Raw genomic sequence first — 70752 nt, 5'->3', positions numbered from 1 at the left:
GATTTATTGTATATATTAATTTCTTAATAAAAAAAAAAACTAAGGGTTTGGTTAAGATTAAATGGGTAGGAATGATGTTGATTCCTAAAACCCACCCGAATCCAATCAAACTCTACCATTGAGATAGATTATGTTAAAATGGTTTTAATTTTTTAATTACAAAAAATCATATTATTTGTATTTTATTTTATATTTTTTATTTCTCAAAGTATTTATCAAAACAAATCCAATAATTATCTGTATTTTGTAAGTGGATTAAGGATAATAGTCACATTTTACCTTATCTTTTATAATGAATGCAATAAACCAAATAGGATTTGCACTCAACGCCACTTGCATTTTCTCATCACTAAATTATCAATAAATTGTCAACGACATCTTAATTGTGTTGGCACAAAATTCAATCATCTTCATCTTGTGTTTACAAACGAGGTTGAAAATTTCAATAAAAAAGAGTTAATATTTTTATTATTGTTAAAAACTAATTTAAACACACAAAAAAATCTAACTTTAATTAAATGTGAGGAAAAATAAAAAAATATAATAAAATTTCATAAATTTGAAAAGCTTAAAATTGGGCTTTTATAAAAATAATATAAAATAAATTAATTATGAAAATAGGTTGGGGACAAGTTATTTACGAAAATAAACTATTTGTTACCTTATCTATTGGTGTTGTTTAACACATCGACAACATCACTCCCCTTTTTCAATCAATCATCACTCAATAAATAATATTTTTTTGGTGCTACCATTATGTCAGACAACACCCATAGGTAAAAAGATACCTGTAAAAGTACAAGTATACACGGCTGGAAAAAAAACAAAAAAATTATTTTTTTTATAGGTGCCACTAGACTGTCAAGCGGTACCACTTTAGAGCTCTCTTATTTTTGCTTTTAGGCTTTGAGGAATTGTTTTACATTATGAATTTTACTTATGGTCATTTCTCTTGCAGGTGAGGACTTTAACTAGAGAGTTACGGACTACTTTATTAAACTAATTAAGAAAAAACATGAAAAGGACATTAACAAGGATAACATGGCTCTTGGGATGTTTAGGAGGGAAGTTAAGCGTGTCAAGAGAGCTCTCAATAGTTAGCAAGCTGCCAATTAATTTTTTAAAAAAAATTAAAGTAGTGTAATTTTTTTTTGTTTTTTCTTTTAGTGTGTATACTTGTATTTTTATAGATATTCTAAAAATATATAGGGTGTTGTCTGATATAGTAACGATACTAAAAAATTATTCTTTTAAAAGCTTAATAATTACATGATAATTAGTCAATGTATCAGGCGGCATTAATATTTATTATAACAAACAACCCATTTTGATAATTAAATTTTCTTTCATCTCATTTTTATAATTAATTAAATTTTTATATTATTTTTATTGAAGGGACCTAAAATTGTGATTACCAATCAGATTGAATTTAGTGCAACAAAATCAGCTTAGCACTTGATTAGCATAATCGTGAGTGGCGTTAGTTAAAAAACGGTCCAGTTCCAGCTGTACAGTAAATGCATTCACGTTTTCTTATTGCCACAAATAAAATATTGTAAAAGAAACACAAAATTTTGACCGTTGATATGATTGGAAATACGCGTCGATGCGCCGAATTTTAAGCCGTTTCACTATAGCCACGTGGCACGCCGAATTATGGAAATACGCTAGGGCCCCACGCGATTCTCGTAGGAGGCAGCGGCCACCTTTCACGCTTTTGGCTTTCTTCTTTTTTATTTTTTCGGTTTCCATAATTACCCTCCATTGGTCTTCAGAATTTGTGAATACGCCATTCGAAGGTCCTCGTTTAGGGCAAATCAGTATATACGCAGAGTATTGAAGGGTAATTTAGGAATCACGTGACACGCGGCGCTTCACTGCAGTGGGCTGTGGGCGGTTTCAAAAGCAAAGAAAGGAAGCGTTCCGTGTTGAAAATCAGTTCCATTAATATTGATTGATTAAATCAATAATTGAAAATATTCCTTGGTTTCTAAGTAAAATAATTTATATTGAGTATTAAGTTCGAGTTTTATTATGTGCAATTATATTATGTGAGTTTTCGGTTTTATTATATGTGTTTGTCATGTATAGATTTTTTTTTGCTTTTTTTTTGTTTATAATTTTTTTAAATCAAATCGATCAAGTCACTGATTCAATTAAAAAATATTAAAAATTTTAAAAAATTAAAAATTTGAGTTAACAAATATTTTGCTTGATTTAACTGGTTTGTATCGATTCTTGAGTTAATCGATTCAAAATCCCTCCCCGGACTAGGGGTGTTTAATTTTCAGTTAAAACCAAATTAACCAACAGAATCAATTTAATTCGATTACTTGGTCAGTTAATTGATCTAATTCGATCGGAGGTCAGTTAATGATTTTTGGAAGTTTGGTTATCAGTTAATTCAATTCAAAATTGGGTAATTAACTGAACTAACCAAACTTAATAATTAATAATACAAATTATATGTAGTTTTAATTCGGTTAAACGAACAATATCAAAATTTTTTATGTTTTATACTTGTTTTAACAAAAAAAATATAAAATCGAATTAACTGAAATATTTCGGTTCAATTAATTTTTTTAAAATTTTGGTTCGGTTAACGGTTAAAGAATTAAAAAATTTGATTAATTCGGTTCATACTAATTCTGTTTGGTTAACCGTTTGAACACTCCTACCCTAGATTGGTATCTCAATCGATTTTTTGATGAATTATAATAACATGGAAAAGCCTCAACCGATTTTTAGGCCAACATTTTTTATTCAATCGGTAAAAATAGATGAATTCTGAAAAAAGGAATATTTTTTATGGTATACTTTTAGTTTAATATTAAATCCAAATTTGGTCCATTTTATCTTGATGATATTTAAATATTAAAAGGAAAAATCTCTTTTTGGCCCCCCAAAAGTCATTGCAATCATTATTTTTACCCCTAATGATTTACATTTTATCACACTTTCTTTGACATTGCTCACTATTGTCTTCGTCCAGTTGATTAATTTTATTCTTTACTTATTAATATAGCAAGCTTTTGACACTTTATCCCTCTTTCAAAAACTCAAACTTTATCACAAAAAAAAGAAAATTCAAAGTTTAATTTTCAAGCTTTGGAAGCCTTGAAAGAGGGATAAAGTGACTAAGTAATTTTATATACATAGATGAAAAAAATATGTAAAAAGTTTATATAATTTAAATTAATATTTTTAAAAAAATGATAATATTTAACCACGGGTTAGGTGAAATGTTAAGGGTTTCTCCTACTTTAATTAGTGGTTAAGAGTTTGATCTTCGTCTTGAATATGGAGAATAACTTTAAAACTCATGGTCGGCATTTACCCCCTAATAAACCTAGTAAAATATGAAAAATTAATTATTAAACTCACTTCGATAAGTACCTTAAAATGAAATAATAATAATAATACATATAAGGGAAACAAAGTAGTTTATTTTAATAGTTTTTAAGAGGTGGGGTCATCTTTTCAAAGTAATTAAGATTTGCTTTAAAGATAAAAATCTCCTGTATTAACTCATAATTTATAGAAAAATGGTTTTAAGTCAATTCCTTATATAAGTATCAAGATTTTTAGTAAAGGATAAAATTAAGAATATGAAAATAAATATAAAAAGTATTTTAGAAATACTATGCAGACACTCGATTGGCATGGGCATTGGCAAAACCAGGGGCTAGCATGTCTAGGTCTCCCTAAAATGGAAATTTTCCATTTAGGTCATTTGAAAATTTTAAAATTTTAAATTAATAAAGATAAAATTACATTTTGACCTCTTAAAATGATAAAATTTTGATTTAACCCGTTAAAATTTGTAAAGATCGAGGCTATTAAAATGGTAAAAATACATTTTTACTATCCTAAAAATTACAACTTAATTTCAGCTCCCTATAAAAAATTTCCAGCTTTGCCCCTAAACATGGGCATTGTTGTCAATGCAAGAGGACGTGGGTTTAAGTGCGCTGAAGCATATTATCCTCCTGTTTATAGATTAGGGAGGAACTATAGATAATTTTAAACATTATGTAAAAAAAAAAATGATATCATCCAAACCAATAATTAATGCATTTTTAATATGTGCTACTAAGTAGTGATCAATGATCATTATCCCACTACTATTTATTTCCTTCATTTATATGATCAAATGGGGAATCTTAACAAATGTTTGGGCATTGAAATTCGAAAATTATTGCTTGAAGATTCTAAGCTTTCCAATTTTTAATAACATTGCTCCAATATAAATTAGAAGTTAAATGCATAACATATTATATTGGGTATTTGGATTAAATTTTAAATTTTAGAGTTGATAATATTAATAAAGTTTTATTTGAATATCACTTTTAATCGAATAGAATTAAGTTTGAATAATAATAAAAATACAATTACAATTACATGACACAATAATATCTTATAATATAATAATATAACGGTGAAATTTCAATTCTAATCTTTCTATTTTGAGATTATATAAGAATTGTTAAATTTTAGTTTCGATCTCTTTAATTCGCTCAAATTTGAGATTTAATCTCTATATTTTAATTTCGACATAATTTGGCACCTCAACTTTTATAATATCATCAGTTAAGTTAAATGCTTATTGCAAAATTAAAATGCTTATGCGAACTTTTAAATTTCAAATTTCGAAAAATAAAGGAATTATATTCCTAAAACTAAAAGTACGAATATTAAATTCCAATATATGAATAGCGTTAGAGTTTGTGTGACCCGAATCTTATTATTTGTTGAAGAAATAAGAGGATTTATAGGGGCGAATTAAGCACAAAATTGGATTGGGGTTGCGACGTTCGCCTCCGCAGTACGAACCATACCACACAAGTAGACTCCATATAGAACTTCATTTTACTATTTGACTTTGATTAAAACAGGATTTTTTTACCATTAAATAGATATAATCGAAACCTTATAACTAAAGTCCTCTTTGGATACGCAATATATACATGTATGTATTCAATGTATTGTGATATTTAAGATAGTAATTTTAAAGATAAAGTTGAGCCAATCTCCTTGGCAATATATGGGTGGGATAAAGATGAACACCCATTTGAATTTTACATGAAAATATTTTCATGATTTTGAAATTCATTAGTTTCTGATTTTTCCAATATGGTATTTGCATATTTGTGAATTTAAATGCATCACAAGAACCTTGTATTTCTTTAAGCTCTTCGTTTTCAATTTTTCAAGTTTCAAAAATTCAAACAAGTGGTACATTAAATTAAAGAATTAGATTTATTTTTTTGAACAATTTTATTGTAGGTTACGATCGTATCTACTCTTTTTGACATAATATTTAGAACAATCCATAAAGAGGAGGATAATGTGTCTTAGTGCATTCAAACACATATTCTCTTGTATTATTAATAACGCCCATGCCTATCGAGTTAAGATTCAGTCAGCTAAAATAAATTTTTTAAATTTAAATAGTAACTGAATAAAAAAATGAAAATAATAAAAATCAATACTCTATTAATTTAAGAAAATATATGTATACGAAATTTGTTATTTTATGGGATAAACAGGCTTTGGGATGAGATTTGAATGGAAAAATTAGAAGAAAAAAAAGGAGAGGGTTTTTTTAAATAAAATCTTATGAAAATAATAATTATTTATTAAAATAATATATTCTTCAATTATTTATCAAAGTATTATACTAATATGGGTTATTTATTTATTTAATTTTTAGTGGACGATTTGCGAAGCTAGAAAAATTATTTTATGGGTTAAAATGAATAATAATTTGGAAGCATATTATAGTTTTATTATTATATTAACTTATAATTTTATAAAATTTGAAAGATTTTGTATCAAATTTATCAGTTTTTAGAGACCAAGACCATTACTTGCCCGTAATCTTGACAAATTAAATATCCGTCTCACAAAATAAAAATCTTTGTCACTTCGATTTGAGACCAAAAATCATTTTGAAAAGTTCAAATCGTCGTTATTAATGACGATTTGGTGCCAAAGTTCTACGCTATATATTGCATATTATTATGATAAATAATTCTAATATCATATTATTTAAGTAGTTAATTAATATTTTAATGGGATTTGTGTAAAAACCTCTATAATCAAAATTTTTGAAAAAAATTCCAATTATTTTAATTTGAAAATACTGATATAAAATTGTATGTTCACCCTTAAAATGCTAGTGGGAACAAGTCTTTAGTTTTAGGACATGGACATGATAGTAAAAAGAGTTCATGCCTACTGACTCTGTTCTGAATTCTCAGTTCTGACTCTTGACTGGTTTCTCAAAGCTCCTTTCACTAAAAATTATTAGGAAAAAAACCCATGAAGCTTTAATATGATTTTTGAAATAAAAAATAAAATTTCTAAAATATGATGGAAAATGATGTTGAAAATGAAAAAAGTAAGAAAAAGAAAATGGGAGAATAATTTGAAAAAAAAAAAAAAACCTGTCTACATATGAACAGCTAACACCTGCTCAGTCTCCCAATAAAATGACCTGCCTATATTGTCTTTCTTTTCAATTTTTATTAACTTTTTTTTGGTTCTCATAGCTGTAGAGAGGTTATTCATATTATTATTCCTTTCTTCTTCTTTCATTCTCAACAATCTCTTCCCCCTCTTCTTCCGTAATACTCTTTCTTTCTCTTCATATATAATCTTTACTTTCAAACACCCTAAATTTACAACCACATATTCCAGAGAGGATTTAAAAAAAAATGGTGATGAAGTTACCTTATCTGGGTTCATGTTTGTTTTTGGTTTTTTTTAGTTTGGTTTCTATTGTTGCTTCTGGGTCTGGAAAAGGGCTCCCAATTCTTTCATTCGATGAAGGATATAATCAGTTGTTTGGAGATGATAATCTAGTTATCCATAGAGATGGTAAAGCTGTTCACTTGTCTTTGAACGACAGAACAGGTTTGTTTCTTTTTTGCTGATTTGGGTTCTTCTTTTTTTCTTTGTTGTTTCATTAAAAAGGAAACATTTTTTGCTTTTGATGGTGGTGAAAAACAGGGTCGGGGTTTGTGTCACAAGACCTTTACTTGCATGGTTACTTCAGTGCTTCAATAAAGTTACCTGCTGATTACACTGCTGGAGTTGTGGTTGCTTTCTATGTGAGTTTATCTATGTTCTACATTAATATCTTTCCTTTTTTTTTGTTTTTATATTAAAATCTATTTATCTAACAGTTAATGATTTTAGAAGCTCTCTCAACAGTCCTTTTAAGCTCTTGGTCGCTATTTAGTGTTAATTAATCTGATTTTTTTTAATTCTGATACTAATGAGACTCAGATGAGTTTGCACTGTTTTCTTCACTTTCCTCTCATGGTTCAACTTGGAGTTTGAATAGGGTCTTGAATGAAAACTTTGATTTTTCTTTTCAAGTCACAAAAATTTCAAATCTTTATTCAAGAATCTGATCAAAATACACATGGATATGACTATGAACATGTTAAACTTATCTCAGATTGATTAGAATTTCCAGATGGTTTTTTCATGTTGAAGGAGATGGCTTCTTTCATAAATGAAATTCATTTTCCTGAATATGTATTTTAATTTATGTGATAAACAGATGTCAAATGGTGATATGTTCGAGAAGAACCATGATGAAATAGATTTTGAGTTCTTGGGTAACATTAGAGGAAAAAATTGGAGGATTCAGACAAATATTTATGGCAATGGAAGCACCAGTGCTGGCAGAGAAGAGAGATACAATCTCTGGTTTGATCCTGCTGATGATTTCCATCACTACACTATTCTCTGGACTGCTTCTCACATCATGTAAGTATTCACAATCAATATCCCCAAATACTCGTGTTGGACATCCGACCCAATCACAAACATGGATACCGGAATATTACCCTTTAAGCATTGCCCCCACCATCTCTCCTATAATTTGTTGTTGTGTTGCTTTCCTTTTTCCTCAAATGGTTAAATCCTTTAGTCTCTGCTCCAACCACAACTTTTTTAACCTATTAACATTGTATGATTAAGTGTTGAACATGCTGTTTTGAAGAGTTATGGTTTTGATGTGATGGTTGTATTGTAATGTAGGGTAAGGTTTCTTATTTTGGGATGTTTATATATTACACGATATGAAGTCTGGTTTTGCTTGTAATGGCATCCCTTCTTACATCCATCCAAGTTTTCTTCTAATACCACCATAACTAAATTGTTGGTTTTGTTTCTGATGGTAATTATTTTTGCTTGCAGATTTTATGTAGACAATATCCCCATTAGAGAGTTCAAAAGAACAGCTGAAATGGGTGGAGATTTCCCCTCTAAGCCAATGTCTTTGTATGCTACAATATGGGATGGATCTGATTGGGCTACTAATGGTGGCAAATATAGAGTCAATTACAAATATGCTCCTTATGTAGCGGAATTCTCCGATTTAGTCTTGCATGGCTGCGCAGTTGATCCAATCGAGTTTTCATCCAAGAGGTGTGACGGCACGCAAAGTTTCCAACTCACAACCAGTATCACCCCATCACAAAGAAGCAAGATGGATAGCTTTAGGAGGAAGCACATGACATACTCTTACTGCTATGACCAAACCAGATACAAGATTGCTCCTCTGGAGTGTGTGATCAATCCCCGAGAAGCTGAAAGACTGAAGAAGTTCGATCCTGTCACATTTGGAGGAGGCAGGCGCCACCATGGGAAACGACACCACCACATGCAAGCAAGCCGGTCTGAGGCTGATTCCATCTGATGGAAGACCTTTGACCATTGTTTTCCTCTCCTTTCCATTCAGTTTGGGGATCAGTTTTGTGTATAGAGAGAGGGGGAAGACTGCAGAGCACAGCACATATACATATATATATTGAGGGTGATATGAGTCATTATATATGTTCAATGATGTGGGGGGTATGTGTATAGTTCCATACCTTTTTAGGTTTCCATGTCCATTTTTGTTATTGATGCAATAAAATAAAATACTTTAGCAGATTTAAAACACCTTTATTTTTTAAAAAGTTAATTTAAGTATCATTTTCTGCTTTCCCTCTTGGTGGTTCAAAGAGACATCTGCAGCACCCAAAATTGTTGCATTTAATGTCCAAAGTTTGGGGTTATCTATATGTCTGTTAGCATGTTGCTGATCAATATGTATATGCCATTGGGTAGTTGGAATCTAAGGAGGGTTAGATGTGACCAGTTGGGAAGATCTACTTTTAAAAAATATTACTAAATTCTATTTTTAAGCCCTCCAAAAACTAAAAATTTTATTTAAATCCTTTAACAAAAAAATTTAACTTTGACATCTAAAATCTTATAATTAAAAAAAAATGTTGATTTCGCCCACTAAAGAACATAAATTCATCCATTCCAAGGACATTAAATATAAAGCATTTGCACAAAATCATAAGGTCACAAAATTTTGGAACAATTTGTGCTTAGATTCCAATATCATTTGACAGCCAATTCTGAACTGGAATTTCAACCTCATTGAGTAAAATTGAAATGAAAAAAAATGAAGAAATCCCAGTATTTTAGACCACATACTAATAATTCATAGTTATCCATAGCACTGACATAAATCATGTGCAAAGCTCAAAAAGAAAAGGCTACATCTCACTATCTTTTAAAGCAGATATCTTTGATTGCTACAGATTGTAACCTGCATTTCCCTAACAGTGACAGAAATCAAAGAAAATGGATCTGATTAACACAAGCTAACAAGTGCAATATCAATATACATACCTGCTATAAACCCTAAAACTTGACTTTGTCCAATAGTATCACATGTATGTATAACCCTTCCTCTTACTAATCCATGTAAAGTAGATGGATGTAAAAAATAGCATGTAAATCATTAAAACGATGCCATGGTGTGTTATGTCCAAGAATTTTTTTTTTTCTATAACAAACAACTGTTAAGAAATATAAATGATAGTCCAAAAGGATAATGTCCAGAAGATGCTTTCCAGCAACAAGAGGAGATGCATTCAGAAAAGTTCTCAACACAAATACGACTCCAACTAATTTCGAATTCTACTACCAAACTCACATTTACCACCAAAGTATATCAGTAAAGAACAAGATCTCTAATTCTGGGATTCAGCTGGCTTCTTTCTCTCTATCAGTTTGATGAAATTCTGAACAATTATTTTGCCTTCAGAGGTTATGATGCTCTCCTGACTGAAGTGAACACCCTACGGTTTTCAATCAACTTAATGAGCATAAAGAGAAGTAAATGGAAAAGATTGATATAGTAATACTTCAGTAAGTGGCAAATAAGCATAACAATGAGGGACAGCCTCTGCATAAGGCTTTTTTTGGGACCCTACTTTTCCTCGACTCTTAGTTTGTGATAAAATGAGGAAAAAGATGACAAAAAGAACTTGTTAAAAGTACTTGTTTTATGATGGTAGCTTTAGATTCTTTTATCTATAACCAGACTATGGAATCAAATCATATAGAGGTATACACAAATTGCTAAAATTGAATGACGGAATGTATGTGGAAGATGTGAAGATAATATTGTGAACAGTATCATTGGCCGTCTCATAACGACGATGTTAGAATTGCAGAAATGTTCTTAGCAATGATAGGGGTTAATATAGGGGTATAATTAAGATGAAAAAATAGCTATTTTAATTCCTAAAATGCTGCAAAAACCAAGGGTGTCATGTCTAAGGCACTGAAGTCAAGAAAGGGTACTCCTATGAATCTATGATGCCATTAGAGATGCTATTACATTGATATCTTTAGGCAGTAATGTCAGAACAGAGGTAACTAAGAGACGAGAGACTTTTTGATAAATATGAGAACAAGTGACATTTTGGTTTTCAACAAGGCGTGAGGAGCGGGTGCCAACAAAGAGGATATGAATGGAAATGACAAACGAAAGAATTTATTAGATTTAATAACATAAAATAGGTTGTTAGCTAACATTTCATACTACAATTTAAAAGGTATCAATGTCTGCAAGTGCATGTATACAAGAAGACACTATTTTGGCCCAAAAAAGAAGACACCACTAGAAAAATCAATATAAACAACATGATAGAATAGTTTCTTCAAATATCATTTGGTAAACTTAATAAAATTTGGAGAATAGAGCACATTGCAGAAAGAACCTTATTAGATGGTTCTTAAAACAAGTAATTGGTCAAACATGTATCATGGTTGAGCTATGATTCTCCAGAGATTGAAATTATGGTACCAGGGAATTTAACCTTATATTGATACTCCAATTATTCCAGATATAATTATAGTGAGTCTATCAATTAGGAGTGCATCTAATTTAAGTAAAGAAATCAGTTACATCACAGCAAATATAGTCTTACCAGCCAATCAGTTAGTTGCAATTTGACTGTAGGTGTTTGTTCTCATTCAGAAAATCATTGTGCTAATACGTTATAAGTAAAATAGATAGCGGTCTTACATGTAGATACTTGTATATTTTGTGCCGAGCAGCCATTATCAGTCCATCTTCTGTAAAAGCAGTAACCTTGAGTGCTTTCAAAGGAAAACCATCCATATCAAGAAAGGCGCCGGGACATCTGCCAGCTTGGAATGGAAGAATTGCTGATAATCTGAGGTGTAATTAATGAAATAAATTGGAAATTGTTTTTAAGAGTAATTTAATAGAGCTTCCAAATGTCTAGTAAAAATAAAGAAGGATAGTAGCAGAAAAGGGAAATGTGGTTTTGACCAAGTATGCCACCCAGTAATGGTATATTACATTCTCACATGGGGGCTAGGGGTGGTTGTGAGGGAAGCAAGGTGCAGTTTTCTGTGAGAGAGATTGGTTTTAGTTTCCCAAGTAAGCATTGCAACATGCTCAATAGTGACCATATACCCTAAGACACTATATGAACTTCATATGACTGGGCTTCTTTTTTGGTATATTTATAGACTCCTCACTCTCAACACCCTTTCATTGCCAATCTCATAGCTAAACCTAGGTCTGAAAGCGGCAGGGTGATTTGCAAAACTGAAACATAGACTTCACTAATTAAAATGGCTCTTCTTCTGTACCTTTCTCAAATTCAGTTTGCCAATGTGAGATTTTAACGAAGATAAGATTTTTTTCATACCACTAATTTTTCAATGGCCAACAAATTTAGGACATGATTAGCTACATAAGTAGTCAATCATGCACATTATGTGCAACATGCAGTATTGCATGAAAATAGATCACATTCTACATAGAGCTCTACTGATTTTCTGACCTACTGGAACCCTCTAGCATTGGTAAACAAAAGCTGACAGGGTGTAGAATCCTTCTCAAGGGGCATTGGAAAAAAAAGTGGAAATTGAAACATGTTTTACAGCTACTTATCCACTATTTTGCCTATAAAGTAAACAAAATTTCCTAACAGTTGAAACTTGTTAGGGGAAAGTTGCCATTAAGGAGTCCCTGTACTTGAAAGGTAAAAGAGAGCTCAAGAAACAAATTTGACTGTACTGATAGTTTGAGCACATAATTTAAGCACACTTTAAGAATTTAAAAAGGAAAAACCGTGGGACAAGAAGTATATAATTCGGAAATCCTGTAAACAACCCAGCTTCCTCATCATACTAATATACACAACAACTGTCGCCCAGTTTAAGACCATATGGAGAACGTACTGTTTTTCCTGCATTTTACAATGAAGTCAAACAAATAATGTTAAGATCCCACCAGCAAGCAGCCCAGCTTCATGATAAACATACACGACTATGGAAGTCGCTTCCTTAGAATAATTATTGAGATAATGTAGAAAGATCCTGAAATTAAATGAATAACAGTTATATAAGCTATCCTTGAACACTCACCTCTGAAAGCCTCACAAATGCACCACATTCCCGTAGAAACACCTAACAAAGGTACAATCGTCTAAGCTCCAAAACTGTTTGCAATAATGTTCTGGAGTCTTTAAGCATGCCTGTACAATGGATACAAAGTATATAAAATGCTGAAATACGACAGATCCTTATGCTGTGGTTAATACGGCAAACTAGTACCTGGACCAGGGGAGATGACCACTCCCCTAGGGTTTTTCCTACAATATAACAGGAGAACTAGTCATTATATGAATAAAATCTCTAGATATAAGATAATTAATAACCATTCACCACCCGAGTGACCATCATGTTATACAAGTAAATAGTATTGTACTAGTCAAAAGGCTAAAATTCTTACCTTTTCAACTCTTCCACGGTTAACTCATCATTCCGACAAACCTTGAGACTACATCCAAGCTCTCCCAAATACTGCAAAATAACATGTAAATTCTGAGGGTTTTCTGTAATTAGTCAATAGCACAACTCAGAAAAGACTAAAAGCGATCAAACAAAAAATTCATAAGGCAACATTTCAAGATCAGAAAATTATTATCAACTCCTTTTACCCCTTTCATAAGGCGGCAATCAAATGAACCATGTCTACTGCTTAAAAGGACAAAGACAAGATTGAAGTACGGATGATTCCCAACATTGGAAGCAAGATTTCACTCTATTCCCTAATAGTTGGTTTCTCAGTGCTTGTGCTTGTCCTTGTCGGGGGGAAATCTTTGACCAATTTCTAGCACCATAAACATAAAAAACTGTCTCATGCTATTGATATTCATTGGTCAAAACCATTAAACCAAGTGACCAACAGTATCGAAGATGCTGAATTGAGTTCACTGCACCATATGAATATTCATTCAGCAGGAATCACTTTTGACATATCATGTTTTTCACTGATAATAAAGTTGCAACAATTTCGTTGAGGTAAATAGTTTTGAAAAATAATCCTTTACTTTCGAAGAAAGAACTAAAATTAGACCAAAAAAGAAAAATTCAACAATTCAGGATTTTCTTTCTAGATCATATACAAGCATGAATATATTCTTTCACACACAAGTACAATAAATTTACTATAAACCTGCTAATCAATAATTCTGTTACCTGTTGTTTTCCTAACGATTTGTAAGAAATCAAACAGCATATCTAGAATCAAGTCTTAAAGCAGGGCAATTAAGAAAGGCAAACGCTATGAAAATGACACGAAATTTTGAACATGTACCCAAATCTGGCAAAGATTGTAAGTGAAAAAACTATCATAGTTGTCAATGAGGATAATGGGATTCTGGCTGTCTTGCTTAGTCTCCAACACTGAAAAGGCCGAATCCGGTACAGCTGACGACGCTGATAATTTTCCAACAACCCCACTTCTCTTTGTTAGCAAGAAACCAACTCCTGCAAAACACAACAAAGAAAAAAACAAAAAAGAACCTTTCTTTGATTACACAGTACACCCAAAAAAATTCCATAGAAAAGAAAATAGAGGAAGAGAGAGACTTGATGGAGAAGCGAGCCTGGATAGTTGAGGCAGAGATGGGTTTTGAAGGGTTTTAAGAGAAAGTGAAGGTTTTGGTTGAATCAGAGATGATTGCATAACAAAATTAACAGCCATTTTTCTTCTAAACAAAGAAACAAAGCAAAGTAGTTTTTTTTTTTAAAGGCGCTAGGACTCTGAGAGGAAGGTTTATCAGTTTCAGTCTTATGTCTTGCAGGGATTCTGCTTTATAGAAAAATAAGTTGGACAATGTTTTTCACATGGCCGTCAGTTATTTAGAAAAGCTTTGTAATTGGACACTTTTTGTTCTCTTTAGGTGAATTGCCAAATCCTCCTTAGATGCTTTCCATGCCTCAAATCTGAATGTGATTCAATTAAAAATATATATACTCTTGACTCAATGAAAATTTAAAATGACTTATTTCTTCTAAGTACATAAATTAATGGGTTTTCTTTTGACAGGTGAGATAGAGATGAGTTTTGAAGGGATTTAACAAAAAGGGAAGGTTTTGGTTGAACCAGAGATGAGTTGGTAGTAAAATATAAGAAACTTGGAGTCTCACTGAAAAGAGAATAGAATGGCAATGTATGTTCAGTTTCGATCATATGGGGACATAATTATCATTTCCATCTTCATAAAGAAAAAGATAAATGGAAATAGAAATTTAAGGGAATTAAGGGAAGGCAAAAGATTGTCCAATGAAAAAGACTGTTATGGAATGCAATTGTAACTGTCATTTCATATTTCTGTTAATTACTCTTAATTCCTTTTTATTGTAATGTTTTGGTATTCTTTTAGTAGAACACTGCGTTTTGTATTGTGTATTTGAGGGGGTCGGGAAAAACATTGTTTAAGGAAACGGTGTAATTTTGGCAATAATTATTCCCAACTGTTACGATTCGTTATTCTGCTTCTCTTAATAGCCAATTAGAGAGAGCAGAGGTAGCTGTCGAAACCACCCTTTTTATTTAAAAAATTTTAAAATTTTAAAAGTTTAAAAAAACGGAAGAATCGACTTTTTGGAAATGGAACATAGAGTAGCCATCGATCTTTTTGTTTTGGTGTGATCGGGTCACCTAAGAATTTGGTTATTTTAATAAAACATTTTTGGTCTACTAAAACAACGATTTTGATCTACGAATTTTTGAGAAAACGGGTTCGGGAGTCGGTTACGTATGAGGAAGGATTAGCACCCTCACTACGCCCAAAATTGGTACCAAACCGATTAGATATTGTCCTTATGTCTAAAATAAAAAAAGTTTTTGAAATGTGGTTCTTTTCTAGTAACATTTGAGTAACCCAAATTGGTTATCAAAAATCTTCTTTTTCTGACGTCCGAAAGTTTATAATTTAAAAATCACAAAAGGATGCTCAACCATTTAGTCCAACGAAAAATCGAAACCCAGCACAGTAGGGCACGATTCCTCGAATTTCCGAACATTGACCATTGCCTCGCCTTAGAAAAATACGAATGAAATTCCGAAGAGACACTCGATTATTTTGAACAAACGGGAAATTGCAACCCAGCATGATAGGGCACTGTTCTCCGAATCGCCAAACATCGAATATTTCTTTCGTTTTAAAGGGTTTTTAGAAAACGTGAGTGAAATTCCGAAGGATATTCGATTGTTTTGAAGAAACGAGAAATTACAACCCAGCACGATAGGGCATGATTCCCGAATTGTCAAACACCGAGTATTGCCTTCGTTTTGAAGGATTTTTGGAAGACATGGGTGAAATCTCGAAAGGGATATTTGATTATTTTGAGTAAACGAGAAATTGCAACCCAACACGTTAGGGCACGACTCCGCAAATTGCCAAATATCAAACTTTGCCTTCGTTTTAAAGAATTTTTAAAAGGCATGAGTGAAAGTTTGAAGGGATATTCGATTATTTCGAGCAAACGCGAAATTGCAACCCAACACGTTAGGGCACGATTCCGCGAATTGCCAAATATCGAATCTCGTCTTCATTTTAAAGAGTTTTTTTTTTTAAAAAAAATTATGAAACTAGCTTAAAATGCATTGATTTGATTTGAAATAAGACGAAATGGATCACAAAATTTGGGTTTTATGAAACCAATGGCGACTCCACTAGGGATAGATATATAATGTTTGAAATGGATGTTATAGAATGAAAGTTCGAATCAAATTACACGTAAAATATTTTGAACACGAATTTATTTAGAGGTTAATAAAATACATAATAATTTAAATAATGTATATAATATGAAAGAATAATAAAGAAATATGACAAGATATAATGCACTAAATAGATTTACAAAACATATATACATAAACAACTTTTAAAAAAATAATTATTTGTAAAAACATAGGAATACCTTCAAGCTTAAATTAACCCTATAACATAAAATGGACATAAACATTTTGAAGATGGCGTATCTATTCAAAGTTGACAAATGTATATACACATAAAATGGTATTTAAATACGAGACTTTAAATCAAAACAATATATAATAAAATATGTTCTAAAAGAAAGACTTATATACATAAAATAATATATATATAAAAATAAATTTAAAAGAATTTGTAAAATAAATTGGCATGGGACTAAATATGCATAAGATTAAATTAATTTTATTACAAATTATAGACTTAAAAGACACACTCCTATGTACAAAGTATGTTTTTTTAGGAGTATCTAGTTAAAATGACCATATACATATAAAAAAAAAGTTTAAACGACATATACACCATATATATAAAAGGATCGAATATGAGGATAAAATATAAATATGTATATAAAAATATGAAAACTTTTTAAATGAATGATAAAACGATTTTAAGGATACATCAAGTTTTAAAATGGGAAAATATGTAACAACACAAAACGATTAATATGTATCTAAAATAAATAATATATGTGTTAGAATTAAGTGACCCAAATTCTTATTTAAATAAAATACGATGGAAAATAAAATAAAAGTAAAAACCTTAACCTTATTCTAAAATAAAATAAAAGAAGTCTAGTTTGAACAAGTTATTCAAAATTGGTATCAGAGCCATTAAATGCGTCTAGTTTGGGTGTCCTGCGTATGCTCATGTTGATAATGGAAAATTGGAACCGAGATCCATTAAATGCGTTTTCTTGGTTATAAAGTGGTGTAAAAGGCTATAAGTTATGGTGTCCTGAAAATAGAAAAGTTGTGATTAGCAGAGATGTTGTTTTTGATGAAACGCTATGCTACCTAACTTATCTCTTAAAGACTCTTCCAATAAAGAAAACCAAAAGCGGTGGAGCATCGATTAATCGAATCAACTCCTCAAGCCAAGACAAAATTGAGAATAGAGTTGCTTCTTCACCGCAATACTCTATCGCCAAAAACAGGACAAGAAGAGAAATTAAACCTCCAAAGAAGTATGCCGAGGTTGATCTAGTTGCTTATGCTTTAAATGTGGTGAAGATATAGATGCGAATCAAGAGCCATTTAATTATTCGAGGCGATTAGTCATGAAGACTCGAGAAAAGTGGATGTTTGCTATGCAAGAGGAGATGGAATCACTCCACAAAAACAGAACATGGGATCTTGTAAAACTTCCTAAAGGTAAAAAGGTCATTCGTTGTAAATGGGTGTTTAAAAGAAAGAAGGACTCCAGGAGTTGAAGAACCCGGATATAAAGCAAGGCTTGTTGCAAAGGGTTACTGATCAAATTCGAGTGGACTTCACAGATGTGTTCTCTCCGGTTGTTAAGCATAGTTCGATTCGAGCTTTGCTTGGTATTGTGGCTATGCATGATTTGGAGCTTGAGCGATTAGATGTAAAAACGCATTTTGCATGGAGAACTTGAGGAAGATATTTACATGCAACAACCGGAGGGTTTTATAGTCTCGAAAAAGAGGACTATGTTTGCTTGTGAAAAAGTCCCTTTACGGTTTGAAACAGATCACCAAGACAAGGGTACAAGAGGTTTGATTCCTTTATGACTTCTCATGATTTCAAAAGAAGTAGTTTTGACAGTTGTGTCTACTTTAAGAAAAAGTGATGGTTCATTTGTGTATCTACTTCTTTATGTTGATGACATGTTAATAGCGAAGAAAAGATAAAAGAGAGATAAGAAAGGTTAAAGCCCAACTAAGTGAAGAATTTGAGATGAAAGATTTAGGACCAGAAAGAAGATACTTGGTATAGAGATTCTCGAGAGATAGAAAAGCAAGTAAATTGTACCTAAGTCGGAAGGGTACATTGAGAAAGTTCTTTGCGAGTTCAATATGCAGAGTGCTAAGCTGTTAGTACTCCTTTAGCGACCCATTTCAGACTTTCATCGGCCTTATCTCCTCAATCGATAATGAGATTGAGTACATGTCACATGTTCCATACTCTAGTGCAGAGGATCTCTCATGTATGCTATGGTTTGTTCACGTCCGTTTATCATATGCGATCGGTCGATTAGCGATACATGGCGAATCTCGGTAAAGAACACCGGAAAGCGATTCGATGGATTTTAAGATACTTACGAGGCACTACTAATGTTTGCTTACAGTTTGGAAGAACTAAAGATGGAGTTATAGGGTATGTTGATGCTGATTTTGCTTGGAGACCTTGATAGAAGAAGATCTCTCACGAGTTACGTCTTTACAATCGGAGGTTGTGCAATTAGTTGGAAAGCCACTTTGCAAACTACGATCGCTTTGTCTACCAACTGAAGTGAGTACATGGCGATTCTTGAGGCTTGTAAAGAAGCTATTTGGTTGAAGGGACTATTTAGTGAACTCAATGAAGACCTTCAAATCAGCACGATATTTTGTGACGGTCAGTGCCATCTTTCTTACAAAAGATCAAATGTTTCATGAGAGAACAAAACACATTGATATTCGGTATCATTTTGTTCGTGATATTATTGCTCGTGGTGATATTGTTGTGAGCAAAATTAGCACTCATGAAAATCCTGCAGATATGATGACTAAGTCACTTCCTATAACCAAGTTTGAGCATTGCTTAGACTTGGTTGGTGTTCATTGTTGAAGTTAAACCCTTAAGGGTTTTTGGAAGAGGTGAAGAACTTGTTTATTGAAAGTTCGCGATGAAGAACTTGTTCATTGAGAATTTGTGTCAAGGTGGAGATTGTTAGAATTAAGTGACCCAAATTCTTATTTAAATAAAATACGATGGAAAATAAAATAAAAGTAAAATCCATATAGAACTAGACTTCTTTTATTTTATTTTAGAATAAGGTTTTTAAACCTTATTAAACTCCATCTATTTTATATTGATTAGGATAAGGTGTTTCAATCCTACTAGAATATGGCTTTGCAAGCCTATAAATAGACATAGTCTATTCCTCTTGTATTTGAGTAAAAATTTTTGACATAGTGAATTTTCTTCTCCTCTGCTGTGGTTTTTTTCCGAAAGGGTTTCCACGTAAAATTTATGTGTTTTTTATTTTTATTTATTTTATTCTATTTTATTTTTCACAATATGAAAACCTTAGATTAATAATAAAATAATTTAAAAGCAAAGGATACGACAAATTTTAAATTAATATGGAAAAATGGCTAGAACTTAAATATATACATATAGTGAAAGACAATTTAAATATTATGTATGTAAAAGTAACGTAGAATTAATAATATATAGAATAAAAAAACTAGTCTTGCCATGAACTACATATGCACAATATTATTTGAATAAAATGAAGTAATATACAAAATTTTTAAAACAATATGATAAAAAGAAAACTTTAAAATAAATACTTTATATAAAAGGGGGTAATATTATCATGCTAATCCAAAAAAGGTATGTATATACATATATAGAAAATATTAAGTTGATTTAAAGAAAAACGATAAACTATACAAACCAAATGGACTCAATTAAAATACAATTAAAATGAATAGGCTAGTTTATAAATAAAATAATCAAAAGAGGGCCAATGTGTGATGCGCGTCAACATATAAGGACTAGAACTGGAAATAAACCAAGTTCTAAAACGCAGAGCAGAGACACGGACCAAAGCGCAAACACGCGCAAATTACAGGGTGAATTTTAAAAAGAAATAAATAAGCAAACAAGGTGCAATTGAGCATCTGCGCAAAGGGGAGGGACCTGGGGCGCAATTTGTAACACCCCCATGTCCCGAAACCGTCACTGGAGTCAAGCTTGAGGTGTTACTAAACTTATCTTACCTTTTAAACAACTCTACACCACTTATTTTAATTTTCGAAATAAAATGGTTGCTTAAAAATTCATTTCTCGAGTTTCAAAACTCGAAATTAAGATCCGTAAATTTTTCCTGAAACTAGACTCATATATCTATCTACTAATTTTTTTATAGAATTTTTGACTTGGCCAATTAGTACAGTTTATTAGTTAAAGTTTCCCCTGTTTCAAAACTCGACTGCACTGACCTCTTCTTACTACGAACCATGTTTCTTCCTATAAAAAATTCATATAACTAATACGTTTATTTATATTAAAACTAGACTCAACAAGGATTCTAATCATATAAAGTACACCTTATAATTAGTTTTGTACAATTTATGGTGAATTTCCAAAGTTGAAATAGGGGATCCAGAAATCGCTCTGACCCTATTTTACTAAAACTCAGATATCTCATAAAATATAATACCTTTACCTGTTTTGCTTATTCGATAAGAAAATAGACATAATAATCTTTAATTTCATATATTATTCATCTTCAAACTATGTTTCTACAATTTTTAGTGATTTTTCAAAATTACATCATTTCTATTACTTGAATCTGTTTTTAGGTTACTTTCACATTTTTCATAATTTTCATGTGATAATCACCATTCAATCATACATATTAATAAACATGTATATCATCGACCATTTTATTAGCTAATCACTAGTAAGTATTTATACATCATTCATTGTTCATATTATACCAAAAGTAGCTAAGTTTCTATACATGCCATACCCAAAACAAAACGTCTAATTATACCGAAGTTATTTCTTTGATAGTGTGATCGGCCTCCGACGTTTCCTTCGATCCCAGTGGCTAGATAAGTACTATAAGAAGAAGAAAATAAAGAGATTAAGCACTAGGCTTAGTAAGCTTACAAGCAAATAAATCACAACATTCAACATAATGGATAATTATGCATAATATCATCTAACATCATAAATTTCTTTACTTCTCAATTTCTATCTTCTTCTTTATTCCCTTACCTTCTTTCTTACCTGACCTTTCCTTTTTCATAAATATAATATACTTTTCCTTTGTTGTTAATTCACTGTAATTTAACTCATACCCTGACCCGTTGAACCACTCTGAATACTAAGGATACTAGGGTCGTTCCTGTCTTTCAATATCCTGCCAATGCCATGTCTTTGACATGGACTTACATGAATTATTCCTGTCTCCAATACCATATATAATATGGACTTACATGGCTCAATCCTGTCTCCAAAGCCATATTTCTAATATGGACTTACATGGCTCATTTCATTACATCTTGTCAACCCTAATATCCTAACATCCCTAGGGTTCAACCGGGGCTTTCTAACACTTTTCCTCTGTCACTTCACCTTAAATTCGACTTTAAATATTTTCATAACATAAATGTATAAATGCTGGAAATTGACAATAATAATGTAAAATAAAAGAATATTGCATTTATTTAATGTAACTTACCTTGATACAAAATGTGACTAAACTTTACAATTTAGTCCTTTACTTTTTCTTTTCCCCGATCTACTCCCGAATTTCGTTCTTCTTGATCTATAATAGCAAATTTAACTTATTTAATATTCACATTTATTAAAACAGTCCTTGACCCAAACTTTGGCAAAATTATATTTTTACCCTTAAACTTTCACATATTTGCACTTTTTCCCCAAGGCTCGTAAATTAAACTTCATCCTATTTTCTTATGTTTTATGACATGCTGATCATTTTTCCCTTCTATGGCAATATCAAAATCACACTCTAACATATATTTATGACTATTGGTATTTTTTTCCAATTTAAACCCTTTTACTCGTTTTCACTTAAAACCGAGTAGCATAAGTTGTTTAACATAATTTAAAACCTCATATTCTATCATAAAACACCAAAATACACAAATTTCAGCCATGGGTATTTTTCCAAATATGAACCCTAGGTTGAATTATTGCTAGAATAAGCTTAATCAAGTTACCAAGACTCCAAAAACGTAAAGATCATTAAAAACAGGGCTTGAAATCACTTACTATGAAGCTTGAAAGTTGAAGAAACCCCAGCTATGGAGGAGAGCAAAAATCGGCAGAAACTAATTGAGAAGATGACCATTTTTGTGTTATTTTTCCCTTTTTAATTCATTTAATATCCAAATGACCAAATTGCCCCTATTTACTAAACTTTCAAAAATTCCTTCCATGTCCTAATTTTTGTCCATGAACTTAAAATTGGTCAAATTGTTATTTAAACCCTCCTAATTAATATTCCAAAGCAATTTCATACTAAAAACTTCTAGAATACAAGTTTTACAAATTATTCGATTTAGTCCCTAACCTCAACTTAAGCACTTTATGCATAGAATTTCATCACGAAATTTTCACACAATCATGCAATCATACCATGAACCTCAAAATAATAATAAAATAAATTTTTCTACCTTGAATTTGTGGTTTTACAACCACTGTTCCGTTTAGGCCCTATTTCGGGATGTTACACAATTAGCCCTTTGACGCGCATTGGCATGGGTTTGGGTCTGGCAGCGGGTTGACGCGCGGATCTAATAGTCGAAACGGCACCGTTTCATCCTTTATTAACTTCCCTTTTTATTCCCTTCTTAAAACACAGCCTATCCCTAAAATAAAAGTTGCTAACTCCTCTTGTTAGGGTTTCGTTCGGCAAGTGGCCGTCCAACCACCATTTATTTGGTGATCGACAGTTCTCAGGCCAGATTCGGCCTTTTTTAGCCACAAACTTCCCTTTAAACTTCGATCTCGACGAAGTGAAAGGGAATCAATGGCTTAACAGCGGGGTAAGTCCTCTTTTCCTTTTGCTTTAGCTTTTTTTTATGTAAATGATAAAGAAATCGATGAAAATAGGTGAAAAGAACCGAGGATTAAGAGAAGGGAAAAGAAAAAGATAACCTTTCTCCTTTTTTGATTTGTCGAAGTGATTCAAAAAAAATAATAAATGAATAAATAAAATAAACAAATAAAAAGAACAAGAACCAAGAAGTAATCTGTGAATCACCTTGAAATCTTTTAACTTTTTCTATTTGATGTACGTGTAAAAACCAGAAGAAACATTACAATAGCCTTGTATGGCTTTATATAGCCGAAATAAAAAATAAAAATACATCATTTTTGCTATTTTGTGCTGCTGTCGTTCATTCATTTGTTTGCAGGTACCAAGTATCGTGGCAAGGCAATTTGGCATGTCTGCAGCGTCTGGAAGGTCGTGACGATGGGAGCGCTGGAGGTCATTGAAGACTGGAACGTCACGGAGGCCTTGGGAGGGAGGCTCGATTCTTGGCATAAGCGAGGAGAGCCCTAAGGTTTCTGGAGTTGTAATTTTCTGGGCCTATCGGGCCTGTTTTTGGGTCATTGAGTGTTGGGCTAATGTAATAAAGGGACTTGGGCTATTAACAATTTATTGGGTTTTTATTATTTTTTATTTTTTTGTTTTTGTGTTGTAACGGGCCGGGCAAAATTTGGGCTTTATAGTAGTTATGAAATTTGAAAATCAGATTCAATTTTCTTCTATCTTGTTTCTAGCTTTCTCACCTTTTATTTTCTTAAATTTCTTCTTTCAAAATCACCTCGCAACAAATGTATCAGAGCCTCGTCGGTTCTCATGGCTACTGAGGGCATTACAACCAGGCTTCAGAAAGATATGACACTGATTCAGAATGAGCTTACATAGTTGCAAGCAAAGTTCAATCAACTGGACACAAGGATTGACGCACCTCTTAAGGATTTCCAGGAAAGAATTAAGAATGAGGTTCGTTCTGAGGTACGATCCAAGTTTCATTCAAAGCTTCACTCTCTATTTGAGCAGTACTTTAGCCAAACTCCTCCTACTGTGGTTACTGGTTTGATTCCAAATAAAAGAAAGGGAATTTTAGACGAGAGTCCTCCAGGATTTCCATCAAGAGAACAATTTGTTGTGTCTCCCATACCAGATCTGAGACATACTGGTGTGTCTTCTCGTGTGAGCAACTTGGATGTTGGGAGTACTCTTTTCAGAGTGGACTGTCTTCATTTTTATGGGAGTAATTTTCGAGGGTGGTGGTTTAAGTTTGAAAAGTACTTCGAATCGGAAGGGGTAGGAAACCATGCTAGAGTTCGAATGGTGATGTTGCATTTGGAAGAGAAGGCATTAGATTGACATCATTTCTTTGTCCAAAGGCAGGGAGGGCTACATCGAGTGACCTGGGACCTGTATGCCAAGGACCTGAATGAGCGCTTTGGATCTGACTCATTCCTTGATCCTATGGCTAAACTTGTCTCACTCAGGCAACAAGGATTTGCTGATCAGTTTCATGATAGATTTGTAAGTTTCCTGAATCAACTCCACTTGCCTGAAACATATGCATTAAGCATTTTCACAAGTAATTTAAAACCTAAAATAGGACAGTACCTTAAGTTGTTCAAGCCACAAACCTTGGTTCAGGGGGTACACTTTAGCTAAACAGGTTGAAAATATTGTCTTAGGACCTTCGAGGAAGTGACTACTTGTAAATAATACAGTAGGCCCTTGTAAACCTTTATTGCCTGTTTCCAGAATGCATCATGGTAATAGGGGCCCTTCACCAATAGGTGGTTTTGATGGTGTGGTCATTACTGGTCAACTAGTCCCTACTAAATCTCTTTCTCAAGCTGAGATGGATGATAGAAGGAATAAAGGGCTTTGTTTTTTGTATGGCTCTAAATATATACCAAGATACAAATGCTCCAAATCCTAATTATATTAGCTTATCATTGAAACACAAGTTGATCATGATACTAATGCTAAAAGTCCTACTTTAGAGGAGTTCCAAGACTGTCTTGACTAATTAGAGGTAGCATATCAAATGGTTGAGTTTCCTACTCCAGTGTTGTCTTTACATGTTTTTCAGAGGTCACAAGGGCACAATACTATGAGGTTTTCAACTCTCATTGATCAGAGTGAGGTGATTGTCTTGGTGGATTCAGGGAGTACACAATTTTGTGGACTCCAAAGTAGCTAAGAGATTGAATTTAGCTATGGAAAAAGTAAGTACACTTAGGGTCATGATGGCTAATGGTGTTCGATTATCAACTCAGTGGTTGTATAGTGATGTGTAGTGGAAGACACAAGGCTATCATTTCTTGACTGACTTTATGATTTTGCCAATAAAGTGGTGTAACTTGGTACTAGAAATTCAGTGGCTCTTGTCTTTAGGGCCAATCATTTGGAATTTCTCAGCTTTAACCATGAAATTTGAACACATTGGGCAGAGTTGTGTTCTCCAAAAGATTATTCCATGTTCTTTACATATTGTGTACAATTGTCTAAATGTTTGAGCATAATAGGGATTGGTCCTTATCCTATGTTATTGACTTCATGTGCTCAAACCACACTCACTGTTCTATCAGTACAACTGCCTTCAGACTTACAGTCTTTACTTGCTGAATTTGAAGATGTTTTGTAAACACCAACAGGATTACCTCTACCTCGGTTGCAAGATCATAAAATTCCACTGATAAATAAAACTAAGATAGTGAAGATGAAACCCTATAGATATCCTTCAATGCAGAAGATAGAGATAGAAAGGTTGATTCAAGGGATGCTGCAGGCTAGTATAATTCGTGACAGTAATAGTCATTTTGCTTCTCCTGTGGTGATGGTCAAGAAGAAATATGACAATTGGAGGTTGTGCATTGACTACAGACAACTTAACCAACTGACCATCAAGGACAAGTTCTCTATACCTATCATAGAAGAATTGCTTGATGAATTGGGCTAGGCAAATTTCTTTTCCAAGTTGGATTTAAGGTTAGGCTACCATCAAATAAGGATGTGGGACAAGGATGTGCATAAGACAGCTTTCAAGACACACATGAAACATTATGAATTTCTTTTCATGCCTTTTGGCTTGACAAATACTTCCTCTAATTTTCAAGCACTTATGAATTTAGTCTTTAAACCATTGTTGAGGAAGTCAGTCATTGTTTTCTTTGATGATATACTCGTGTACTCTAACACTTGGTTAGATAATTTGAGTCATTTACAGGAAGTGTTACAATTGCTGAGGACTAAATGCACTTTTGGAGCAACTCAAGTTGAATATCTTGGATATATCATCTCTCGAGAGGAAGTTGGCATGGATATGACCAAAGTAGAAAGTGTCATCAACTGGCATTGTCCGCAATTTGTTAAGGAATTGCAAGGGTTCTTTAGATTATTCGGGTATTACAGAAGATTTATACGAGGATATGGAGGGTTGCTTAAACCTCTCACTGCCCTATTGAAGAAGGATACTAGGTGGCAGTAGACTAAACACACACAAACAACATTTCAATAGCTCAAAGAAGCCATCTGTCAAGAACTAGTGTTGGCTTTACCTGATTCCAAGCACCATTTTGTGTAAAGACTGATGCAAGTAGGCAATGGATAAGAGCAGTCTTAAAGCAAAAGGGTAAACTTGTAGCATTTTTTAGTAAAGCTCTGGGACTCAAACACTAGGCTCCTTCTACATATGATAAAGAAATGTTGGTTGTACTCCTAGCAGTAAAAAAGTAGCATCCCTACTTGATTGAAAGACATTTTCAAATTAAAAACAGACCATCAAAGCATAAGATTTTTTATTGAACAACAGGTACTAACCCCCTATCAACAACAATGGGTTGCTAAAATGTTGGGTTATGATTACTCAATTCTTTATAAGAAAGGAACTCAAAACACTGTTGCAGATGCTTTGTCCAGGATTCTTTATGAGCAAGACCCTCAGATTTTTCAATGTGTGGGTGCTATTAGTCTTTCTTGGTCCAAGCTATGGGATCAGATTGTGGATTCTTATAGAGTTGATGCTAAGATCCAAAAATTGTGTTAGGAAATTCAAGACCAACCTAAGCTTCACCTTAAGTATTCTTAGGATGACAGAATGATTTAAAGGTTAAGGAAGGTTGTGGTAGGCCATAATGAGCAGCTTAGGAAGCATATTTTTTATCTCTTTCATGGAGGGTTAGTAAGGGGTCACTTGGGTGTCCATGCTACTAGGCATAGAATTTCGGGCTTATTGTATAGGAATAGCCTTTCACAGGATGTTAAAAAATGGGTTCATGAATGTGTGACTTGTCAGAGATGGAATGTGGACAATTCTACTTCTTTAGGGTTGTTACAGCCACTTCCTATACCTGATCAAGCTTGGTCAGCTATTAGCATGGATTTTATGGAGGGGTTACCTGTTTCAAAAGGGAAATCTACAATTTTGGTGGTAGTGGATATGCTTACAAAATATGGCCACTTTATTGCATTGGTCCACTCTTTTACTGCTATTACAGTGGCACATGAATATCTCAATCAAATTTACAAACTCCATGGCTTACCAAAATCAATAGTTTCTAATAGAGATCAAGTGTTCTTTAGCAATTTTTGGCAGGAGCTCTTTAGACATTTAGGCACCAAACTCCCATTGTCCACTGCCTATCTCCCTCAAACAGATAGGTAGTAAAAAATCCTCAACAATTGCTTGGAAGGTTACCTATAATGTATGACTAGTGAAAAACCATCTGATTTGGTTACTTGGTTACCATTGGCAGAATAATGGTATAATACAACTCACCACTCAAGCATCAAAACTACTCCATATGAAGCCTTATATGGTCAACCCCCTTATATTCATCTTTCTTATATGGTTGGAGCCTCTCAGGTTGCCATAGTGGATCGAATAAGGAAGGTACTCCACTTTCATTTGAAGCGAACTCATGAGAGGATGAAGCAACTAGCCAATAAGAGGAGATCAAATAGGGAGTTTGCAGTAGGTGATTTAGTTTACCTGAAAATTCAACCATATCGACAGCATTCTTTGAGGAAATTTCGAAACCAGAAGCTGTCACCTCGATATTTTGGTTACTTTCCAATAGAAGCTAGGGTGGGGCTAGTTGCTTATCGGTTGCAACTTCCACCAACTGCTTATATTCAGTCCACTTTTCATGTTTCTCAGTTGAAGAAGCATATCAGATCTATATTGAGCTCTCCAGTGTTGCCACCAGTGGGATCTAATGATGCAGTTCTCAAAGAACCCATCAAGGTGTTAGATAGATGCATAGTCAATAAGGGGAATCAAGCAACTACTGAAGTCTTGATTGAGTGGGTAACACATTTCTAAAAGATGCTACTTAGAAGAACTTGAAGGAGATCCAACATATGTTTCCTGCTTTTGATCTTTGAGGATAAAGATTTGCTTCAAAGGGAGGGGTAGTTGTTATGGAATGCAATTGTAACTGTCATTTCATATTTCTATTAATTACTATTAGTTTTTTTTTTTATTGTAATATGCTATGTTTTAGTATTATTTTTGTAGTATGGTGCGTTTTGTATTTGAAGGGGAATCAACGATTACTTAAATGTTTCGTTTTGGGAAAAACGTCGTTTAATGAAACATTTAGTTTTGGCAATGGTTATTCTGCCAATTGTTACAATTTGTTATTCTGTTTCTCTTAATAGCCAATTAGAGAGAGCAGAGGTAGTTATGAAATTTGAAAACCAGATTCAATTTTCTTAAATGTAATACCCCGAAAGTTTTTATAGTAAGATATTATCCTTGATATAGTAAAATAAGGAAATAAAGTGACAAAAAGGGAAATTTTGAGTTATGTCAAAATTGAGAAGTATATTATGATATATTAATTCAAGAAATGACTAAATTGTAAAAGTGATAAAAGTTTTGTTGCACAAGAGTAAATACTCAAAATTTGAGGGGTTAAAGTGTAAATATGAAAAATTTGAAGAACCAATAGTGTAAATATTTTAAGAGTGGAATGATCTAGAAACTAAGGAAAATGGATGAATTAGGACCAAATTGAATAGGTGAAGAACTATGAGGGACTAAATTGTAATTTTATCAAATTAAATGATGACTCAATGATGGAATTTTAAAAGATAATAAAGGGAAAAATAGTCAATTGGAAGAGAGAGAAATCTAGAAAGCAATGATGATGTTGGAGATATTTTAGATTAAATAAATAAATAAATAATAGTTTATTAATATTTTAATTTAATTTTTAAATGATATTTTATTATTTTATTATCATTTTATTTAGTATATATAAGGAAAAAAGATGAAGAATCATCATCTTTCCTTTCCCATGCAAACCAACGTAAGAGAAGAAGAAGAAAAGAAGTTTTCTTTCTTTACAATTTAGTCCTTCCACCAAAAATTCATTATTTTTACCTAAAAATTGAAAGAATTTCCATAGCCATCAAGAGAGAAAGATAGCAAGGAGATGATGGGGAGCGAATATTAAGTTGGATTCAAGAAATAGAAGCTGGAGGAGAGAGAAAAATCAAGTTAAAGATTGAAGTCAATAAGAAAAGGTAAGAACATCAGGATTTCAATATATTTTTAAGTTTAATATTGTTGAAAAGTATGGAATTGATGTTGATTTAGAATTTTCTTATATATGGTCTCATGTTCTTGTCATGTTAGTGAAGAGAAAATAAGAGAAAGTGATGAGAAATAGTGTAGAAAAAGAAAATAATGGTGTTATAAACATGGTAATTGATATCTTGCACTAAAACAGTTCTGGACAGTAGCTGTAGTCTAATTTTGAAAAATCACCAAACATTTTAGAAATCTAATTATAGGATGAATAAAATGTTAAATTAAATATTATTGAGTCTAGTTTCTTATAGAATAAATTATGTGAGAAATGGAATTGTAAATCATGAGATATAATAAATTTTGTGAGATAAGGTCAGAATAATTTTGGGTCCCCCTGTTCTGACTTTGAAAAATCATAAAAAATTGGATAAAAATAATCATGGGTTTAAATTTATATGTTTATAATTTTGAATGAGTCTATTTTCAATATAAATAAACAGGAACATCATTCGAATTCTGTACAAGGAGATAATTAATTTTTAGTGAAGAAGGGTCAGAACGGTCAGATAGCAGAATAGGGGTAACTTTAAAGAATAAACTGTACTTATTGGATAAACCAAAAATTATGAAAATTTTATGGTAAGAATATATATGAGTCTAGTTTCAATGAAAATTATCGGATCTTAATTTGGAGTTCTATAGCTCCAGATATAAATGATTTAGTGACTATGATGCAGATAGATAGCTTGAATATTCATAAAAGTAAATAATAAAAATTATGGATAATGTTACTTACAAGTGTGTTATCTACATTAAGGATGTGGAATGGAGAGGAGGAGGAGGAAAAATATGTATGAATATTCATCTAGCATGGCTAATTTGTATATTTTAGGCTCAGAGACTAAATTGAATAAAAGTAAAACTTTATGGGCAATTTTGTAAAAATGTCAAAAATGACCAAATTGTATGAAATGGATTATTTTATTATTTAAATTACAAAATTGAATGAAATTATTAATTTAGTTCAAGATCGGGGGAAAACATGTTTTAGGGATTAAATTGAAAAGTGTTGAAATTATGGAAAATTATGATATTTTATAGAATTCATGGACTGTTATCAATATATATGAGAATAATAGCTGGAAATAAGGATTAAATTGCAAGAATTTTATTTTCCTGACCCTAAGGATGAAATAGTCATTAATTAAAAGTTTAGGGACAAAATGGTAATTTTGCCTAGAGCATTAATTAAATGCATTAGAATATGAAATGAATGAAAATGATGAAAAAATTTATTTATAAAGATCCGGGCGACTCAAATATGGGACTTGATCGTGGAAAAGAAAAGATATAGGATTAATGAAATTATAAACACAAACAAGCAATGAGGTAAGTTCATGTAACTTGAATTATATTCTTAAATGCTTGAAATGTATGTTTTTGATATGAATATGATTTGAATGTTCATTATATGAAAATTTATGAAACATTGATATATTTGATAAAAAGGGGAAGAAATCACTGTTGAATGGAAGAAAAATTCGATAGATCTCTGAAAAGGAATTGACGGTAAAAAGGATCTAGCCCGGACGGGTGATCCTATCCTGATATAGCCCTCCCGAAGAATATGTGGAAAATGGATTTAGCCCGAACGGGTAATCCAATTAGGATCTGAATTTAGCTGGACCGGTAATTGGATCCAAGCTCATTAGAGTAATTGTCGTTGCGGGGATTTAGCTTGGGTAGTAATCCCGGCAATACTCTATGAGTTTATATTACAGGGCTTTAGCCCGACCGGTAATCCCACCGTAAGGATGAGGTTCACGGAGTGTGCTCTCGATATGAAATGTGTAAGACCGTGGTTGAAAGATACCATGGCAACTCGATATGAAATGTGTAAGACCATGGTTGAAAGATACCATGGCAACCTGATATGAAATGTGTAAGACCATGGTTGAAAGATATCATGGCAACGTGATATGAAATGTGTAAGACCATGGTTGAAAGATACCATTGCAACGTGATATGAAATGAACAAGACCATGGTTGAAAGACACCATGGCAACATGACAGAAAATGAGTAAGACCATAGTTGAAAGACACTATGGCATCATGTCAAAGATAAATAAGACCGTGGATGGGAGACGCTATGACATCTGTTGAACAATTGATATTTAGGTAATATGTATCAGATGACGAATAGTTATATGAAATGGTTGTGTGAAATGTTTACAAGAACTGGCCATATGGAAATTTATGTACAAAATAGTTGTATGAAATAATTATGAAGATAGATAAACGAAATAAGTATAAGTACATGGAATATAATTTATGTTAAGTTTGATATAAACTATTACCGGAATAAATATACATTAAATATATGGAACTGTTGGAGCATGAAATATTGATATAATGAAATGAATGATATATGCTTATAAAGAAACGGTAAGAGCATGATATGTTTCATGACATGTACATATATGATTATTTTTGATATGTTGATACAAGGAAATTATGTAAGTTGAGACTATTATTAAACTCAAGTGCGATATGTTGAGAAAATAGATATATCAATGTTGAATTTATATAAGATATGTACAAGTATACTAACAATGTTGCTATTCGATGCTTATACAAGTGCCAAGCTGTTGATTGAATGGTAATATATTTATTTATATGATGCATTGAATCGGTAAGTATTTAAAATTTTTTTAGGTGATCTGCAAATTCTAGTAATGCTCCGAAACCCTGCTTCGACGATGGATACGGGTTAGGGGTGTTACATTCTCTCTCATTTCTCTCTTTCTCACCTTCTATTTTCTTAAGTTTCTTCTTTCAAAATCACCTTGCAACAAAGACACGTAGTTTTAAAGATGCAATCAAACCTGAAAAAGATAATAAGCGAAACTATAATAGTTATGAATAAGGATAATGGGATTCTTAGTATTTTACTTACTTTTCAAACACTGAAGAGGCTGAATCCGATACTAATGATGTTTTCTCAACAGTCCCACTTCTCTTTCTTACCAAAAAACCAACTACTGCAAAACAACACAAAAAGAACCTTTCTTTAATTACACTGTACATAAAACAAAAAATAATAATAATAATAAAGAGAAAGAGAAAGAGAAAGAGAGAGCCTGGATAAGTGACATAGTCACATAGATGGGTTTTGAAGGGTTTTACCAGAGAATTGAAACAATTTGGATCAGGGCCCGAGGAATGAATTAGAACAAGCTAAGGATGAATTTATAAGAATTTCAAACTAAGAAAGAATTTGGATCAAATCATAGAATTTCGAGCTTATTGTACTGAAAGGGCCTTTCACAAGATGTTAAAACATAGGTTCATGAATGTGTGACATGTCAGAGATGCAAGGTGGACAATTTTGCTTCTCTAGGGTTATTGCAGCGACTTCCTATACTTGATCAAGCATGGTCAGCTATTAGTATGGATTTTGTAGAGGGCTTACCTGTTTCAAAAGGGAAATCTACAATTTTGTTGGTAGTGGATATGCTTACAAAAAATGGCCACTTTATTGCATTAGTCCATCCTTTTATTGCTATTACAGTGGCACATGAATATTTTAATCAAATTTACAAATTCCATGGCTTACCAAAATCAATTGTTTCTGACAGAGATTGAGTGTTCCTTAGCAATTTTTGGCAGGAGCTCTTTAGAGATTTAGGTACCAAACTCCAATTATCCAATGCCTATCATCTTCAAACAAATAGGTAGTCAGACATCCTCAACAAGTGCTTGGAAGGTTACCTACGATGCATGACTAGTGACCATCTGATTGGGTTACTTGGTTACCATTGGCAGAATGATAATATAATACAACTCACCACTCAATCATCAAAACTACTCTATATAAAGCCTTATATGGTTAAGACCCTCCTATTTATCTTCCTTATATGGTTGGAGCCTCTCAGGTTGCCACAGTGGATCGAACCTTGTAGCACTGAGAGACTATGAGAAATGTACTCCACTTCCATTTGAAGCGAGCTCATGAGAGGATGAGGTAACTAGCCAACAGAAGGAGATCAAGCGGGGAGTTTACAGTAGGTGATTTAGTTTACCTGAAACTTCAACCATATCGACAACATCCTTTGAGGAAATTTCGAAACCAGAAGCTGTCACTTCGATATTTGGTCACTTTCCAGTGGAAGCTAGGGTGGGGCAAATTGCTTATCGGTTGCAACTTTAACCAACTGCTCGTATCCATCCCATTTTTCATGTTTCTTAGTTGAAGAAGCTTATCAGATCTGCAGTGAGCTCTCTAGTGTTGCCATTAGTGGGATCTAATGGTGCAGTTCTCAAAGATGGGGAATCAAGCAACTACTAAAGTCTTGATTGAGTGGGCTAACACATTTCCGAAAGATGCTACTTGGGAGAACTTGAAGGAGATCCAACATAGGTTTCCTGCTTTTGATCCTTGAGGACAAGGATCTAATTCGAGGGGAGGGGTATTTGTTATGGAATGCAATTGTAACTGTCATTTCATATTTCTGTTAATTACTATTAGTTTTTTTTATTGTAATATGCTATGTTTTAGTATTGTTTTTGTAGTATGGTGGGTTTTGTATTTGATGGGGAATCAACGATTACTTAAATGTTTCGTTTTGGGAAAAACGCCGTTTAATGAAACATTGTAGTTTTGTAATGGTTATTCTGCCAACTGTTACAATTCTTTATTCTGCTTCTCTTAATAGCCAATTAGAGAGAGCAGAGGTAGTTATGAAATTTGAAAACCAGATTCAATTTTCTTCTCTCTCGTTTCTCTCTTTCTCACCTTCTATTTTCTTAAATTTCTTCTTTCAAAATCACCTTGCAACAAAGACACGTAGTTTTTAAGATGCAATCAAAGCTGACAAAGATAATAAGCGAAACTATAATAGTTATGAATGAGGATAATTGGATTTTTAGTGTTTTACTCTCCAAACATTGAAGAGGCTGAATCCGATGCCAATGATGTTTTCTCAACAGTCCCACTTCTCTTTCTTACCTCCCCCAAAAAAAAAAAAAATAAAGAGAAAGAGAGAACCTGGATAGGTGACATAGTCACATAGATGGGTTTTGAAGGGTTTTACTAGAAAATTGAAACAATTTGGATCAAGACTTGAGGAATGAATTAGAACAAGCTAAGGACGAATTTATAAGAAGTTCAAACTAAGAAGGAATTATATTGGAAATATCCCGAAACAGACAAGAAAATTTCTTCCCCCCAGCAAGCCTACGCTTTTACAGAGAAAATCCCTAAGAAATTATTTTGATCTTGCACGGAAAAAAAATCTCCATCTTCTATCTCACGCCGCAAGCCTACCCTTTACGCCCTCTTCTTCTCTTAGAACTGTATAACCATGGATTCTATATCCTTTTAAAATATAAAAATCAAAGTACTCCCAAAAATATTCTACCCTATAAAAGCCCCAATACAAAGTTTTCCATCCCTTTGCTGTCACTGAAAACAACCGAAACCTTTCCCCTTTTACTCTGATTTGGCTTCCGGTTATGGACAAGTATTAGTAATAGAAAAAGTATCAGAGAGAGAGAGAGAGAGAGAGAGAGAGAGGAATGCCGCTAGGGAAGTATTACTGCGACTATTGCGATAAGCAATTTCAAGACACACCTGCTGCTCGAAAACGCCACTTGCAGGGCCTCCAGCACCTCCGTGCCAAAGCTCAATGGTTCCACTCCCAAAACGCCCAAGGTACTCTCACTCACTGCTTTTCTCCCAACTCCCCTACTTCCTGCTTTTTTATTCAAATTTTTGTGATTGCAGATCTTTATCAAACTTCGGTACCACCCTTTTCAAAAGGCGTCTGCAATCGCTTCCTTAATACAGTAAATATCCCTATCTTCTCCTCTTGGAGTGCCATTTTTGTTTCTTTTTTACTTCAATCATATAATATTCAAGTGCACTTGGTTTTCCTGTTTTAGGGATTTTGCCAGTACGGAGATAACTGTAAATACTTCCATCCCAACAATGATTCTCGGACCCCAAATCCTCCACTTTCAACTGCACCAGCAGGTCTTTTTTTTTCTCCCTCTGTTTTATCAATTCATATTTGTTTATGCAGTGCAATGCAAGTAAGGATGGGTTTTATTTATATTGTTATAGGTGGTGTAGTTGGAAATGGAAATGGTATGGCAATATCGTGGGGTAATCTGCCTCCATCCTTAAAGCCCCCACCTGAGGCTGGATATCCACCTCTTCCTTTTGTGGATTGGGGATAAACTCTCTCTCCCCCTTGCTCTGTTTCTAGACACCAATTTCCTCATTTAGTTTCTTCATTTGTTAAAGCTGTATCTTCTTGTTTATATTATTATTACATGTTAGATCACCCACTTTCATTTCCCTGTTCTTTCTCCTTTTACATTTCTTGTCATCATGAGTATGTCAATACCTTGATAATGGGAATTCATTATATTACACAACACAATTGTCTAACAAATCTAAAAGGTGAAGTGTTATGGTTCAATTGATCCTTGGTTCAGTTTAGTTTGTGCATTATAGGAACATATGGTAAGAATGCAAGTGAGAGTATGAATGTTGTATGATTAGGTGGCGGAATTTGAGTAGATTTCCAAAGTCTATCCATAAGCTTCAAAGCTTACTGACATTTAGAGATTATTTGATGTTTCAAAGCTTCAAGTGCCTGTCTGATCAACCTCATATTCGTAGAGGAAATTCAACCTGGTAATTGGAATTCGCTTCAGTTCTCGCACTTCTTTGGTTGCTAAGGCATTGAAATATTTTGGTTAAAGGGATGCAAAACCTCTCGTCTCTTAGATTCCTGGCTGAGTTGCTGTACAAGTCTGAAATTAGAGGAAATTGCTAAGTGAGGGATCTCTGTCTGGGTTGCTCTTACCCATTTGGAAGTCATTGAAATCTGGGATTGCCCCAACTTTGAGGCATTGGTTTCGTAAGATTTTATTTTATTTTAATTAATTTATAAAATGTTTATATATTAAGTTTAGAATCCATTTTGACTATATATGTAACATACTCCAGAATTTTCTAATTTCTTTTAAATGATGTATATTTGAAACAAGTTGATTTTTAGAATATATATCTAATTCAATTAGAAAAATAAAAATAAATTTTCATTTTTTTATTATATATTTTTAGTTTTGAAGTTTTTATATACTTTTTATACTGAAATATTTAAATAATTTGCAGCATATTAATTGATGTATTGATTTTAGCTCTTCATTTATTTTTCACCTCTTTAGCCTTTAAACTTACGTTGTTTGTCAAATCACTCCAAAATAAATAGAAAAATTAATGTTTGTTAACTTTGTTGATATGTCATACACGTTTTATATCAGTAATTAAATAATTTTAAAAATTTTAAAAATTCAAGTATTAAAATTTATGAAGTATTAAAATTGTTAAAAAGTATAAAAATATTTTTAAATTTTAGAAAATTAATTAATTGTTAACACGTGGCAATTTACATTTATACCACGTCGACAAAGTTAATAAACGTAACTTTTCATTCATTTTTGAGTGATTTGACAAATAATACAAATTTAAGAGCTAAAAGAGGTAAAAAAAATAAATAGTGGACTAAAATAACTTCTTTTTTCTTTGTAAAGACAGGGGGCTAAATAAGTCATTATGTCAAAAAATAGAATTGAAAAATCGGTTAAAATTTGATAAAATCATTTATACTATTATTTAATCCTGTAATTGAGGTCATGAGTAAACTAGGTACCCATTTAATTAGTGAAACTATAAAGATATCTGTTCGTAATTAAAATAAGTTATATTATTCGAAAGTATTTTAGTCTTTTTAATTTTAAAAAACAAATAAAAATTTACATGTCGTTAGATTTGAACTCACGTTATTTACATAAAAAGGTTAACATTTAGTTTGCCTCTCTGAACTTGTTCAGAAGTATCTAGTTGGTACTTGAATTTTTTTTACATAGTTGGTACTTAAACTTGTATTCTGTCACCCAAGTTGGTACCTCCTTACTAACACTGTTAGTTTGTGCTGACATGCACTGATAGTCAATATGGTATGACACGTGGCAGCTTCTCAATATGGCATATGATGAGCATAAATTAAAAAAATAAAAAAACTTTAAAATTAAATTAATTAATAAAAAAGTATAAATTTTTATCTAGGTTCATCCTTGATATGAATAAAATTATATTTTTTATTAATTTATATATTTTTAAAGTTTTTAAAATTTTAAATTTATATCTACCACGTGTCATATTGAAAAGTTGTCATGCGTCACCAATAGATTGGCTATCAATGTCACGTTAGCATAAACTAACGGTATTATTGTAGAGGTATCAACTTAGATGACAGAATACAAGTTTAGGTATCAACTAAGTTCAAGTACCAACTATGTACTTTTGGACAAGTTTAATGGGTAAACTACATATTAACCCTTACATCAACAAAACATTAACTTTACATCTAAATCAAAGCTTTATTGTAATATAATTTTATATTTTAATTGTACTATGCATATTATTTTCCCATCAATTGTATATATTGATAATATTGTTAAGAGAGTTAGTGTCACAAGTCAAAGCAACACTAGCTCAATATTGATGACAACACTGTGATATTATTAATGTAACGACCCAATTTTTAGTGGTATCGAAAAATGCGATTTTGGGACCCCATTTGCGTAGCCCGAGTTTGTAAATATTAAATAGGGATATTTATGGAGTTAGTGTATAGATTAATTGAAATCTGGATAAGTAATTTAGCCGAAATTGTGATTAATTATACCTAGGGACTAAATTGTAGAAGATTAATTGCTATAGATTTTTTATTAAGAAAATGCTTGGGGACTTAGATAGCAATAATGTAAAGGGTCAAAATAGTAAATAAACCAATTTGCAATATGAGATTTTGGAGCTTGATTTAGCTAGCTCATGTACCAATTTGTAAAACTGTTAAAGTTTTGAAAGTTACCATTGTTGAGAATTAGATGAAATTGGTGTGAAATTGTTAGAAATTAAGCTTGGTATATTAAAAAAAAGGACTAAATTGTAAAGCTTAATTGTTAGTTTCGTACATTAGGTACCAAATTGAATAAAATGCAAATATGTCATGAAATGTTAGTAGGGATAGAATATAGAAGGTCCCTGATAAGTTTTGGTGAAATTAGATTCTAATCTGGGGCCCTAAATTGAAAGTTATGTTTATCCTTGTTTTAGGGACTAAATTGAATAAATTACAAAATCTGTGTAATTTGGTATTTGATTCTGATTAGGCTAGAAATTGATTGTATAATATGTTTTATAATTATTTGTACATAATGACAACACCGAATAGCCGAGAGGGAAAGGAAAAGTAAAAATCGTTGACGAGTGACATATGTAACCTTGATTTGTACTTTTATGATTCATGATAGAAATATTTGATTTCATATGCATGTTTATTGGTTGTTGAATCATTGAGGTGAGTTTATTATGATAATATGAAATGTTTTGATTGAATTTGATATGAAATATCGAGATTAGAGAATTAAAATGAATAAAATGGGAAATGATATGAAATACTTAAATTGTGATATATGATATAAAAATTATATTGAAATATAATTTTTCAACTTATTCTTTTGCCTATCTAAACAACTGTGTGAACAACTATTGCACCAGATTTAACTTTCTACAAGTCATTTTTCAACTTGAAATAGTAAGGCCTAATATAACTAGCCTTCATCCGATAATGGAAAACCATTCTCCTTGTTTTATTCTTCCAATTCATATCGTTGCAAACATGTTGTTGTCTAAATGGTGTTCTGTTCAGTATTGGAACAGACCTTATTTTTCTCCACCATTGATCTTTCATCAGTTTGTAATAATGAGATCTAATATGTTTGGCCTTTCCACAACAATAACAAGCATATTTTCTATTATTCTTTTTACTTGCCTTAAAAGAAGAAATAACAACCATCTTTTATATTTAATAAAATTCTTAGGAGATATAGGTTTGTTACCAAGTTCATTATGACTAGGTTCGAATCTCTTAACAACAAATATCTCATCACTTTTGCATTCACATTTCTTGATAATAGCTTCGACATTATTTAACTCTTACTCATTTGCTTTCAAAGTAGCATCTTTTTTTTTTCAAGCATTTCATTAGCTTTTTTTAAATCAACAATCATATCATCTTTTTCTTTGACCACTGTTTCAAGTCTCTATTATTTGGCTAAACGCATCTTTTAGGTTGAAAAAAATATCATTGTCATTTTTTAATTTAATGCTTTAATCACCGAATGGATGTGTGATAGAATCACCTTTCTTCTTGGACTTCATTATTGCAAACCGTAGTTTAAGATTCCCTTCAAGTATGTTTGAAGTCAAGCTCTGATACCAATTGTAATAATCTCGATTTGTTTTGTGTTCAATTCGATATTCAGATAGTATGTTTAGACAATATGTTCAAACAAATGTTGGAATAGAACATAGGCAGTATGCAAATAAGAGAATGAGAGAAATAAACATAAGAAATTTGTTAACACAATTCAGATTTACCAATCCTACTTCGCGAAACCTTGCTTAGTAAATAATTTTATTCAACAATTGCTCCAAGAAGTTATTGGTTAAATCTCAATCTACCCTTACACAAAGAAGTGATTGTAGTCCCAATAACTAATCCCAACTTGTTACAAATCATTCACCTCAAAAACCTCACAATACAACAAGAAAAACTCTCCAATAAGCCCACGAAATGAGTCCAAAAGTAAAAGGAAAAATAAACTAAATCAGCACAAGCAATCTCCTAGCCTCCTCTTCAACATGCAAATTGATGCCTAGTTATAGGCCAAATAAGGCAACCTTCAAGATTAGATTTTGTAGAGATAAATACTTCAATTTGATGCATAATAATCCAAGATAAAAGCCTCCAAAAATTATCCCAAAATACAACCTTATCATTAAGTAAAATCATTAGTTTAATCATCAAATAAATAGCTTAAAGGATAAAGATAAATATAAGCTTTATCTAATAAGGCAAGTCGACCAAATCTTCCATAAGCCACCAATTTCGATTATCATGGTTTGAGACGAATTACAATACATCTTGGAATCCATTTGCTTATGGTAAAATCATGTGTAAAGGATCCAGTCGATCAAAGGTCTTGTCTGAATAAGTGTTTAAATAGTTATTTAAACACGTTTGTTTGAACAAGAGCCAAGTCATTAGTCTTGGAAAGCCTTGGTCTTAATAAGTTAGTTGACTATTTTAAGTTATTTACTTTTTTAAAAAATGTATTTTTACTTTTGGTGTGAATTTTTCCTTTAATTTTATAAAATTATTAGATAATGGCATGTTTAATATAGGTGAATATATTTATACAAAATTCGTATAAGATTAAAACGAAGCTTTAGTTAAATTAATAAAAAATAAAATATCTTGATAATAATGATTTGATATTACATATGCATCTTTGTATTTTTTTTAATAGTTGAACAAATATTATATATTTTTCTCCTTTTTATCTTTTAAATGTATAAAAATATCGAGGTGTAAAAAAATGTTATTTTAAATTATTTTCAAAACCGATGAATAGAATTAAAGGGCTAAATCAGAAAATTTTGTAACGATGATAAAAATATAATTTTATCATTATAATAGCCTATAATTTTATTATTTTTAAATGAATAAATTTAATTTTTATAATTTTAAAAAGATTAAAATGTAATTTTATGTTTATTAATTTAAAATAAACGTCTAAATCAAATTTTCAATTTTAGAGGATTGGGCCTATCACCCCTGGTTTCGCCCTGAAGAGAACCATTGTCAACTCTAGCTTCCGATCAAATTATATGACAAGAACTAAAATCTCTGAAAACATATAATACAGGGACCTAATATAGAATTAGACCAAACTGATAAAGGAAATCAAGCTAGAAAACTGTACGGGGATTTACATACCTGCAGCGAGTCAGTAATTTTCTATCTCGCAGTTTCCTTCGAGACTTTCATTTGAAAAAGAAAAAGGGAGTTCATTACTTCTCTGCTTCAGCTACTCCTTGTAACGATTTTTCTTTTCCTTTTCAATTTGGTCCTTTCAATTTTCTTGTTGGATTTGAAGCAGTAATCCTTTTTCCGAATCGTTGAATTCCTCTGTGAAAATTTCTGATCGGTGTTTCATCGCTCCGTTGAAGAATGCCGTCGTCGCCACGAAAGAATTAGTAAAACGGAAAGCAAACGGATAAAACTAGAATGCGAACCATTTGCGACGTCTGCGACAGCGCCGCCGCGATCATATTCTGCGCCGCCGACGAGGCTGCTCTCTGCCGTTCCTGCGACGAAAAGGTCTATTTTATCATTTCATTGCCATTTTAGTACAATTAATTGATATCCGCATATTTATACACGTCTACGTATATATGTATACTTGATGATCTCCAAATTCCGTATATTCCTAAATTAGCCGTATATATATATATATATAATTATTTCTGAAATTGGTTTTATTTTGCTAAATTAAATCAATAAGGAAACTTTTTATTGGGAGTTTTAGGTTCACATGTGTAACAAGCTTGCCAACAGACATGTCAGAGTTGGTTTAGCCGACCCCAGCAATGTCCCACGCTGTGATATATGTGAAAATGCACCTGGTATATATATTTCCTTTTTAATTGTATAATTATTGTGTAAACTACAGTTTTTTGGAAATTTGTTCATTTGTTGATATTTTTGTACGTAGCTTTCTTTTACTGTGAAGTGGATGGTAGTTCCCTTTGCCTGCAATGTGATATGATTGTACATGTTGGAGGTAAAAGGACCCATGGGAGGTATCTCTTGTTGAGGCAGAGAGTTGAGGTTTGTCACTCTTTAGTAGGCAACATTTTATGTTTTCATGTAAATTTTGGAAAGCCTGCTAAAATTCTTTCCTTTGCTTGTAGTTTCCAGGGGATAAGCCTGGTCGTTTGGAGGAACCAGGTTTACAACCGCTCAGTCCGGATGAAGTAAGGAAGGATCTGAATCAGCAGTCAAAGCTTGCAGTGAGAGAGAACCGGCAAAACCGTGGAGTCTCTCATGTTCCATTGCTTGATGATAATGCTAAGGGTGATGGAGAGGTAGGAAATGAGTTGATTGATCTAAATGCCAGGCCACAACAGGTGCAGGGGCAAGCTTCGATCAATCAGGTATCTTCGATTGACTAGCTTTTTTTGTTCTTAAGTGTAATAAGATGTCCTTTTAGAACTTAATTGATGAGGTGACTGTTTTGTTTTTTAAGGAGCAAGCCATGGATGTTTCGAGTGGCAATAATCATGACTCTACAAGTGGGATCCCTGGTGGATCCTTCAAACAAGAGCCTGAAAAATGAGCTAGGTATAACTATTATCCCCTACTTATACTGTTGACTTTGTTTAAGAGCATTGCAATCATGTGGCTCTATGATTTTTCTGTTTTTATGTGCATTTCTTGATAATTCATTATAGATGCTCATTATGTATTTGAATCTGTGTGATATCAAATTAATGAAGTTTACAAATAATTAATAGGATTTCCCAAGCTGCTTGGCTTCCTTTCACACGACATTGGTGCTTAGATAGTATTTTAAAAGACTTGTCTGGTTTTTCAAAGTAGAGCTTGACCTGCTGAGCAATTCCTGATTCTCATAGTCATATGAGAAACAGATGGATTGGCATCTAGTTATTTATGAATTATTAAACTACAGAGTAAGAATGTCTAGGCTTTTCTATTAGGGGCAAGTTCTGCTAATGTTTTTGAGAGAAATGGTATCTTGTGCAAGTAATCTTTAATCTTCATGCACGTGGAAAGTCAGCTTCTCCTGGCCTATCTATCTCATGGTTTGTTTCTCTTATTTAGGCTCGTGTCGAACAAAACTAGTCCGGCTTGTTATAGGGTTATACAAAAACTATAGTGCTATTATTTTCCACTGGCAAAAGGATATAATTTTGATTAAAGGAATAATGTTTTGTTACTGAAGTTGATTGGTCCTTTGTTTGTGATGAACTTCCCATGGCTAAAGCTTCCTTTCTTTTAAGTCCAGATATTGGATCAATTTTACAACTCAAGTTTTGTTGCTATCATGTCTGAGATTTTCTTAATAAATCATACAACTACCATGTTTGTTAGCACATTTTATCAGGGCATTTGCTTTGATTCAAGTCTATGACAATTAAGAGTAAGACAAACAACTGGGAAATATAGTCGCTTAACCAAGTAGTAATTGTTGCTAGTTCTATGATTTCTCTTACGTTCCCCTCAAAACATGCACACACATATGCACACACACAAACCTTTCTTTCTACTCCTTTGATAATTGAATGAGGTTTCTTATCAAATAATGTTGTCCAAATTTTTGGCTGCTGCAGATATAGCTGGATCAGTTTTCTCACATCTATGTATTTATTGAGTAAAGCGCTTGCCTTTGTTAGATATGTCTTCCTTCCCCATGGATTAGTCTCTGTCTATTCAATTCCTTTACACAAATGAAAACTTTTGAAGGTAACTTTTACCCATGTACCAAATCAACATTCTTGCTTAACCGAAAATAGTTGTGACATATATGTTTGTTCGAATTGCCAACTACACATCCTTTGTGAATGACCATTCATTTAAATTTCTTGAACATTATTGCTGGTGATTACAATGACTAGTTGCCATTAAATTGTAAGTGGGAAATCGAAGAGTAATGGAGGGGAAATTTTCACTTTTGAAAGGAAAAATTCCCCTGCTTGTTTTTCCGGAAAATTTCTTTTCTTTTTTGGTTCGAATTTTGGGGCCGAAAGCAGAACAAGCAGTGGGAGACTATGAATCATGTTGCTCTTACACCCCTTCTTAGTGGCATCCAATTTTACCTTTGTTTAACTTCCATTATGGCGTTTCTTCTACTTTTGCCACACTCCAATAGCAGCTGAATTTTTTTTGATGGAATCCAATAATAAGATATTCTCCAAGTAGATCCGTCAATGGATTGGGTGCACTTAGGCACGTGTAAGTCTATTTCAATTTTTATGCATAATGATCCATCCTCTTAAAGTTAAAAATTCCTCGGAAAATGGATCGATAATTAAAAGAGAATCTGTTTCTCTTATAATTTGAGCAAATCATTACATGTCCAATTCTTGATTCATTTTTGAACGGATTTTTTTTAGTCCAACATTTCCAAGCAGACATCATCGAGCAGGATCGAGAAATGGTAATCCGGAAGTTAATCAGATCAGTTTACCCTAATTTTTCGTTTAGTATTTATGATGATGCATTTATAAGTAATCTCATCAGCAAGAAGTTTATTTAACAGTACATTGCAATCCAGAACAAAAAGTAGTCTCCAGAGCCTATAAAACATTCAACACAAAGGGAAAGAAACCATATCATGAAATCTCCATCATCTCAGCTAAAGCTTTGTTTGCAGCAGCTTAGTAGACGTAGCCCTTAACGAACATTCCTTTCTTGGCCTCTTCTGATTCTCCCTCGCCGGTGTATTTCCCGAGCTGAGCGAGTGAGTTGGCTTTGGCACGGACAAGGAGCGTATCCTGAGCAGCCTTAACGTTCTCGGGTCTGCCTCCCCATGTCTTCAAGCAAGTGTTCTGGAGAGCTCTGGCATACGAGAACGAGACGTGCCATGGGTTTGGAGATTGGTTCATTGCGTTCAAGTTGAGGGTTGCTTCAACCTCGGATTGTCCACCAGACAAGAACTGCACAACAGAAACGGTTTGTCCAATCCGTTAGTACGGTTCATTTTATTACTTCACAATGCTTTCGTATAGAAAATGTACCATGATTCCAGGAACAGCTGGGGGGATTCTCCTGTGGAGAAGCTTGAGTGTGTAATCAGCAACTTGCTGTGGGGTGGCCTTGTCTTTGCATTCAGCACCAGGAGTGACCATGCTGGGCTTAAGAAGGATGCCCTCAAACATTACATTGTTCTCAGCAAGGTAGAAGAAAACCTCAGCCCAAACCTTCTGCGCTACTTCGAAAGTCCTATCAATTCCATGGTCACCATCAAGCAAGATCTCCGGCTCCACAATCGGGACCAATCCACTGTCCTGCAACACAATGGCCACAAAAATCACTTCTCAACAAGTAGCACACACATAATGATTATTCCTCAGCTTCATCTATCAACTTACTTGAGAAATGGCGGCATAGCGAGCAAGTCCCCAAGCTGCTTCTTTAACTGCCAAGGCAGATGGACCATTTGGAATGCTCACAACGGTACGCCTGTCCGATCAAAAAGAGCTAATAGTGTTATACAAGAATCCTTTACTTCAACACTGCATAATCTGGTTGAGAAGTCATCGAACATGGGATTACCATTTGGCGAAACGAGCACCCTGCTGGTAGTAGGCAGCTGTGCGGGATGAAAGACCGTCAAGACCTTGGCACCATGACTCGTTGTTGGAACCAGGGAGTGGAACCAAACCCTGTTATTTTGTTTACCAAATCATTCAGTTCCAAGTATCCTCTTTAAAAATATGAATTTGTGGATGCTTTTGGTTGCTTTATACCTTGTCAACTTTGATACCAGGGACAATATTTTGCTCAACAAGAACATCGACCATCTTTTTCCCATCGATGGTAGATTGGTAGAGAGTCTCCTCGAAAGGATAGCTCCCGAGATGTAGTTACCGAGGCCAGGGGCAGACACGAGAAGGGTACGGTAAGCTTGCCGGTTTGCCTCGGTATTCTCGAGACCAATCGAGGCAAGCCGCTTCCCACATGTAGCATTTGATTCATCCATGGCCAAAATACCACGACCTGGAGATGCAACAGTTTTCTACATCCAAACAAAGAAATAATATTTGAGCATGCATGAGATAAAAATACGATTCAAGACTACATTAATTCTAAGACATACCGCGGTCTTAACAAGCTCATCAGCATATGAACTAGCACGGACGGTAAAGGCGGCCGATGTAGGGTGTGACCGTACAAAACAAACCGAAGGGTGGCGGAGGTTTTGGCCCTTAATCCACTCGGACTTGTCGATAATAGGTGAAGACTTGAGGAGAGTAGCGGAAGCAGAAGCCATTTTTCTTGGGCTTTCAGAAGGCTAATCAATGAAGCAAGTCGAAGGATGTTATGAGGGGCTTTATTATGTCTAAATTTACACTATAATCTTATCTCTTCAATACCGGCCTTCCTTCACCACACATGCAAGTCTCGCTCACTAGATTTTATAGTTGCGTTTGTCTATACTATCACTATACCAGAAGATGTCACATTTGAGGCTGTCGTGCTCCGACCAATGCCCTTGTGCCATGTGGATGATAATTTTGTACATTTGGCCGGGATGCATTCCGTGGTTGATATGGATGATTCTATACTCACCTCGTAAAACATTGTTTCAAATAGGTTTATTTTTTTTCTCATTTTTTCAATTTACTTTTATTTTTTATTTAATTTAAAAAATTAAAGGTTTACTATAACATTTGTTAACTAAACATGACACTTTTTCCTAATTTGGTACTTAAATTTTTTTGTCCAATTTAATACTCAAACTTGACACTTTTTCCTAATTTAATACCTAAACTTGACACTTTTCTTAAGTTGGTACCTGAACATTTTGGGAGTCCAATTTGGTAACTCAACTTGACTCTTTTTTCTAATTTGTTACCTAATTTTTTTTATTTAGCTTGGTACTTGTCAAACGTTTTACAAATTACTCCAATATCTAACAATGTTATTCTTTTAGAAGGTAGCAAAATAATCAATGTATTTTATATGTTCAATTACTTTTAGTTTTAATTAATTAATTATTTTATTAATTAAAATAATAAATTTCTTTTAATTTGGAGTTTTTAAATATTTTTTCTTATTTAATACTAATTCATTAACCATAGTCAAATATCTATTTTTTAACATGAATTTCCTATAACACTAATAATAATAAAATTTAACACCATTAATGCTTTGCATAATTTGTATAACATTTAATAAATTTAAGTACCAAACCGAACCTAAAAATAACTTAAGTACCAAATTAAGAAAAATGTATCAAATTAGGCCGAAAAAATTTAGGTACCAAATTAAGAAAAAGTGTAAAGTTTAAGTTCCAAATGTTATATTAAGATGAAATTAAAATATCATTCATTTTGTGTTGTAGCTACTTTTTTCAACAATATATCTTTAAAGCTTGATTGTAAATTTTCTCTAAAAGTATAATATGCCTTACTATTATATTTAATATTTGTTCATAATGTGAAAATGTAATTAATAATATTATTAACAGGTTTCTTTTTTTTTTTGAATAATATTAACAGGTTTCTATTAAACTAGAATATGTGGCATTTTAAACGGGATGATTGAGTTGATTAAATTGATAATAAACTTAAGTGGATAAAAATTTAAAAAGTATAAAAATTGAGGGGTTAAAATATAGTTCCTGTACTTTTTGAAAATTAGGAATTTAACCTTTGTACTTGTATTTTTAAAAAATTAAATCTTCTATCTTTCAAATTTTAAAATTTAAGTCCAACTATTAACACTAGACTTGATCATTGGTCAAGCTAGGTTCGGGGCAAGTCGATGTAGAAATTTAGGCTTGGACTTGACTCAAAAAATGGATCTAAAATTTTATTCAAGTCTAGCCCAAATTAAATATGCTAAACCTAAGCCCAGCACGACTTATCTTATTAAAATATTTAGATTATTTTTTTATATTAAAAAATATAATATACTAAATTCACTAAAAATATTAAAATCTGAAAAATAACAATCGAAATTAGACATTTGATCGTAAAGTTTTGGGGTTACAAAATTCATCAATTTATAGCAACAAAAAGGATGCGGTGTTAAGTTTTTTACATTGACTAGTAATAAAATTAGCCTTTAAAAATGAATACCTAATCTTAAATATTAATTTGTTAGTTAGATTATTTTTACACACTAACCTCGTCAAGGCATCGCTCAAATAAATATTAATCAAATATCGTCGTTCTTTTTTCTAGAAAACGGGTTTTAATTTTTATTCAAGTTTATTTTTTAGTTTTATATTTTTATTTAAACCTTCACATTTTTCGAATGGGTCTTCGGGTCTAAACGGATGGTTTAACCTATGATCAAGTCTAATTAATACTGTTAACTTTTTTTGTTAAATTTGTTGCAATGACATTTTAAAATTTAAAAAAAAATAATCAGCCATGTACGTAAAAACAACGTGTTGTAATTAACTTGAATTTAACAAAAAAAAAGTATTAACAATTAAATTTAAATTTTAAATCTGAAAAGTAGATGATTAAATTCCTAGAAATACAAGTACAATGACTAAATTCCTAAGTTTTTGAAAGTACAGGGACTATATGGATAGTTTAACCAAATTGAGGGCATAATTAGACCTTTCAAATAATACGGCATATTAAAGAGTACAAATGCATGATATTGAGAAAGGAGTATAGAGTGTGTGTAAAAGAGAGATTCCTTCTCAACTGAAAGTAACCAAATATGAGGTTCTAAATTTGTGCAGATTAATGGCAGTGTTTTTGAAGTTAAGCCCCCACATCGGACGGTTGACAGAATGCCATCCCTTGAGATTTTTCTTTCATGAGGACCTTGGAGAATGGAGCCAAAAGCATATGATATGATGTGTGGCTGAGATTCATGCAAACTGGGCTTTTGTTTGCATTTGTGGCCAACTGCAACTCCTATAAGAATTAACCAAAAACCCCAAATTCATGATAATGACTACCGAAAATTTTCAAACAAAATACGATCGGAAAAATTTAAAAAACTTCCGTTGCCGGGACTTGAACCCGGGTCTCTCGGGTGAGAGCCGAGTATCCTAACCACCTAGACTACAACGGAATTGTGCTTATTAATTTGAATAAAATTATTTAAGTCATTTATTGATTAAGTTGCTATTGAACTTCATCATACAGTATTCCGGATTTTTAGTTTTTTTTTTCTCTCCCAAATATAGAAAATTACAAAAAAATCAGTACATTTATCAATTTTTAACGTTTTGGCCATTTGTCTCTTAACTCGATAACGGACTGATGACATGGATAGGCTTAATAGCTAATTTGGTCCCTAAACTATAACTAAAATATTAATTTCATACTTTCCTGAAGTGTGATATGATTGTACATGTTGGAGGTAATAAGACCCATGGGAGGTATCTCTTGTTGAGGCAGAGAGTTGAGGTTTGTCACTCTTTAGTAGGCAACATTTTATGTTTGTTTGTAATTTTGGAAAGCCTGCTAAAATTCTTTCCTTTGCTTGTAGTTTCCAGGGGATAAGCCTGGTCGTTTGGAGGGAAGCAGGATTGCAACGACTTGGTCCGAATGAAGTAAGGAAAGATCTGAATCAGCGGCAGAAGCTTGCAGCCAGAGAGAACCGGCAAAACCATGGAGTCTCTCGTGTTCAATTGCATGATGATAATGCTAAGGGTGATAGAAAGGTAGGAAATGAGTTGATTGATCTAAATGCCAAGCCACAACGGGTGCAGGTGCAAGCTTCAATCAATCAGGTATTGTCGTTTGACTAGCTTTTTTCGTTCTTAGACTTGAATGCTAAGCAGTGTAGTAAGATGTTCTTTTAGAACTTAATTAACAAGGTGACTGTTTCGTGTTTAAGGAGCAAGCCATGGATGTTTCGAGTGGCAATAATCATGACTCTATAAGTGTGGTCCCTGTTGGATCCTTCAAACGAGAGCCTGAAAAATGAGCCAGGTATAACTATTATCACCTACTTATACTGTTTACTTCTTTTAAGAGCATTGCAACCATTTGGCTCTAAGATTTTTCTGTTTTTATGTTCATTTCCTGATACTTCATTATAGATGCTCGTTACGTATTTGATATCAAATTAGTAAAGTGTACAAGTGATTAATAGGATTTCCCAAGCAGGTAGGCTTCCTTTCACATGACATTGGTGCTTAGATAGCATTTTAAAAGACATGTCTGGTTTTTCAAAGTAGAGCTTGACCTGCCAAGCAGTTCCTGACTTCCATAGTCGTATGAGAAACAGATGGATCGACATCTAGTTGTTTATGAATCATTAAACTATAGAGTAAGAATGTCTAGGCTTTTGTATTAGGGGCAAGTTCTGCTAAAGTTTTTGAGAGAAATGGTATCCGATGCAAGTAACCTTTAATCTTCATGCATATGGCTAGACAGCTAAATAACTTTTGATCCCAAAAGATGGTAAACATGGCGGCTTCTGCTTGCCTATCTATCTCATGGTTTCTCTCTCTTACTTTAGGCTCGTGTAGAACAAAACTATCCGGCTGGTTCTAAGGTTACTCTTACGTTCCCCTCAAAATATGCACACACACACACATGCGCACACGAACAGCTAACCATTCTTTCTACTCCTTTGATAATTGAATGAGGTTTCTTATCAGATAATGTTGTCCATCAATGTTTGGCTGCAGATACAGCTGAATCAGTTCTCGCACATCTATGTATTTATCGAGTGAAGCGATTGCCTTTGTTAGATATGTCTTCCTTCCCCATGGATTAGTCATTATTTCCGGTGAATTAGAATGACTAGTTGCCATCAAATTGTAAGTGGGAAATAGAAGAATAATGGTGGGGAAATTTTAACTTTTGAACGGAAAAAATTCCCCTGCTTGTTTCTCCAGAAAATGTCTTTCCTTTATCTGGTAGAATTTTGGGCCTGAAAGCAGAACAAGCAGTGGGAGAGTATGAATCATGTTGCTCTTCCACCTCTTCTTAGTGGCATCCATTTTACCTTTGCTTAAGTTCCATTATGGTGTTTCTTCTATTTTTGCCACACTCAAATAGCAGCTGAAATTTTTTGGATGGAATCCAATAATAAGATGGAGGAATGTTGTGAAAAATACAGTTTAATTGTGTAAGTAGATCTGTCTACAGGTTGGGTCGGATTCAGTCAAGCACTCAGGCAAGTGTAAGTCTATTTCAATTTTTATGCTTAAGGATCCTAAGCTAAACAATTGGTTTAACTCCTCGGAAAATGGATAGTAAAAGAGAACATCTCACGTCCAATTCACCTAATATTTTTGCTTGAACTTGTTTTTCCAGTCCAACATTTCCAAGCAGACAGTTTAGAACAACGTCGAGCAAGATTGAGAAATGATAATCCGGAAGTTAATCATATCAGTCTACTCTAATTTTTTTTATCACGAAAATGCAGATTTAAGCATGTTTTATTATTTATGATGATGCCATTTATAAGTAACCTCATCGGCAAGAAGTTTATTAACTAACAGTACATTGCAATCCAGAACAAAAACTAGTCTCCAGGGTCTATAGAACATTAAACACAATGAGAATGAAAGAGATCAGAAACCATATCATGAAATCTCCATCATCTCAGCTAAGCTTTGTTTGCAGCAGCTTAGTAGACATATCCCTTTACGAACATTCCTTTCTTGGCCTCTTCTGATTCTCCCTCGCCGGTGTATTTGCCGAGCTGAGCAAGTGAGTTGGCCTTGGCACGGACAAGGAGTGCATCCTGAGCAGCCTTAACGTTCTCGGGTCTGCCTCCCCATGTCTTCAAGCAAGTGTTCTGGAGAGCTCTGGCATACGAGAACGAGACGTGCCATGGGTTTGGAGATTGGTTCATTGCGTTCAAGTTGAGGGTTGCTTCAACCTCTGATTGTCCACCAGACAAGAACTGCACAACAGAAACGGTTTGTCCAATCCGTTAGTACGGTTCATTGTATTATTTCACAATGCTTTCGTATAGAAAATGTACCATGATTCCAGGAACAGCTGGGGGGATTCTCCTGTGGAGGAGCTTGAGGGTGTAATCCGCAACTTGCTGTGGGGTGGCCTTGTCTTTGCATTCAGCACCAGGAGTGACCATGCTGGGCTTGAGAAGGATGCCCTCAAACATGACATTGTTCTCAGCAAGGTAGAAGAAAACCTCAGCCCAAACCTTCTGCGCTACTTCGAAAGTCCTATCAATTCCATGGTCACCATCAAGCAAGATTTCCGGTTCCACAATCGGGACCAATCCACTGTCCTGCAACACAATGGCCACAAAAATCACTTCTCAACAACAAGTAGCACACACATAATGATTACTCCTCAGCTTCATCTATCAACTTACTTGAGAAATGGCGGCATAGCGAGCAAGTCCCCAAGCTGCTTCTTTAACAGCCAAGGCTGATGGACCATTTGGAATGCTCACAACGGTACGCCTGTCCGATCAAAAAGAGCTAATAGTGTTATACAAGAATCCTTTACTTCAACACTGCATAATATGGTTGAGAAGTCATCGAACATGGGATTACCATTTGGCGAAACGAGCACCCTGCTGGTAGTAGGCAGCTGTGCGGGATGAAAGACCGTCAAGACCTTGGCACCATGACTCGTTGTTGGAACCAGGGAGTGGAACCAAACCCTGTTATTTTGTTTACCAAATCATTCAGTTCCAAGTATCCTCTTTAAAAATATGAATTTGTGGATGCTTTTGGTTAAGCTTTATACCTTGTCAACTTTGATACCAGGGACAATATTTTGCTGAACAAGAACATCGACCATCTTTTTCCCATCGATGGTAGATTGGTAGAGAGTCTCCTCGAAAAGGATAGCTCCCGAGATGTAGTTACCGAGGCCAGGGGCAGACACGAGAAGGGTACGGTAAGCTTGCCGGTTTGCCTCGGTATTCTCGAGACCAATCGAGGCAAGCCGCTTCCCACATGTAGCATTTGATTCATCCATGGCCAAAATACCACGACCTGGAGATGCAACAGTTTTCTACATCCAAACAAAGAAATAATATTTGAGCATGCATGAGATAAAAATACGATTCAAGACTACATTAATTCTAAGACATACCGCGGTCTTAACAAGCTCATCGGCATATGAACTAGCACGGACGGTAAAGGCGGCCGATGTAGGGTGTGACCGTACAAAACAAACCGAAGGGTGGCGGAGGTTTTGGCCCTTAATCCACTCGGACTTGTCGATAATAGGTGAAGACTTGAGGAGAGTAGCGGAAGCAGAAGCCATTTTTCTTTTTGGTTATGTTTATCTTTGGGCTAATCAATGAAGCAAGTCGAAGAATGTTATGAGGGACTTTATTATGTTTAGTTTTTCACCATAATCTTATCTCTTCAATGTTGGCCTTCCTTCACCACACATGCAAGTCTCACTCACTGGATTTTATACTTGTGTTTGTCTATATCACCATATCATAAGATGTCACATTTGAGGCTGTCGTGCTTTGACCAATGCCGTCATGCCATGTGGATGATAATTTTGCACACTTGGCCGGGATGCATTCGTGGTTGATAAAAACATTGTTTCACATGCGTTAGTCATTTTACTTTATCATCTCTTTTTTATTTAAAATTAAAAAAATTTACATAGTCCATTTTGATCATAAATTCATGATTATTTCTTTTAAAATATCGTATTTTGAACTTCAATTATCTCGTGCAATATAATTTATCACTAAATTTAACACTCTTTAGTAAAATTAAAATGTAATTGATAACATTGTTAATAGATTTCTATTAAACTTAAATATATATTGTTTTAATATTTAATTAAGACCATAATAAATTAAAACAATAAAACACTACATTCAAAAAGAAACAATGACACACCTAATTAACTATGATTTGATTAGATGAATCGGTTGGTCAGTTAAACTACTTATAAATTTATAGTTATTTTTTGCTTACTCCTAATTCGAAGAGTATAAAGATTTAGGATATAAACATTTGAAATTGTAGTGGATAAACTTGTGTAAGTAACAAACAAGTAAATTAATGAAGAAATTGAAAAGATTGAATACATAAATTTTATGTGAAAAAGTTTCTCTAAAGAAGATAAAAAATTACGAGCAAAAGAAGGTTTCACTAATAAGACAAAAATATAAAATTGAGAGAGTCAAAATAAAGAAATTCCGAAACCTCAAAAGAAAAATCATTTGGACTAAAACACAAAATTCTCTCTTAACTATGTTACTTTTTGCATCTAAATTTAATTCACACACTAATTTCAGTGGCTCTAAGGTGACTTATATAGTGTACATGTTACTTGGTGTCTACTTACCTTAGATACACTTTAGCTATTAATTAATACAATATACTATTAAATGCTTAGAGTCTAATTAGGAAATAATCCAAAAATTATCATCCAATGAATTAGTTACATATTTTCATATCTCGGCGTGATGACAGTTGCTCGTTGCGACCTCGTGTTCCCTCATTATGACATCACTCTTTGTTTTGGTCTGAAATACAAGGCATAGTCCACAGAAATAATAAAGCATATATATACAAAAAAAAAAAAACAGATTTTTTCTTTCCTTGTAATGTAGTAAGAGTACAAGAACATCATATTCACAATGCAGTTTGCAGTGCGTGTAAATTAGAGGTGTTGGAGAGATTCCTTCTGAAACTAAACAAACATGAGGTTCTAAAATTTGTGCAGATTAATGGCTGTGGTTTTAAGTACAGGGTCTTGAAGTTAAGCCCCTACATAGGACGGTTGACAGAATGCCATCCCTTGAGATTTTTCTTTCATGAGGACCTTGGAGAATGGAGCCGAAAACATATGATATGACGCGTGGCTAAGATTCATGGAAACTGGGCTTCTGTTTGCATTTGTGGCCAACTGCAACGCCTATAAGAATTAACCAAACACAAAAATAAATTCTCGAAAACCCCTGATTCATGATAATGACCGCCGAATTTTTCAATCAAAGACGATCGGAAAAAGAAAATGAAAAAAACAGTTCCCATTGCCGGTACTTGAACCCGGCTCTGTCGGGTAATAACCAAGTATCCTAATCACTTAAGCAAATTTTAATAAAATATAACAACCCTTAATTGGTCTGATCACCAGATCCGAGCTAAAGAATGCTATAACAATTAACGGATTAATCACATACATTTAACATCAATAACATTCAATAATTCAACAAACACAAGTCACAATTCATGATTAATATGATTTCCAAACAAATCCAAGTTATAATCGAGCTTATAAAAATTCTTAAGTTAACCCGAATATAAATAAAGATTAAGTTAGAAATTTTAAACAATTAGAGAAAATCATAAAATAGGACCATATAGTCGTGTGCCTAGATTGTGTTAAAAATTGAAACCGTGTAATTGGAGTTGGTCGTGCGACTCCCTTTTCACATGGTTACAGTTTTTCATACAGCCTGTGATTCTTTTTTACTGAAATTTTCATGCTTTCTGTTAAATTTTCCTAAGCTTAATTGAGGCTTGGATATGGCTCTATATTATATTGAATGATTGATATGATAAAAATTTGTCATGTTTTACTGTGAATTGTTTGTTATAGTTTTGTTTCGTACTGTAGCTCACCGTAATTTGTTCCCGACAACAGAGATAGGTAAAGGGTGTTACATTATAACTTAAAGATTAATAATTTAAGTATTCCATTCATTAAGTTGCTAATGATGGGTCGTTAAATCAATATTTCTCAAACGTACGATTAGTTACTTAATTGGTAGTTTTTTTTTATCACTCAACTATAAAAATTATAAAATAATCATAATATTTTAATCATTTATTTATTAACTCAATTACGAATATTTAAATCTACGTCCTTCCGATTACTACAATAATAACAATACTACTTAAACAAAATTGTTGAATTTTAAATATTTTAAGGGCACGAAAAGTACAGTGCATAATACCCTTTAATTTGAAGTTTTTGAGGTTATGACATATATAAAAATTGTAAAGAAGAAAAATAGAGATTAGTAGTGACTTAATAGGATAATTTAGGGACTTCATCTCACTATATAAGAAAAGTAAGTTTCACTGTCACAGGTCATCGACCCATAGTTAATTATCTAACTATTTATAATTTTTTTTTTGTAAAAGTTATCTATTATAGAAAATCTCATAACCCAAAATTTTATCTGGCTTTGTGATCTTGAATTCGATCTATAATTGATACCTTTGCAATCTTGCAAAGTCAACACGATGGAATGTCTCACGAGGGAGACATGCGAATATTTTTTCCAAACTTGTTAGGTAAGACATGCAAACACGTATAATGATACTTGGATATGAATCTTGTCAAAAAGACACGTCTAAAATACATGTTAAACTTAAAGAAATGATGTATCGTTTTGAGTTATATGCATAACACCTAACCACCTCTAACATGTCTAATTAAGATAATCGTATCTTATAAATAATAAAAAACCGCTCCTGAAAAAGGCTGAAAAACAAACCTCAACACTACCATTAAAAGAAACGTGATAATAATTAGGAATGCAAGAATCAACCATAGAGTACAAATCAACAGTGCGACGAAGTTGGCCCTGAAAGCATTAAGAAAGAGTAGATCAAAAGTGACATTTGAGGTAGCTTTTCAATTACCCTTTCGATTTTTCTTATAAATAAATTCACCATTTAACAATAGGAAAACAAAATGTTAAATATTAAGATTGAATTTAATTTATTGAAAAAAATGTAAAAATAAGATTTGAAATATGAAAATTGGTTTCCTATTAAAATACATATATATGATAAGATTTGAATCTAAAATATTAGTCTTTATACTTTCAATCGGAATGAGTTGAATTTTAATGGAACTAATGAAATAAATAAATAAATAAACGTTGATTATAAAATTCAACCCACAACCATATGATTGAAAACCTTATAGTTTAACATCTATATGAAACAAAATTATTATTATAATCATATCAATAAGTGTGATTTCGACATTCTAATTTTACATCCTACATTAAAATTAACAGTTGATCAAGAAAATGACTCGAAAGTATATCAAACACTAATACCATAATTAGCAAATTAAAAAAACTTATAAAAGAACGAGATTTACATATTGTGAGATAACAAAAAAAAAAAAAGAAAGAAATACTTTTTTTTCATTTTATTATAACTTTTATAATGTTTTACAATTTTTAAAAGTTTTCATTTTAAAATTTTTATAATTTAAAATTACATCTAAAATAAACTTAGACAATGCCGAACTTCAAATAAATTTGGACATCTATTCATTATGGACTTTGAATGTTTATATACATATTTAGACATCTATTCATTATGGACTTGAATGTTTATATATATATATATATATATATATATTTTTTTTTTTGGAGTTTTTGAATTTTTTCTTATGTGGATAGCCATGTTAGTATCACAACGGTTGACTCAGTGCCATTAATGACCACATCCATATAGTAATAGTCAAAGACAAAAATCGTTAATCAATAGGCTTAATTGATATGTTTTTAATGTTTGAGGATTTTTTAATTAATACAAAATTTTCAACAAAAAATTGTGAGTAAGATAAGTAGGTAAATAGCAACTTATTCCTAATGTTGAAAGTGTTAAATTGACTTTGTTTTAAAAATGAATTATATTGTCTTCTTTTTAGATATCTAAATTTACAAATAATTTCAATTTGATCCTAATTCTAAAATACTTAAAATAAAAATATATAAAATACATAAATTTATTATTACATCGTTTTAAAATATTTGTGTATTTTTATATTTTTTGAATTTTTAGAATTAGGATTAAATTGATATCATTTGTAAATTTTTAGGTTAATTTTAAAAATTATGATTTAATTGATATAATATGTAAAAGTTAAGGGCTAAATTTATTGTTATACCGATTTTTTTAACTATCGCTTAGCTTGTTGCTTGAGATTTTAACGAAATTGACCAAAATGATGTAACTATATAACATGGGTGTTTAAATTGTAAACTTTTTATTTTTAGTGTTTAAAATGAAAATTTTTATAATAAAATGAGAATCTATGTAGTTTACCTAATTTTAAAAAATAATTTTATTAGATAATATTTATTTTCTTTATTTATTTTTATCAATATACCAAATAATTTTCTAATATAAATTTAGTATTAAAAATTTTGGCACTTAATTTTTATGTTTATCAATCAACACCTCGCTCTTAATGAATAATATAAAGGACACAAAAAATTTAAGGAAAAAAACACAAATTTAATTAATATCAAACAGATTTGAATTGTAAATAGACTTGTTCACAGGTTACTCGTTCAGGCCCAAAGGCCCGCGTGAAACTTGGGAGAGTTTCAGTAAAAATATTAGGCCTGGAAATGGGCTTGAGCAAAAAATGAGGCCCGTTTAAAATAAGGGTTGGACTTAAGTTTGAACATTCAAGGCCCGACCCAACCCATTTTTAAGTTTATAATACTTTATATTATATTATTTTCTTATATAATGTAATTTAGAACACATTTAAAAATAATCATATACTAAATATATAATATTACTTTAATGTAAATATTAAAATAAAGTTAAGACGACTATATAAAAATTTCAATAAATAAAAATGTATAAAATTATTAAATATTAAAATAATATAATATAAATATTTTTAAAAATATGGACTGGCCTAAAATGGGTTGCTAGTCTTTTACAAATATGGACTAATTTGGGCAAAATTTTAAGCCCATATTTTAGGTCGGGTCGAGCTGGGGTAAGTATAAAATATATTAATATCATGCTTAAGACCGGCTGACCTACTCATGAACACCTCTAATTGTAATGTAGTATTATGGTATAAAAATTCTTTTCACAAGAGAAATATTAATTTAGAAAGGAATATTTGCTTATCTAACATTTTAATTTTATAAAAAAATCATTTCAATTATTCATTTAATTTTTCGCTCCTTTTAATTTTTAAAATTGCATTATTTGTTAAATCACCCTAAAATAGATAGAAAGGTTAAGGTTTTTTTAACTTTGTTAGTGTGACATGCATGTAGATTGCCATATGGATACCACATCAAGAATTAATTAATTTTTTAAAATTTATAAAATTATAAAATTTATTTTAAAAAATTTAAAACTATTAAAATTATTAAATTATGAAAAAATTAATTTTTTAAAAATAATTAATTAATGATGTGACATATACTTGAACTGCCACATGGATGTCACGTCAATAAGGTTAATAAACATTAATTTTTCTATCGATTTTAGTGTGATTTGACAAAAAATACAAGTTCAAAGGCTAAAAAAAACGAAAAATTAAATGGGGGGGTAAAATGATTTTTTTTATAAAGTTGGAGCCTTAGAAATGCATGTTCGAACCTTAGATATCACATTTTTTGGAAAGAGTAACCACAAACTTCTAACATGATTTGTAAAACGGACATAATAAATAAATAAATAAGGTGAAATATACACTTTTAAGCCAAATATATATTAATTTTCTTTTTTCAAACACTTACCGGTTTGTAAAGTTAGATGTACGCCAATGTGTCGTAATTTCTAATCTCAAACTCTAATATTTGCCTATAAAAAGAATTTAAGAAATACTAAGATGACAAATGTGTCAAAATAGTGAGGACTTTATCAATAAATATTACATAAAAAAAAGGGTGAATCTAGCTCTAAATTTTGTAAAAATGCTGTTTGTTTTTAAATTTTTAAATATTTAGGTTGATTTATGTGATATTTAGCTCGATTTTGGAAAGAAAATACGAAAATGTGTTCAGCAGAGCTTTCAATGAGATGGTTAAATATTAGTATTTTTTCTTAAGTCTCGGGTTCAATTTTTCTTCTATTCATATTTATATTTTTATTTCATGTTGCTTCAACCTTTTAATATTTTTAATTAATATTTTAACATATTAACTCTTTTAATCAAACGGTTAGATAATTACAATTACATTTTTATGTCCCCGGTTCTATTATTTTTATAAACATATTAATATATTTTTATTTTATATTGTTTCAAGCTTTTTTATTATTTAAATAATTATCTAATTAAATGAGCTAATATGTTAAAATATTAATTAAAAATTAAAAAAATTGAAGCAACATGAAATAAAAAATATAAATATCAATGGAGAGAAATCAAACTCGAAACTCAGGGATAAAACATTAATATTTAACTATCTAGCCAAATGAGATGATTTGTTAAAAAAGTCATATGGTGGCCATAAAACTTGCCCTGGACGCGTTTTTGCCTTCTTTCTCTAAAATTGGTCTAATTATTAATTCAAAATTAAAGTTTCAAATATACATTTAAATTACAATTAAAATTTCATCTGTATAATTACGCACCAAATTAAAATTTATATATACAATTACGTTAAATCAAAATTGATATATAATTTTCAAATTTATCCCTAAAAAAAATCAACAACTACTGCTCTCTTCCCTCCTTTGCTCACACTCCAGGTGAGAAAAACCTTCTTTTCTCACTATCAAAAGCCCCCAAAAACAAAGGGATTTTAATAAAAAGGGGAAACCAGTGATTATGCTTTTAGAGTTTGGGGTTAAGCTAGTTGGGATTAGCTGCAAAATAGGCTAATACACCCACGAAGGGTGCATTAATGTAAGTAGTAGGCTCTGATTTCCTAAAATCAGCTCTGTCATCATCATAAACATCATCTTCTCCAGGCCCTCCAACAATTGCACCAACCAAAACATTTGGGTTAGGATTAGTTGAATTAAAATAAGTGGAACCTTCCTTGCAAGCTATAAACTGAGGATGATCTTTCACCGACGGTAAAGACGACCCTCGGTGATGAATCCGTTGCGGGAATCGGTTTCCGTAACCAACCATGTACGATAACCCCTTTGGGTTATCACCTAAAATGTAATCGGCTTGGTTCTTTGCTATAGTTCGAAGAGATAACGGGGAGGCAATTAGGTTACCGCAGTTGACTGTTTGTGAAGTACGATCGAGGTAATTAGCGTAAACGAGCAGAAGGAACGAAATCGTGGTCGCATGCTGCAAGTTGCTGCCTCCGGGCTTGTAGATGAGGCCGCCGGGAGTGTAGTCGATGTGGGACGACGATGAATCGGGGATTAGTGTGCACATAAAGCTATCTGCTGACACCTTGTATGATTGCAGGGAGTACATGTTTCCTTCTAAAGCTTCCTGAAAAACAAGGGGACCCATGTGATGTCCCAAAGAAAATCTCTAAATTATGATTTTAGTCCTTCTACTATGTTACAATTTGCGATTTGATACATTTACTTTCATTTGACCTAATTAGACCGAAATAAAAGAAGTTAAATTAGAGGAGGCTTGACCTTGGAGACAAGAACGTTTAGACCAGCATGCTTATTGTCCCATCCAAATTCATTGATGTTGTCATCGGCACCAAGGGTTTTGCCATTGATTTCGATGTAATTAAGGTAAGAGTTGTCTTGCGAGGCCCTCCTTAACCATGCTGCTCCCCATAGTAATTCATCCTGATTAAAAATTTTATAAATTATAAAAGTTTTATTTTCCATGTTAGGGTGGCCGGCAACTGCCAGCGGGCCGCCACTGAGTTTAGTTAATTTTTCACTTACTTGATAGCCGCTAAAATCGCAGTAAAATGGGCAGGCACCGTCTCGAACATTAGAATTGTCACTATAAGCACCTCTAAAGTTGTCAGCATATTGAAAAACCCGAACAGAATTCCGTAACAATGTCTGGGCATACCCTGGGTCCACTGATCTGAACGCCATGGATGAAGCTGCAAGAGCGGCCGCCGTCTCTGCCGCCACTTCGGAAGCCGGGTTCGGTGCATCCACTGCATAAACCGTCCTCGCAGTATCCATATCTTCGGGTCTTTCCCAACAGTTATGGTCCTTATATGGATCTCCAACCTAAATTCACAAGAAAAATTGATTTACTTAGATTACTATTTCATGTCATTTTCACTTTGGGTTCTGTTTCTTTTCTTCAGATGATATTGCTATTAGCTAGCAACAACTCCCATACAAAAATTTCAAGAGCAGGTGGCTACTGTCAAATGCGTATCCCAAGAATGGAAGAAAAAAAAAGTAGGATTTTCCGGGAAAATTTTGTTAGTAAACGACAACCATGCACTAGAACCATAGCCGATAATCACGTTTTTACCCACTCAAACCACTGAAATGAAAGGGCCATTACCGTTGCTGCTACTAGCAGAGCACTAAAGAGTACAGTGTAGAAGAAATGAACAATTTTAACTCAACCGAGATGAGCAAAATCCGAAGTTAGACTTAAACTGCAATGGAGTTTACTAAATACCTGAACGAAAATCCGGTTAGGCTGAGAGACAGTTTTAAGCAAATAATCAGTACCCCAACGGATGGCCACAAGGGCATTTCTAAGTTCACTTGGCGGCATTAATTCTCCAAACTCAATCACGCTCCAAGCCAACATCGTCGTCGTGAAAGCCATCGGGAAACCGAACTTAACATTGTCGCCGGCGTCGAAATATCCGCCAGTTAAGTCCATGTTGTACATGGAACGGCCATCGCTCAATCCCGAATCCTCCCTCCATTTCATACGTTGGTCCCGGGGCAGAACACCAGAACGCTGCCCCTCGAAAAACAGAATCGATTTCGACAATGCATCGGAGTAATCATGGTGACCGCAACGAACCAAAGGGGAAAAAACAAGGGAAACGAAAAGAAAAAACTGCTGACGATGATGATGGTGAAGAAGAGAAAGAAGAACATAATGGAATTTCATGTGGTTTGTTTTGAGGAATAGGATTTGGGGTGTCTGGGTCTTTTGCTTTAATGCCTGGTTTTTATATATTAGATTAAGGGGGGGACGAGAAGTCACGAGGGAGAGTGGAAAGACTTTGCTTATAATGTGAGTAGGAGTGGGGAAAGCGAAAGCGCCGACACTTATTTGGGGTTTTTATATTTGTCAGTGAAGGAGTTCACATGCATCGCGAAACGTGAATGCACAATTTGCTGGTAAGTAAAACAAATACGGCCAAAGCAGACAATGGAGTGTAGGTGGAGGACTAGGAGACCATTTGGCTTTTACTCTTTAGATACCCAAATTCGAATGCTATTTGCTTATATGTACTGCAAAGTCGTATGTTCAATAGTTCTAGCTTGCTGGCTCCATCACTTTACTCATAAGAGCAGAACGAGGGACAGCATTACAGATTACGGTTAACCAAATGAACCAAATTGCTATTATAGTGATTCGCCCAAAACTACCATTACATTCTAATAAACCTCAGTAACAGATGTATAGAAAATGAATTAGGTTATTTTGTTGTTGTCAGTCGAACCCAAACTACCCTGGCCTTTAAGCAGTCTCAGAAACTGTGCATTAGGGTTTCAATTGTTGAACCATAACACGAGCATCTATTCGAGGCTGCTAAGTGTCCCCGAGATAACTTGCCTATTGTAGGAAGCAACTCTTAAGCAAACATCCATAGATAGCATAATTTTTTTTTTGAGGTATTTTAGGGTTATTATGAACTAATTAAGAAGAGAATGCCTGAACATATATAATATGTAATCGAATTCTGACTTTATATCTATTTAGTAGATTGTTATTAAATCACAGGGTTAAATCACTGAAAGTATATATATATATATATATATAATTAATGTGACGATATTGATTCCTTTAAAAAAATTTTGAAGTGTTATCCTCAAATAATTAATCGATTACTCTTAACAAAGTTAAGGTATTGTTTCGTATTGAGATTTTAGATGTAATATTTACAGATAAGGATTAAATTTCTCTGCTTATAAGGAGTAAGTGAGAGTGTAGAATGTTATATTATAATATATTTCAACAAAAAGAAATGTTGGAGGTTTTGTCTTGAAATTTGATAAGCAAATGGGGTATCCAAGAATGTAGGTAACATTTTAAGGGTGAGGACAAAGAGCTGCAATATATTCTTATCCCATACCCCAACATGGCCAAAAGGGGCGGTGCTGCTGCTTTATGCTTTTATAATACATAAATAAAAAATAATTAATTACGAGTAGTTTTAAATTTTGTGATCAGTATCTATTTTCTTAACAAGCTTAAAGGATGTAAAAAATAGTTATTGAGTTTGTTTCGATAAATATCTTGAGAAATAAATTAAAAAAAAAAGAATAATTACGCTGTGAAATAAAAACTTTTATTTGAGATATTAGGATAATTATTTGATATTATGTTAGTAGAGTTTTTTTATACTTTAGAAGTGGGTTGGGAGTTTTACAAGTGTCACTTTATTACTTGTCTTTTTTTTATTTTATTTTTGGGTAAACTACAAAAATAGTCACTTTTGTTTGTTTCAGGTTACGTTTTAGTCACTTATGTTTGAAATGTTACGTTTTAGTCACTTATGCTATTATTTTGTTACGAAATAATCACTCTCCCATTAAGTTCTGTTATTTCCCTAACGGTAATCTTACTTGGCAGTCCAACTAGATTTTAAGTGACAACTTGGATTTCCTAATGGGATGAGAATAGATTTTTTATTAAATAAATTTAATTAATTAAAATTTTAAACCCTAAATCTTAGTTAAAAAACCGTTCATCTCCTTTTTTTTTTTAGTTTTCTTTTTCGATTGACTAAAAAAGCTATTATCATTAAAAAAAATTATTCACGTATGAAAACAAAAGAGGATTCAATGGAAGGTCCAAGTATGTCTTCTTGACCGACAAATTTATGTTCTAAAACTTAAAATGAAGTGGTTGTCGATAAATAAGAATATGGTAATCATTTTTGTTCCTAATCATTATATTTTCCAATTCTTCACATTCTTGAATAATTAGTTTCTCAATCCGATTTTTTTATCCGAATCGACTTGTTTGTTCACAATCCTTTGTGGGTATCCTTTTTTTCGATTTGAAATTCTTTTAGTTGTTAATATTCATATTAAGAATTTTAATTTAGGGTTTTCATTAAACAATAAAAAAATCAAATCTTTTGTTTTTCAAGATTGAATAAAAGAGATAGAGGAATGCAAAGAAGACATACCGAACCCTCCATTGAATCCATCTTTATGAAGTAGTCAATTTGATTTCAACTATTTTAATCTTAATAATAGTTTTTCCAATCAAATGAAAAAAAACCATTGAAAAAGAAGAGATCAAGAAAAATTAAAAGAGGAGATGAACAGATTTTTAGTTAAGGTTTAGGTTTAAAATTTTAATTAATTAATTTTTTAATTAAAATTTTTTTCATCCCATTTAGAAATCCAAGTTGGCATCTAAAATCTAGTTGGACTGCCACGTAGGATTACTGTTAGAGAGATAATGGAACTTAACGGTAGAGTGATCACTTCGTAACAAAATAGTAACATAAGTGACTAAAACGTAATATTTCAAACATAAGTGACTAAAATGTAACCTGAGGCAAACAAAAGTGATTATTTTTGTAGATTACCCTTTATTTTTATGAAAAGCATATGGTAATACCTTAAAAAGGAAAATATTCAGTACATTGTTAGTGAAATTTTTAGACTATAAGTCAAGGGATTATCATATGTCTTGGGGTACAGAAAATATTTAAAATAAATAAATATTTAAAAAATGACACATGATAATTTTTAAAACGATTTGTAGAATAAAAATACACTATTAATGTACGAATATTAACCCTATCTTAAATTTATTTATAAAATTGTTTTATTTCACTCACATATAGAAATAATAGAATAACCATCTAACTTTAATTTGAATGTTAAAAAAATAGCATTTGATAGACTGATAATAAAATATATTAATTTCATAAACAAAGTTAAAATATTGCCAAATGCCCATTTTAATACTTATTTTATTTATTAGGTATGTGTTAAATAAATTTTTAAGGGTGTGTTTAAATGAGGGATTTAAAGAAATAATTTTATTTGTATCAAAGTTTTTAAAATTATAAAAATAAATTTACTTATTTAAGTAAAATTTTTGAAAAATTTCAAAATTAGAGGAATTTTAATATCTCAATTTCCTATTCAAATTCCACTTAATTTTTCTAATTTTATTGCATTTAATAAACATGGCCTCTAATAAATACTAAAACTTCAAAAATCATTTTTATTTAATTTTAATATATATTTAAAAGAGTATTTTATTAAAATTAATTATAATTTTTATAGTTATAATGATATACATTTTGAATATGTTTTATATTATGTTTAATATAATTATTATTCTTTAATTCATTAAAATCTAATACCTAAAATTTTTTAAATTATTATTTATTTAAAATAATAATTATAATCGTTAGCATTTTGAATTGATGAAATCTAAAATGCAAACATTTTAAAAATCTTCAATTTCTAAATTCTTCATCTAAACACTCTCTAAATAGATAAAGATAGTTATTCTACTTATAAATTCTTTCACTAGGTTGGTGTTACGAATTAATCATAAAACTCAATTGGAAAAATATCAATTTTTTTTTTAATGTTGAGCACTTAAAATTTATCATTTTGGGAGCAATTTAGGGGTGAGTATTTGATCGATCGAGTCAAGTTGAATCGAGAAAAAAATTTTGAGTTAGTCGAGTTGATGAATCATATTTTAGCAACCGAACTCAATTTAAATTTTTTTCGAATCAGATTGAATTGAGGCAAAAAATTTCGAGTCAAGTCGAGTCTAGTTAACGAATCCTATTATTTATACTCAATGTTGCGTTTACATGTACCAATTATTTAACTAGTAAACGAAGTAGAAAATTATTTAACTACATAAACAATATAATGGTTTTACCTTTTAACTTAATGAGTAAACATTTATAAAAAAACAACATAGTTTTGCCTTTTAACTTTAAAAAAGGTAAACATTTATCAAAATAGTGTAGTTTTACATTTTCGTATTCGGATTTTTGGATAACTCAAAATTTTGTAATTCATATTCGAGTTAAACCGAAAAACTTAATTTGTTTATTCGAGTTTATCCAAATAACTTGATTAACTCAAATAACTCGAACTATTTAATTCAAAATTTAAAAATTTATCGAGTTTTTCGAATCGAATCGGATTTTGCTTACCCCTAAGACAATGGCACTGATCATCAAATCAATAGTTGAAGTTCATATATTTATGAACGTTGTAAGAATCAAACAAGTAATCAAATCAATTAGTCTATCAATTTTTGACTCAATTAGTACAAAAGAATAAAAAAAAAAAAGAAAAATTAATAAACACAAATTCTATATTTTGGATAATACATATAAACCAAAATAAATAAATAAATAACCAAAAACATATTTTAAAATCGGTACATACGTTTTTAGCTATTCTTTTGTTTCGATTTTTAATTACCAGTTAACAACGGTTCTAAATCTTTTCAGGCACCAATCAAATAGATTAATCGATTCGATTCTAACAACATTAATATTTATCAATAATTAGACAAACTATTTAATTTTATAAACTATGAGGACTGAATTTGAAGAAATTTAAGTAAAGGGATTAATTTTTCTATTTACAAGTAAATTCCAAACATAAAATTCATTTGTAAAATTATAAAAGTACTAAAAATATCAATTATATCAACATTTTATTTTTAATAAATAATTACTTTTAAGTTTTCATAAAATCATTTTAAATATCAGTTATATATGGTTTATATATATTGATAAAAAACCATTAAACAATTTTTACTATCAATGCTTGGATAAAAGAAATAATATTTTAAGTAATTTTGAAAGAAAAATAATACTTAGGTTAATTATTACCAAATATATATATAAGAGTAATTAAAATTTTTATTTTTTTATTTTTAAAAGTAAATATAAGATTATTTAATAATTTAGCTTTTACAAATTTTTACTTGAGGGACAAGGAAATCGGAAATGGACTAGACGGAATTCCTTTTGTTGGGACGAAGCAAAACTATTCCCCATACGTCAGTCTAGGTCTAATTTTGCTTTCAATCTCTTTACTTTTCAAGTATTTGAAATTTAGTCCTTTTATTTGTAATTGCAGGAATGCATTATCTTATTGTTTAGATTTAATCATTGAAATCCAATTGATAGTACCATTAAAATAATTTCATTAAATTGAATTATGCAGTTTTTTCTTTCTAAAAAAAGTTTGATCATATAACCGTGTGGAAGCCATGTAAGCAAAAGAGAAGTATTTACTTTTATTCTATGTTTCGATAATAGCGATATTGAATTTAGAATCGAAAGCTTTATAATCTCAAATTCAATATTTTATTTGCTTATTCCGCATTTCACCCATGCAACATTGGTTACATGAGGATTTTTTTTTAATAAAATGTCATATAATCAGTTATGATATTTATTATTATTGGCCCGCTATTTGATTGGGTTCTGACCCGCACTCTATACGGTTCGTACATTGAGTTCATGTGTAAAGTGTTCGCACCCTTTTATGAGATCGCACGATTTGGGTCCACACCATCATATAGGCAAACCCACATCGTATAAACACATGTTAACATTATGATAAGATATGTGTCGATGTGCATGTTAACCTACCTATTGTATCACATCTATGACCAATAACCGTATAATATAAATACATAGTTTAACCCATTTGGAGATGATACACGCATAAATACTCAATATGATCCAATATAAAAGAGACTAAACTGAAAATATGTGAAGACTAGAGGAACAAAAAATAAAGCTTTTAATTATAATCCTAAATTCCCAACATATTTCAACAATTAAGTTCCATTTCCTTCCCTATTTCTCAACTAACCATTTTCCCCCATAAGCCGCGTCTTTCTCCGCCTCTTGCAAAGGAAGAGAAAAGATTCTTTTCAATCGATCATGGCGTCTCTATAAAATTGTCTTTTTCTTTTAATATTTTTTCTCTTCTTCATTCGGCGATTGGAATCATTGAGTTTTTCTCCTTTTCCTCGTGTCCAATTTCGTTTTTTCTTTTTTTTTTTCCTTTTTCTTTAGATTCGAAGCCAAAATGAGCGCGTATAAGCGCGTGGTACAGTTAGGGTTCAATGCGTATTCGAGTTCCATTGTGAACAGGGTCGGGCACCGGCAGATTTCTCAACTCGTGAAATCCAATGGAAAGCGTGCATTTCTCGTCGATACATTGGCTCTGGTACGTCATTTACCTTTTCCTTACTTTATTTCGTTTCAATTTCCTGTTTGGTTGTCGAGAAAACCTAGGAATAACGACGAATTTAATCTCTTTCGATTAGGAAAGTAAATTTGAATCTGTTTCCTGGTTAATTCGACTGGAATCGTTTTTTGCTTAACGATTCGGCATTTATTTTGATTATTTTACGAAAAAAGTTAGTAATGGAACTCTTGGATTTGGGTTTTCTCTGTTAATTTTCAGTTGTTTTTATACTAATAGGTTCGGAGTTTGGAAGCGCAAGGCGTGCCATCAAAACAAGCGGAGGCAATAACATCAGCAATCACGGAAGTATTGAACGACAGCTTGGAGAATGTGTCCCAGTCCTTTGTTTCAAAGGCAGAAATGCAGAAAGTAAGTTTGGTGATGTTTTTGTAATTGTTACCATGTTTTCTAGATCATTTGTGTTCATTGCGAGTGTGTTGATACTAAATTTTGCTTTATTTTACCTCTTGTAGTCTGAGATGCTTCAAGAAGCCAATTTGTCCAAGTTTAAATCGGAAGTAAAAAGTTCCCAGGTACAAATTTATACGTTTAACAAAAAACTAAGTGGCAAAGAAGAAGGAAGAAATTTATGTTATGTGCTAATATCATTATTTGGAACTTGCCATTTGACGAAGTGATCACTTCAATCTGTCTCTTATTGACTCTAATATTTGGGATTCTTTAGAAATTTCATTAGTGGCAGACGCTGAAATCTCGTACCTAGTTCAATTTGAACTAATGATGTAACACTGCATAAGTGTTTGTTTCATTTTGTTCCTTTCTTGTGTGTCAACTCAATATTGCTATTTGTGAGGCTGGGTAGGCTCGGGGTTATCCAGATACTATGTGCTTTTTAGTGCCTCTTTTTTCCTAGCACTTTTTCCTTTTCCCTTTCTCAGATGTAGATAAAGAAAGAGGTGAAGAAGATGGAAGTGGGAATGACAAATCTTGTAATAATGGTGAAATGTAGGCTAGAGAACACTACAAGTTGGGGTAGCATTAGATGGATATTTGAAGTTCAGGTGACGATGCTTCGGCAAAAGAAAACCATGAGGTTTTGGAACTAAACTAAGCTTAACTATTGACAACATATTAAGTTTTAAGTTCAAAAGTTATCCTAAGATGGAGTGCCTGTGTAGAATGGAGATACTCTCTTGGTAGATCTTTAATCGGATCAATGTTGAAATTATCATACTGAACCCTTTGTGGAAAGATTTTTCATGTGAATAGATTTCATTTGCAGAGTTCACTGTATATTTTAACTTCTGCAGTCAATTAACA

General features: G+C 32.3%; 7 protein-coding genes, 1 long non-coding RNA gene, 2 other non-coding genes and 2 pseudogenes across 14 annotated transcripts in view; 5 read left to right on the top strand and 7 right to left on the bottom strand.

The window, feature by feature from the left end:
• The first annotated feature begins 6185 nt into the window (after positions 1–6185).
• On the top strand, positions 6186–8959 carry LOC108464538 (probable xyloglucan endotransglucosylase/hydrolase protein 28). Its single transcript, XM_017764891.2, has 4 exons — positions 6186–6918; positions 7015–7115; positions 7574–7782; positions 8215–8959. Exons 1-4 carry the CDS (start codon positions 6720–6722, stop codon positions 8714–8716), a joined length of 1011 nt encoding a protein of 336 aa, XP_017620380.1. The 5' UTR covers positions 6186–6719; the 3' UTR covers positions 8717–8959.
• Positions 8960–9838: 879 nt separating this feature from the next.
• Positions 9839–14875, bottom strand: LOC108461790 (anthranilate synthase beta subunit 1, chloroplastic-like; annotated as a pseudogene).
• On the bottom strand, positions 14820–14906 carry LOC128287256 (small nucleolar RNA Z103). The gene has a single exon (XR_008277951.1). It is a non-coding gene; the product is annotated as a small nucleolar RNA Z103 (small nucleolar RNA).
• A 12163-nt stretch (positions 14907–27069) lies between these two features.
• On the top strand, positions 27070–34202 carry LOC108462243 (uncharacterized). Its single transcript, XM_053024496.1, has 5 exons — positions 27070–27260; positions 27462–27881; positions 27977–27983; positions 28087–28530; positions 34077–34202. Exons 1-5 carry the CDS (start codon positions 27070–27072, stop codon positions 34200–34202), a joined length of 1188 nt encoding a protein of 395 aa, XP_052880456.1.
• A 777-nt stretch (positions 34203–34979) lies between these two features.
• Positions 34980–36867, top strand: LOC108463043 (zinc finger CCCH domain-containing protein 3). Of its 3 annotated transcripts, none has more exons than XM_053023856.1 (4): positions 34987–35473; positions 35546–35607; positions 35704–35794; positions 36413–36867. In XM_053023856.1, exons 1-4 carry the CDS (start codon positions 35338–35340, stop codon positions 36505–36507), a joined length of 384 nt encoding a protein of 127 aa, XP_052879816.1. In that variant the 5' UTR covers positions 34987–35337; the 3' UTR covers positions 36508–36867. The 3 variants fall into 3 exon arrangements, with proteins under 3 accessions (XP_052879815.1, XP_052879816.1, XP_017618470.1); XM_017762981.2 differs by having other exon boundaries at positions 35885–36867; XM_053023855.1 differs by having other exon boundaries at positions 34980–35473; positions 35704–36867.
• A 3421-nt stretch (positions 36868–40288) lies between these two features.
• On the bottom strand, positions 40289–41806 carry LOC128286577 (uncharacterized). The gene is made up of 2 exons (XR_008277190.1): positions 41682–41806; positions 40289–40582 (listed from the first exon to the last, which is right to left on the bottom strand). It is a non-coding gene; the product is annotated as an uncharacterized LOC128286577 (long non-coding RNA).
• Positions 41807–41933: 127 nt separating this feature from the next.
• LOC108464160 (B-box zinc finger protein 19) lies at positions 41934–50393 on the top strand. 2 transcript variants are annotated; one of them, XM_017764290.2, is made up of 7 exons: positions 41934–42065; positions 42274–42370; positions 42460–42575; positions 42659–42677; positions 45669–45680; positions 50054–50196; positions 50307–50393. In XM_017764290.2, the coding sequence occupies exons 1-7, from the start codon at positions 41973–41975 to the stop codon at positions 50391–50393; spliced, it is 567 nt and encodes a 188-aa protein (XP_017619779.1). In that variant the 5' UTR covers positions 41934–41972. The 2 variants fall into 2 exon arrangements, with proteins under 2 accessions (XP_017619779.1, XP_017619778.1); XM_017764289.2 differs by lacking the exons at positions 45669–45680; positions 50054–50196; positions 50307–50393 and adding exons at positions 42994–43088; positions 44099–45294 and having other exon boundaries at positions 42659–42901.
• On the bottom strand, positions 44951–46919 carry LOC108464159 (fructose-bisphosphate aldolase 1, chloroplastic-like; annotated as a pseudogene).
• On the bottom strand, positions 49460–49532 carry TRNAE-CUC (transfer RNA glutamic acid (anticodon CUC)). Its single transcript has one exon. It is a non-coding gene; the product is annotated as a tRNA-Glu (tRNA).
• Positions 50394–51687: 1294 nt separating the features above from the next.
• Positions 51688–53826, bottom strand: LOC108461375 (fructose-bisphosphate aldolase 1, chloroplastic). Its single transcript, XM_017761209.2, has 6 exons — positions 53498–53826; positions 53147–53416; positions 52951–53060; positions 52767–52857; positions 52410–52679; positions 51688–52328 (listed from the first exon to the last, which is right to left on the bottom strand). Exons 1-6 carry the CDS (start codon positions 53669–53671, stop codon positions 52050–52052), a joined length of 1194 nt encoding a protein of 397 aa, XP_017616698.2. The 5' UTR covers positions 53672–53826; the 3' UTR covers positions 51688–52049.
• A 6814-nt stretch (positions 53827–60640) lies between these two features.
• LOC108461950 (endoglucanase 24-like) lies at positions 60641–63306 on the bottom strand. 2 transcript variants are annotated; one of them, XM_017761947.2, is made up of 4 exons: positions 62693–63305; positions 61987–62286; positions 61723–61884; positions 60641–61567 (listed from the first exon to the last, which is right to left on the bottom strand). In XM_017761947.2, exons 1-4 carry the CDS (start codon positions 63137–63139, stop codon positions 60965–60967), a joined length of 1512 nt encoding a protein of 503 aa, XP_017617436.1. In that variant the 5' UTR covers positions 63140–63305; the 3' UTR covers positions 60641–60964. The 2 variants fall into 2 exon arrangements, with proteins under 2 accessions (XP_017617436.1, XP_052880298.1); XM_053024338.1 differs by having other exon boundaries at positions 61723–62286; positions 62693–63306.
• Positions 63307–68974: 5668 nt separating this feature from the next.
• LOC108461725 (protein FMP32, mitochondrial-like) overlaps positions 68975–70752 on the top strand; it is a 3116-nt gene continuing 1338 nt past the window's right edge. Inside the window, exons 1-3 of the mRNA XM_017761648.2 lie at positions 68975–69450; positions 69709–69840; positions 69945–70004. Coding sequence (XP_017617137.1) covers positions 69310–69450; positions 69709–69840; positions 69945–70004 — 333 coding nt within the window. The 5' untranslated portion in view covers positions 68975–69309. The remainder of the gene's footprint in view (positions 69451–69708; positions 69841–69944; positions 70005–70752) is intronic.

This window comes from Gossypium arboreum, chromosome 13 (assembly GCF_025698485.1).
Source record: "Gossypium arboreum isolate Shixiya-1 chromosome 13, ASM2569848v2, whole genome shotgun sequence".
In the NCBI taxonomy this organism is placed as follows: domain Eukaryota; kingdom Viridiplantae; phylum Streptophyta; class Magnoliopsida; order Malvales; family Malvaceae; genus Gossypium; species Gossypium arboreum.
The sequence above is the reverse complement of the archived record's forward strand: the minus strand, read 5'-3'. Positions and strand labels throughout refer to the sequence as shown.

Coding starts and splice junctions, on each gene's coding strand:
- LOC108464538 (XM_017764891.2), top strand. CDS start 6,720: ATGGTGATGAAGTTACCTTATCTGGGTTCATGTTTGTTTTTGGTTTTT. Junction 6,919..7,014: donor GTCTTTGAACGACAGAACAG/GTTTGTTTCTTT, acceptor GGTGAAAAACAG/GGTCGGGGTTTGTGTCACAA. Junction 7,783..8,214: donor TGGACTGCTTCTCACATCAT/GTAAGTATTCAC, acceptor TTTTGCTTGCAG/ATTTTATGTAGACAATATCC.
- LOC108462243 (XM_053024496.1), top strand. CDS start 27,070: ATGTTGGGTTATGATTACTCAATTCTTTATAAGAAAGGAACTCAAAAC. Junction 27,261..27,461: donor GATGCTAAGATCCAAAAATT/GTGTTAGGAAAT, acceptor CTTATTGTATAG/GAATAGCCTTTCACAGGATG. Junction 28,531..34,076: donor CTGAAGTCTTGATTGAGTGG/GTAACACATTTC, acceptor CTAATGGTGCAG/TTCTCAAAGATGGGGAATCA.
- LOC108463043 (XM_053023855.1), top strand. CDS start 35,338: ATGCCGCTAGGGAAGTATTACTGCGACTATTGCGATAAGCAATTTCAA. Junction 35,474..35,545: donor CCACTCCCAAAACGCCCAAG/GTACTCTCACTC, acceptor TTGTGATTGCAG/ATCTTTATCAAACTTCGGTA. Junction 35,608..35,703: donor GCAATCGCTTCCTTAATACA/GTAAATATCCCT, acceptor TTCCTGTTTTAG/GGATTTTGCCAGTACGGAGA.
- LOC108464160 (XM_017764289.2), top strand. CDS start 41,973: ATGCGAACCATTTGCGACGTCTGCGACAGCGCCGCCGCGATCATATTC. Junction 42,066..42,273: donor GCCGTTCCTGCGACGAAAAG/GTCTATTTTATC, acceptor TGGGAGTTTTAG/GTTCACATGTGTAACAAGCT. Junction 42,576..42,658: donor TGTTGAGGCAGAGAGTTGAG/GTTTGTCACTCT, acceptor CTTTGCTTGTAG/TTTCCAGGGGATAAGCCTGG.
- LOC108461375 (XM_017761209.2), bottom strand. CDS start 53,671: ATGGCTTCTGCTTCCGCTACTCTCCTCAAGTCTTCACCTATTATCGAC. Junction 53,417..53,497: donor ATGAGCTTGTTAAGACCGCG/GTATGTCTTAGA, acceptor GTTTGGATGTAG/AAAACTGTTGCATCTCCAGG. Junction 52,680..52,766: donor GCTATGCCGCCATTTCTCAA/GTAAGTTGATAG, acceptor ATTGTGTTGCAG/GACAGTGGATTGGTCCCGAT.
- LOC108461950 (XM_053024338.1), bottom strand. CDS start 63,139: ATGAAATTCCATTATGTTCTTCTTTCTCTTCTTCACCATCATCATCGT. Junction 62,287..62,692: donor CTAACCGGATTTTCGTTCAG/GTATTTAGTAAA, acceptor TTGTGAATTTAG/GTTGGAGATCCATATAAGGA. Junction 61,568..61,722: donor TAAACGTTCTTGTCTCCAAG/GTCAAGCCTCCT, acceptor CTTGTTTTTCAG/GAAGCTTTAGAAGGAAACAT.